The following is a 72,089-nucleotide window of genomic DNA, read 5'->3' on the forward strand; positions in this document are numbered from 1 at the left end:
TTTCTCCGGCCAAGACCCTAACTCCGACCAACTCTGGCCAGAATCCGGCCACGCATCCACCCTTGCCTCCAAATTCCAGCCATCTCCACAGCCACCATCAATTATCCCATCAAACCCACTTTGATTTTCTCCTATTTGCAGCCACTCTCTCAAACCCACATCAACCTTCATCAACAGCCCAATGACTTTACTGCTCCCATTCAATCCACCATCATCACTACCGAACCCCATTTTTATTCCTCTTTCATAATTTTCAATATATCCCAACCCCAAATCAGTGATCTCTACTCATCCCAAAATCCAATTCTCCAATTCTATACACGGATCAGTCCACTCAAGGTCAAATTCCAGCCACCGACCCATATTTCCCTTTGGAATTTTTGAAAAAAAAAAGGAGAAGGAGGTGATTTTGCGGACTTGCGATTCAGATCGCGGAGAAATCATAGCAAGAGAAGAAGGACAAAGTCAAGGAGGTAAAACTCTCCTCATTTCTTCTTTATAGTGTTATCTAGAGCCCATCTCTTGCTTCTGTTGCTCGATTCTTTTCATTAGTGGCTGATTTTCTAAAAAGAAAATTAGTCTGTGATAAACTGATTTCTTTTGGGTTCTTTAAAACTGCTATTCCCAAAAAAAATTAAAATTTGCAAAAGCATGTCCATTTTAACTCTTTCAAGTGTTCTATGATTTTAGGGGTTAGCTAGTCCTCCTTGAATTTTGTTGATTACTCTCCTCTTGGGTGTTTGTTTTAGACATCTCATTGCAGAAAAGTGGTGGGATGTAGATTCTTCCTTGGTTGTGATTTATGTTTGGTTTGTTAATCTGAAGTGTATATCCGGATAGCCTACAGTTTGATATGAGGTCCTCTCTATTTCGTCTTTTTCTTTCCCAAAGTAAAAAATCTCCTTCATCCCTTTTGTTCATCTGCTGAGAGTTTCATTTTGTGACATGGGTGTATCTGTCTAAAGGATAATGAGTATGAATTACTTAGCAACCTTGTACCAAATTGAAATCATGTATTTCACATTTGAAGAAATGCTCTACGAGGCTTGCAGACTCTGAAATTTTGGAAATACCCCTAGTATAGTGGTTGTAGGATTCATGCCCATTTGAAACTAAACAGGGAGCCTCTATATGATTGTTGCTATTGCCAGTTAGACTGTTGTCTTGTACAAGTTGTCAGATAGATGGGTGTTGGTCAATTGTTACCCCCTCTTTTCATCTGATCTGAGGAATCAAAATGGAGCTACCATCATCCAAACAGGGCGGTGCCCGATGTTGTTCCTTTGCAAGCTGATGTTGACATTATCATGTCTTAATAATTGCACGAATCCAGCTTGTCTTCTCCATTAAAACTGTGACATTTTTTTATATTTGTGTTGGGTGAAGGAGGCAAGAAGGATTTAGTGCAAAGGTTAAAACATAGTGGTGCGAATGTCGAGGGATCGTATTATGTGATTTTAAACAACAAGATGGTTCGTATCATTGTTTTCTGCTTTCTAAAATTCTGTTGTAGACCCCACCTTGGTTAACCTCATCGCTTTTGGAAAATTACATAGGTGAAACCCTGTTTAGAAACTTGTAAAGCTCTAAACTGCATAACCCCAGAATAATGTTAAGTCAACCATGGTTCGATAGTTGTACATGCATCGTTTGAAAGCTCAATTCTCTTCTCTTGCCTCTGTTCCATGAGCAGTAGCACTTTATTTTGCTACAATGGTGTCGCAATTTCAAACTTGTTTACTCACAAGATTCCAAAGTCCCATATGGGTTTTAAGCATTTGGAAGGATCATGGTGGACAGTAGGCTTCTTCCAGTTCTCTTACTCGATTAAATAATGTTTCCTTGTTGGATAAAATTTGATACCAGGTTGTCTATTTGAAGTTAGTTTGGGGACAAAACTGCCAATGCTTTTGATATTTGCAATCCCCCTGTCTTGATGATTCATGATGGGGCCCCACCGATTTTAGGAACATTCCGCCAGGTTAAGGCGATGACGGAATGTTTCTTGAGCCACCCCTTTGCCCTTCATGTCCCTCTTCCAATCTCATCAGTGTTTGGGGGTTTCCTTATCTTCTTTCAGGACTACTCCCTTCACGTTCCTCGGGATTCTCTTTGCATTTCGGGATCCCATCGATTTTGGGAGCATCTTATTCGGGTTTAGGCGATGACGGACGGTAACCTCTTGAGCCAAAACCCCCTTTCAATCGAAAGGGATAAAAATATACAAAAATCAAATAACAAAAATCCAAAAATAACAAAAAACTCTCAAAGCGTATTTCGAAAAGCTATTTCGAACTACGTTGGCTTGATCCCTTTTCACAGGGTACGATTATATAGACCAATGTGATGTGCTCACATGGTTTACTGCCCCTATTGTTGTGCTTAACTTGCAAATCATTTGATCACAAAAAAAAAATGGCTTATCATGCATTTCACTTTTGTTTTCTCTTTGATGACCATTCTTTGTGCTTCAATGATATATCATATACAAGGCACATAGCTTAGAAAGCTATTATTCATCTTAACACCCCACTTGTACTTTCACCTGTTTATTCCTACCTTTTTGTTGTTGCTAAAAGGGAGAGAATTTTAAGAATTGATTAGTTAGTCCAATTGTATATGCACCATATGTTTTACAGTTGTGGGACCCGATCCCGCGAGAGGGTGGGGCGCGAGCCGCCACGCTCTCTCTTGGTCTCTCGTACCCACGCGATTGGCGTGTGCTTTTTGGTATTGATTTTAATTCGTCTTTTATGTGAACTTGGGATCACTGAGATAATCCGAATTCCACATAAAAGCGACTGACAGAGTCGCCACCTAGATGTGGGATCTAGGACCCATAATTAACCAGAAATCTAGACTCGCTACCTGGTTACAAGAATGGAAGGTATGGGGAGTTATCCACCACATGCATCATTCCTGCCCGATAATCGGTCTTCAATTCCAAAAGCTAACTCTTTTAAATTTATTTTAAATTGCTCATTCAACTCTTAATTAATGTGCTATCTATGTGACATGCATCCTATGATCTAATTTCATTATGGATCCTAAATGTGTATCTTGATTCCTTAATTTGTTTGAATTCAATCTAGGTGCAAGTTCTCCTAAGATTCTAATTTCATGGAAAGTCCTAAGTGATTTAATTAAGCATTTACAAGAAAATTAATATACAAAACCCCACAATTTGTTGTGGAGCCGACTCGCGGTTGGTATGCCATCAGACATCCAAGCTGCCTACGTAACCAAGCCTCACTGGGATCAGAGTCGACGTAGTTCGGTGCACCTAAGCTAAGCTACTTATGCCTAACTCAACTAAGACACCGACCTAGACGGGATTGACTGTTTCAACAGTTTTAGGAGAAGTTATTTAATTCAAGTTGAGGATTTTATTATCTTAGGATTTCATCTAAGATGCTATATGATTCTTATCTAAATGCAAGTTGTTCCTTAGACTAATGCAGGTTAGCCTACATCCTAGTTTACTAGGCTTGTCCTATGGAAAGATTGGGTGACTAGTGTAACTAGACCTATGGCACGGTTGCTATCCATAGCAAGCGTCCGTGATGAGGCTAGACTCCTAACTCTAGGACTCCCTAAAACCTAAGACTCGCTAAAACTTAGGACAAGACACGACACCAGTGTTCCTAAATTGGGCTCTAATGGTTCTTAGATCGGAAACCATAATCCAATGGTTCCGAGGGACACGAGATGAATCGATTTCAGTTCTTGAAGTTAATGAATTTCAGATTTTAAGGATTTTCAGTTTCTGGACAATTAAGGAATACCAATGGTTCTAGGGTTCACCAATTTCGGCCCAGAATAGCATCCAAGGAAGGGAATCGTGCGTTCTTTCCTTGCGCAATTTAATACTTAGGTTATAGCATCTTATTGCCTGGCATATCTCAGGATTTCCGTGGACAGTAACCTCGGAGCCAACAACATGCTATAGCTTAAATATTCAAATTGTCAAAGATCGAGTGCAATAGGGATACGATTATGGATGCACTGGCCATTTTTCCAAGGAAATCTAAAGATCCTAAGATTTCTGTTTCAATGGATTGAGGAGTGAATATGTGACAAAAATGTAACATTCTTTAGAAATTTTGATAATGATTTTTTATTAATTTCGAATTTTCAATGGAATTTATCAATTTCCAACATGTGAGTGATTTTACAAGTGAAATTGTTGCAAACGAATTCGAAATGAATCAAAATTTCTACAGTAGCAAGATGGGAATGTATATAGGTTACTGGATGAATTTTACAGATTTTTACATTAAGCTCATAATTAATTTTGATTTAACAATAATAAGACCAGATTGTAAAAATAACACAGAAACTACTAGAAATAGAAATATAAATTCAATAAAAATTTTACAGTAGTAATATATAAGTAAAAATAACATGCTGTCAGATTTTCATGAATTTTGGAAACTATGTACTATCAATTTCGGATTTTTCAATTTTCAGACCAGATTATGAATTAACACTACATCCCATATGAAACAAAATCCAAACCAATTGAAAATTTTACAGCAGCAAGAAATATAAAATATAAGACTACTGTAAAAATGTTGAGAATTTTATCTGTGATTTGATGTCAGTAAAAATTCTCCCAAAATCTGATAAGTTTCAAAGAAAGCATAAAATAGTATACCAAACAAAATCCAAAAATTTTTAAAAATTCATGGAAGAATTTATCAGTATCATATTATTTTCCCACAAAATTTTATTAATTTTGGAATCTTTTTAGTATATAATTTATTTTTCTTCGTCAAAAATACATTTTTGAATAGTTTTCTATTTTTAAAACACGATTTTCGAGAAAATTACGACTCCGGAAAATGTCCTCTAACCTTGTTCTGATGTGATGAACACAAGAAAATTTCAAGATTCCAAAAAATAGATCATCCTGAGATGGCTATTTTTTCGAATTTCGTAATTTCTCAGCCATTATTTTAAATAAAATTTCACTCTTCACTCAAATTCTAAAAAACCTTTGATCCAATGTCCGATCTAATCCGATAGTTATTTTACTCTATTTAGAGAGATCCTTGTATTAAATTTCGAGATGAAACGGAATTGAAACACTCATGCAGATCATGATTTTAAACACACACATTTAATATTGAATTAAAATCATTTAAATGCTTAAAAATCATGCAAAAATCTAAAAAAATACCAAAAAATTTCAAAAAAATTCGAGAACAGTGTACCTACCTATGGTGGAGATCCCCGCAGAATCCGAGAGCCTGAGAACCCGAAAAATATCGCCGACGCGTAATCCAATGCCCGCTTTATTTATTTAAAAAAAAAAACTACTGTGAATATGGAAAGGGAGATAGGGAGAGGGAATGTGGGAGTAAGAGAGTGGTAGAGAGAGGCCGAGAGAATGGGAGAGAGGCCGAGAGATTGTGGGCAGGGGCGGAGGCACATAGAGCATGAGGGGGGCCATGGCCCCCCCAATGACTTGGAAAACCTCTTTTGTGGTTTTTGGTAGTACAAGCATTATAAGCTAGTTTAGTGGCCATGGCCCCCCAAATGACCAATGCAGGCAAGTATAAATTAGTTTGGCCCCCCCAAGTGTAAATTCCTGGCTCCGCCCCTGATTGTGGGGGAGTGAGAGTTTGAGAGATGAGAGAGGGTGACTGAGAAAAAAACCGAGAGATAGGGAGTAACAGAGATAAGGAGAGACAATGGGAGAAGGTGAAACCGAGAGGTTAAGAGATAGGGTGAGAGTCGACGAGAGGGTGAATGTGAGAGAGAAGAAAAGAGAGATGGAGGGAGTGACAGAAAGTGAGAAAATGAGAGTGAGAAAATGGAGTGACAGAGATCGAGAGAGTGGCAGAGAATATGAGATTGAGAATAGGTAACAGAGAGAGTGAGATAGAGACGAAATAACAGATAGATGGAGGGGGAGAGATAGTATAAGAGAGATAGAGAGAGAGCATAAGAGAGAGAGAGAGAGAAACAGAGTATCGGTGAAAACCGATACTCTGTTTTTTTCTTTTTTCTTTTTTTTTGTTTTTCGATGGAAACTGAAGAGGGTGAGAGGTAGAGAGCAATGGAGGGAACTCAGAAAGGTAGAAAGGAGATAACAGAGAGAGATTGAGCGTGAGATGGAGAGGGACAAATATGCTCTGTTTTTTAGCGTGAGAGAGGGTGAGCGAGAGAGACGATCCTCTGTTCTTTTCTTCTTTTCTTCCGAGCCTCAGAGAGTGGTTGTGAGGATGAAAACACAGAAGGTGGGGAGAGGAGAAGAAGGTGGTGGGAGCGATCGGCTATGGTGCCGCTGTTGGAAAAAAAAAATCAGAACAATCTCCTCCTCCTCTTTTCTTTTCTTTTTTGTTTTTACTTATGGCCCATGTCTCGTGGGAAAGTTGCCGAATGTTTTCATGAAATTATGCCTCTCTTCCTTAAAACAGATTCCTTCTCATCCTTTGTTTCTTTTTTTCTTTTATTGTGATATATTTGTATCAATCTAAAAATAGAATTGTTTGCTAAAATTTCTTGTTCTCATGTACACCGACTTAGCAATTGCCTTATGCCCATATGATTCCATCCGATTCTTGGAAACTGATCATAGCCATCTATTTAATACCCCACGGCAAATTGGGTTGCGCCCTCATAAATCAATCGCATGGACTGATCCAAACCGCCCAAATAGTTAGCCACAATATAAATTGGGCTATGGTGTAAATTAGGCACGCCTCGCAGTCTTTGTAGGATGATCCGATCCATTCAATTCGGCCTTATCCCAAGTGGGTCCCATGTTGTATGGCTAATTCCTACATCTTGCCTTGTTATTACTATCATTTTAAGAAAATGGTGGGGCCCACTCCATAGGATAATCTGAACCACCCGATTAATAAGTCATTAATGGGATATGCTCAATAAATCATTTCTTATAGATCATTCATAGGATGATCCGAACCATTCATCTCAATGGGCTACCGTATAAATGATTCGTTCTTTCAATTCATTGTCGCAAGCTGATCTTGGCCGTCCAATTGATAGGCTACAATGGGGATCAGTTACACCACCTCCTAAATCATTCCATATTGTTTAATTGGTGGCCCACAAATCTTTTCCGTTAGATTTCAATACGGACCCCGAAGAATAAGATTGAATTACCTTGGGTGGGCCCCACGCATATTTAGTGGGCTACTCCATTTTAAATCCCTCAACCAAACGCCAGGCCTATTCCTTGGCCGAATTTTCCATGAGATCCATTCATCGAAAATTTAGGCGGGTCCACTTGCTTCAACTTAGTGAACTCCACTCCATGCTGGGCACACTTATTCCTATAAAATTTGATTGTTAACATCCATGATAAACTCCATAGATAACTTGGATATTTCTTATATGGGCCAACTTTCTCGATCCAAATTTAATCAAAATGCACAATGCGGCCCCACCGAATGGGTCCAAACTCTCTTTGGTTTGAGATTCTTCCGAACAACCCTTCTCAATCACTTAGCAGGAACATGCAAAACACGACGAAAACGACCAAAATATTTAGAAATGCAACAGACGGACGCGGAAAGGAAAGACATTGGAAAACCGATAGACAAACACTAATTTCTTTATCGATTAAGGCAGAGCAAAATGGGGGTGTCTACAACAGTTATTAATTATATTTGTACATATAGTGAGGGGGAGCTATGCTCTATTGTGTATATCATATTCATGTTTAATATCCATTATCTTGATATCTCCTACCTCCCTAATCAATTTATTTGCCATCATAAATGGGGAGAATGTAAGCCCAAGGGTGCACATGGGTTCAATCATTCACCTTACCTTCTTGTTTTGATGCTAGCAAACACAAATTGATTAGCATTGTCAGACTAATGTATTGCTTTGAGATGTTGTGCTCTATACAGGAATTTGATATGCTATATCACCATTACACAACTCAACACAACACATGACTTGTGGATCAGTCAAAGGAACCAAGAGCTTGCACCTACATTGGAGTCATCCTCATTTGAAGATGCTCAAGTAAAGAAGCTCATCATGAAGATCCCACAAGTTCCTAAGCAAGTATCAAGAAGAAGCTTGGAGTTTAACAACTCATTGGTGACACCTCATGCACCTCACAACATGCAATAAAGATTGGAGGATGTCACAAGAGCCAAGACAAGGTCAAGATGTTCACTCAAGCCGAAGAAGTCCAAGAAAGTGCAAATGAGCCAAGACATTCCAAGAAGACTCAAGGTTCTTATTTTCAGAATGTATTTGGAGTCCTCTTAATTTTATATAAAATGCACTTTCAAAAGGTTTTCAAAATGGTTTTTATACTTAACATTTTACATCTTTGAAAACCATCAACACACCCAAAAATATGTTTGAAAACCTAGGACTAAAGCCCAAAGAACATAGCCCAAAAGCCCCTAGATTTTAAAGTTAAAATGGAATTTCACTCAGGGCCGGTCGACCGGGCTATGCCTAGCGACCGCACGATGGAACTTGGAAATCCAAGCCATCTCGAAATTTATTGGGCTGGTTGACCGGGCAAGCCGGGCGACCGCGGATACGTTTCTGTTCTAAAATAGTAACGGTCGACCGCGATAGTGTTTTGAAGGAAAATTAAATTCAAACAGTAAGCCCTCGCTGGGCAACCGCCATTGGGCCGGTCAACCACACCGGTATGAATTTTGAATTTCAAAAGAAGAGCCCGATAAGGGCGGGCGACTGCTGTGCCTCGGTCAACCTCCGCGACTGGGAAATAGATCCGTTGGGGCTTTCACAGGTTCACTTTTTTCAACCCTGTAAATTACAGTTTTACCCACAAACGGTCATATTTTCTTGTGGGCTATATATACACTATCAAAACCTTTCTGCATAACCTTTGTCAAGATAAAATCCCATCTTCTTGAACCTAAACTTTTATATGAAAGGTTAAACCTCTTTGAATTTACAATTTTACATTCTATCAAGAGGATCTCCATAGGCTTTACATTTGTATATATTCTTGGAGAGTTTGTGAGCTTACAACTTTGTAATCCGCCTATCAAGAGGCATTAAGAGTTTCTTCCTTTTTTATTTCTTCATTCTATGTTTGAGGGTCTCCGATTTGGCCCGGAAAGAATGGTAAATCAAGTGTACAAGGAAGGTATCCTCGGAAAGGCTTCGTGCAGAAAATGGTGTGATCCCTTTGAAGGAGTTGGTGTAAGGCTTTGAGATTCGCCCTTTGGAGAATCTTAGTGGTTAGTGAAGAATCCCGAGGAGGAAAGCTTGGAAGAGTGGAGTAGGTCAAGTTGTGACCGAACCACTATAAATCTTGTGCCTTGTGGTTGCTTTCTTCTTCTTCTTCTCATTTGCACATTATGGTGATTGGTAATCTCTAACCCAACATGTATCTATGTTTTAATTAAATAAGGGTTAGTGAATGCATGCTTAAAGTAACATCCAAACCCTAACTCTTAATATCTTTATTAATTAATCAAGGGTTAAACATGTTAAAGCTTAGTTGGTAAATTGATTTTAGTAATCCAATTAATTAAGCCCCGAATTTTTAATTAGCCAATTCACCACCCTCTTGGGTTGTCACCTTGTATTTCAGTAGAGCTCTCCTTCACGTGGATGATCCAAAAGGACCGACGGAGGACTCGATCCTCGTCGCCTCCTCAGGATCGGGGTCCACAACTGGTTGCTTTGAATTTGTGGTGCAGCCCTTATTCTTAGTGTAGGGATTGTATCCTCGGGACTTATTTCCTGGTAGCCACCTCCATAAGTGGGGAAATTAAAGTCTTTACTAGAAATCCTTTTGCTTGCCTTGCATACTTACTTTCTCTTCTTTCTTTATTATTTCTTATTATTTCTTATTATTTGATTCTTCCAAATCTGTTTCTTTATTCCAAATTTTGACAAACAGTCCACCCCTACCACAGATCCACAATTCAAGTTAAAAGGGGGCGCATTATCTTATAAGGGGCGAAAAAATCATTTCCCTTATTATAAACCATTTAAGAATTTTTAGTTGGAAATAACTGTAGTACTCCTTAGCGAGAAATTATATGCGTTTAAGACTTTTTAGTTGGAAATAACTGTAGTACTCGTTAGCAAGAAATTATATGCTGGCCGACCATGTGGTAAGAAGGGCAGAGAGAGAGAAAACCTGCCACCCTTGACTTTTTATCCAAGGAAAAGTAAAAAAAGGAGCTTTTATTGGATAAAAATCAAGGGAGGGGGGTTTTCTCTCTCCGACCTTTACATGTGTAAAGTTCAGACACCATGTAAAATCTCCTCATTAGCAAAACCCTTTTTTCAACGGCAGCAAACAATATATTACAAGCCAGGTTTTAAATTTCCACCGAAATAAGAAATTTCGGATTTCGGTCAACACGGAAACCGAAACGTTCTGAAACTGAAATCCCTGAAACGTAAAAAATTTCGGTCAAAATTTCAATAAAATATTATATTTTTATTTCAGTACAGAATTTCAGCCGAAATTACGAAAAATCCGACATTCCTTTAACTTCCACCGAATTTCGACTGTTGGGATTTCGGCTGAAATTTTGATTTCGGTGAAGACCGAAATTATAGCCGAAACTGAGATTTAAAATCTTAATTACAAGAAAAAGTTTTAGTGCATCCCGGGTACGAACTGGAGACGTTCTGTTTGTTTTACACTTGTTTACTTAACTTTTTGGGATTTTTGCCAATTAGTCCTTACTTTACAAAATTATTACCTTATAGTCCTTAAGAATTTAATACTTGCCAAAAAAGTCTTGGCTTTAGAAAATAATTGCTAAAGCATCTTCAAAAGTCAAAACAAACTTCTGTCACTTTTACCTCTTAAATTTTTTGAAATGACTAAATTACCCACAACCTAAACCTTCCCTTTCATTCTTTCAACATTAGAAATGTTGGAATGCGTGTGGGACCCACCACGAGAGTGATCCTCCATCTATATATTAAGGCCTACAAAATCATCACTCCACATTACCTTAACGACCAGTTTCATCTGATAAAGGTAGGGTCACGTAGAAATATCTGCACGTGTTTACTGAGATTTTATATGATGTGTGGCAGTATAAATCCGTATTTTTCAGAAGGTATGGTACAGCCCACACCATAGGATGATCCAAACCGGCCATTTGTTGGGCAACAACATAAATAGGTTGTGCCCCAAAAATCATTTTCATAGGATGATCCTAATCCTTCGATCTATAGAAGTTTCAATAATATAAGGTCCCTCTATAGATTGGAGGGTTAGGGTCATCTTATGGAAATGGATTTTGGGCCACTTGTGGCCCAACAAATGGAAGGTTTGGATCATCCTGTGGTGTAGGTCAAAGTGTACTTTTTGAAAAATACAAGTTTATACAGCCACACATCATATAAAATTTTGTGTTTCCTAGCCAGATCAATAGACAGATCTTGGCCACATGGGCCCGGGGATGTTAGTTATGGCCACACATCATATAAAATTTTGTGTTTCCTAGCCAGATCAACAGACATATCTTGGCCACATGGGCCCAGGGATGTTAGTTAGATTTATAGAAGGGATACATTAGTAGGGCCTAAGGTTCAGGGTTTAGGTACAATGAGGCACACCTACTGATATGGTGTAAACTCGCAGCAGCCTGTTAGCTGCCGACACGTGGCTAGGGGAGGGCCCACCGCGGACCAGGCTATCAGCTGCCGGCACGTGTCTCGAGGGGGGCCCACTACAGATCCCGCGTCAGCAAGGGCAGTTCGGTAATTACCTAAGAGTAGGTGAGCCCGAACCTATAGCTAGTGGACACCTGCCTTGGAGCATTAACTCCCCACCTACCCCAAACTTCCCCTATAAAAGGGCTTCCAAAGCTAATAAATCAGGGTAATAACTTCTCACCCACCACTCTTAAAACTCCCTCTTCACTCCGGCTCATACTGACTTGAGTGTCGAAGGGCCTGTCCGGAGTACACTCCGGTTCGATCATTCTGACCTCGTTTGCTTCTGTGCAGAACACAGTTCATCCGGACCCTATTCCCTTCACTTCAGATCCTCGGGTCCTCCAGCTCGGCTCTTACGTCACTGTCACATCTGTTAACCGATTTCGGGCCTAACAGATTGGCGCCATCCGTGGGACCCTGAACTAAAGGCTGTTCCAATCACTTTACAAAAATGGCAGGGCGCAAGAGTGCGCGGGTGCCAACCGCACGGACCACCCGGGCCGTGCTACCCGGCAGGACTCGGAGCGAGCGACTCGCCTCACTGGTGGTGGCAGCTTCTGCCACGGCCGAACAGAGCCAGCCTCGTTCGGTACACCTCAACTCCATGCCCACTCCAGAGCAAGTCCTAGCTCTCTTTCAGCAAATGACAAATCTCGTTGGTCAGTACCAGCAGCTACTCCAAGCGCCTCCCCAACCTCCTCCGGAAGCTCCACGACCTGTCCAAGAAAGGCTAGAAATCCACAGGGGAGAGTCGTCGCGCCACGGTGAGGACCGAACTCACCGTTCCCCAGGACAAGTCTGTCACCCCACAGCCAGGCATGCACAGACAGAGCCGCACCGTCGTCGGAGGTCGCGGTCTCGCTCTGTGCAAAGGCGCCGAGCTCATGAAGAGCGCGCACCACAGTCAAAATCCCGGTCCCGTCGTAGGAGTCCGGAGAGCCACTCCGGCTCCGCGGCGAGCCAATCTGTGGAAAGAAACAGGTCACCAGACCGTAGAGCTGACCCGATGCTGCGGAGAATAGAAGAGATGGACCACCGCATAGAAGAGCTGGCAAAAGATCACAGCCGACCTGCTCCGCGGGTGTTCTCAAGCAGAACGCCGTTCACCGACGACGTGATGGGTGCCCCAGCACCCAGGGGATTTAAAATGCCAACTATCCCGCAGTATGATGGGACCACTGACCCCGTGGACCACTTGGAGACGTTCCGGACAATGATGCTCCTTCACAGGTGCAGCAAGGGACTGGTACTCAAGGATCAGACCGAACTCCATCAGCAACTTCGATGGCTTCGGGGAAGACCTGGTCCGTCACTTCATGAGCAGCCGCAGGCCAAGGAAAATAACAGCATCCCTGATGACCTTGCGGCAGGAGGATAATGAACCTCTCAAAGCCTTCATCAGCCGCTTCAACAGGGAGGCACTCCAAGTGCCGAATCTAGACCCCTCGACCGCTACGAACGCGCTTCTCACAGGTGCTAGATCAAATGATTTCCGCCGAGCAGTGGCCCGCCGGAACCCTCACTCCCTAGCAGACCTAATAGCCGGGGCAGAGGAGTACATATCAGTGGAAGAAACACTGGCTGCTCTGGACTCAAGCCGGAGGAAGACCTCTGATGACAAGAACCAAGACAGGTACCCTGCTAAGCAGCGCAGGGATGATAAGGTTGTCAGAAGAGACAAGTCCCCCCAGAAAAGGGAGGAAAACTTCACCCCTCTCAACACCTCCCGAAGACATATACTGGCTGCCATCAGCGGAGAAGAGTTCATAAAGTGGCCAACCCCAATGATCTCCAAGGGAAACAGGAGAGACAAGTCGAAGTACTGCCGGTTCCACAGGGACCACGGCCATGATACAGACGACTGCTGGCAATTGAAGGAGGAGATCGAGCAGTTGATCAGCAGGGGCTACTTGAAAAAATATGTCCGAAGCGACACCCGCCGAAGTGACCCCAAGGAGAAAGGTCCCGAGGGCCGAAGCCCTCAGCGGTCTCAACCACCCCCAGCCCGAAGACAATCTCCTCCGCCGCCTAGTCCACCACCAGAGGCACACCGCTCCCAACCAAGGGGAGTCATTAGCACAATCATGGGCGGTCCAGCAGCTGGAGGCACCTCATCCGCTGCTCGGAAAGCTTATGCACGCCGAGTCAATACCGTGCACGCATGCAGCAAGAAGGCGAAGACGGAGAATGAGATCTCCTTCTCGGATGCGGACCTCGACGGCCTGACATTACCACATGACGACGCCCTAGTCCTAACGATGCTCGTCGCAAACTGGGAGCTGAAGAAAGTCCTGGTAGACAATGGGAGCTCAGCCGACATCTTATACTATCACGCCTTCGAAAGGATGATGATAGGCGATGACCGCTTAAGGCTGGCGAACTCAGATCTTTTCGACTTCTCTGGAGAGGTCGTCAAGGTGGAGGGACAAATCGAACTTCCTGTCCTCATCGGGGATCCACCCTGCCAGGCTTTCGCCATGGTCAACTTCCTAGTAGTGAGGGCCACTTCGGTCTATAACGCTATTTTAGGACGGCCTGGGCAAAACCTGATCCGCGCCGTTGCGTTTGTTTATCACCAGAAGATGAAATTTATTACGCCACAATCTAGGGAGTGCTATGCAATGGCACTCAAGGGCAAAAATGCAACGGAGTCGTTCCCAATCGAGCTACTGGACCTGAGGGATGAAGCTCAAGGAACTCAGCCCGCCGAAGACCTTATGCCCATTCCCCTGTGCGAAAACGATGATGAGAAGGTGGTTCAGATTGGCTCCTCTCTAGACGACGACACCCGGCGCAGCCTCACCCAGTTTCTTCAGAACAACGCAGATGTCTTCGCATGGGCTCCCGCAGACATGCCCGGTATTAGCCCGGAGGTCAGCACGCACCGGCTAGGTGTTGACCCAACCTGCAGGCCGGTAAAGCAGAAAGGAGACACTTCGCCCTCGAAAGGCGGCAGGTGATCAGAGAAGAAGTGGAGAGGCTCCTGAGGGCTGACTTCATTTGGGAAATCCAGTACCCGGACTGGTTGGCAAACGTAGTCCTGGTAAAAAAGGCAAATGGGAATTGGAGAACATGCGTCGACTTCACTGATCTGAATAAAGCTTGTCCCAAGGACAGCTACCCGCTTCCAAAGATCGATCAACTCATCGACGCCACTGCAGGTCACGAGTTACTGAGCTTCATGGACGCCTTCTCCGGATATAATCAGATCAGAATGTATGAGTCAGATATCCCGAAGACCTCCTTTGTAACAGACCAAGGGACCTACTGCTACCGCGTCATGCCCTTCGGCCTGAAAAATGCCGGAGCCACGTATCAGAGGCTCATAAACAAGCTCTTCCGGAATCAGATCGGCCGCAACATGGAAGTCTATGTCGATGACATGCTGGTCAAAAGCCGAAGCATGCAAGATCATGTCTCCGACTTGAAGGAAACTTTTCAAGTCCTGAGAAATCATAAGATGAAGCTCAATCCCACCAAATGCACCTTCGGCGTCAGCTCAGGAAAGTTCCTAGGGTTTATGGTTAGCCAGAGAGGGATAGAGGCCAATCCAGAAAAAATCAAGGCCGTGGTGGAGCTCACTCCGCCGAAAACCATCAGAGATGTGCAGCGACTGACAGGGATGATAGCCGCGCTAGGGCGCTTCGTCTCAAAATCTGCAGAGAGGTGTCTCCCCTTCTTCAGCGCAGTCAAAGGACTCAAGACCGCGCCCTGGACAGAGGAATGCCAGGTCGCCTTCGAGGAGTTAAAACAATATCTGTCCTCTCCACCGCTATTGACAAAACCGGAGCCCGGTGAGGAGCTACTTTTGTACCTATCTATAAGCCCCCTGGCTCTGGCAGCAGTCCTAGTTCGTGAAGAGCACAGCCAACAAAAGCCGGTCTACTACGTTAGTAAAGTCCTGCACGACGCTGAAATCAGGTACCAGCGGGTCGAGAAATTGGCTTACGCGCTGGTGACGGCAGCCAGGAAGTTGAGACCGTATTTTCAAGCTCACACGATAAAGGTCCTAACTGACCAGCCGCTTAGGCAAGTTCTGCATAAGCCGGACACCTCTGGACGACTCGTTAAATGGGCCGTGGAACTGAGTGAATTTGACATCCGGTACATGCCCAGGCCCGCAATCAAGGTTCAAGTATTGGCAGATTTCGTAGCTGAATGCTCCATCCCCCAGCAGATCACCGAACCAGAAGTCGCCCAAGCCCCAGCACCGAAAAGTGCAACCGCAGCTGGGGGGCCAGCAGAAGATGGAGCCGGAACAGGAATCATCCCCGTACCACCAGCTGAACAGGGTCCTTCAACCGCCGAACCACTCTGGGAGGTGCACGTGGACGGATCTTCGAACAAGGTTGGCTGCGGAGCCGGTCTGGTCTTAACCGGGCCGGACAGTTTCGCCCTAGACTACGCCTTAAGGTTCGAATTTCGCGCATCTAACAATGAGGCCGAGTATGAAGCACTCCTCGCCGGAATGAATCTTGCAGTCCAGATTGGCGCCCAGAGATTGAAAGCCTACTGTGACTCCCAGTTGGTCGCCAACCAGATCCAAGGGATATACGAAGCTCTCGACGAGCGTATGATTAAATACCTCTCCCTGGTCCGACAGCTATCTTCCAAGTTCAAAAGTTTTGAGGTCGTCAGAATCCCCAGAACAGACAACACAAAGGGAGATATACTGTCTAAGCTGGCCGCATCCGGGTACACGACTCTCGGAAATATACGCATGGAGTTCCTACAGGCATCCAGTATCGAAAGAAAGGCTGCTGAGATAATGCAGGTGGAACACGAGTCCTGCTGGATGGACGAGATCGTCGAATACCTACGTAGTGGGAGACTACCCGAGGCCAAGAGAGAAGCGCGCAAGGTGATCCAAAGAGCAGCCCGTTTTTCACTCGATGGCGAGAACTTGTTCAAAAGATCCTACACCCTCCCCTAATTAAAATGTCTCCGGCCCAGCGACGCCACGTACGCCCTGCAAGAGACACATGAAGGTATTTGCGGAGAGCATCTAGGGGGCAAGGCCCTGGCGATCAAAGTTCTGCTGAGGGGTCTGTACTGGCCGACATTAAGACAAGACGCACTGACCCTAGTCAAGAGGTGTGAGAAATGCCAAAAGTTCTCCCCCACCATTCATCAGCCCGCTGTATCTATGGCTCCAATCATCAGCCCGCTACCCTTCGCGATTTGGGGGATGGATATCTTGGGCCCCTTCCCACCGGCCTCCGGAAGGCGCACCTTCGTAGTAGTGGCCATTGATTATTTTACCAAATGGGTAGAGGCTGAACCTCTAGCCCAGATCACCGAGCAGAATGTGCAGAACTTCTTTTGGAAATCAGTGGTCTGCAGATTCGGGATCCCTCGCGCCTTGATGACAGACAATGGCAAACAATTCGACTGCCGAAACTTTCAGAAATTCTGCTCCAACCTGAAAATTGAGCAGAGGTTCACCTCAGTAGCGCACCCACAGACCAACGGGCAGACAGAAGTCACAAACCGAATCCTATTGCAGGGTATAAAGAAAAGACTAGACGAAAACACTGGCCGATGGGCAGACGAGCTCTATCATGTCCTATGGGCGTATCGCACCACCCCACGCACACCAACGGGTGAGTCACCGTTCAACCTGTCGTTTGGAACAGAGGCGGTAATACCTGTCAATGTAGGCACCCCGTCTGCCCGGATCACCAGCTTCAACGAACAGCTCAACGGTGACGGGCTCCGTGCGAATCTCGACTTATTAGAGGAAGCCAGAGAAGAATCCCGAATAAGAGTCGCCGCCTACAAGCAGAAAGTATCTCGCTATCATGACTCCAAGATTCGCCCCAGAGAGTTTCGAGTTGGAGATCTGGTCTTAAGGAAAGCTGCCATCTCTCAACCCAAGAAGGTCGGAAAACTATCCCCAACCTGGGAGGGCCCATACTAAGTAAAAGAGGTGGTTCGTCCGGGAAGTTATAGGCTGGAAACACTCGAGGAACAGCCGCTACCCCACGCCTGGAACTCAAAGAACCTTCGCAAATACTATCAGTAGCGAGCTAACCGGGGCAAAAATGACTTTGTAAATATATACTGAATATGAATGAAAGAAGCTCTTTTACAAATCTCTTCGTATTCGTCCATTCGGAAACCCAGTTCACTAAAACTAGGGTACTCGACGCTTGGTTCGCCACGGCTCGTCTCCGCAAAGACCGGGAGCCCACTCCTGGTCCGGAACCAGCCCGGATGCAGAAACCAAAGCTCCTTGGAAACCCAGTTCACTAAAACTAGGGTACTCGACGCTGGTTCGCCACGGCTCGTCTCCGCAAAGATCGGGAGCCCACTCCTGGTCCGGAACCAGCCCGGATGCAGAAACCAAAGCTCCTTGGAAACCCAATTCACTAAAACTAGGGTACTCAACGCTTGGTTCGCCATGGCTCGTCTCCGCAAAGACCAGGAGCCCACTCCTGGTCCGGAACCAGCCCGGATGCAGAAACCAAACTCCTTGGAAACCCAGTTCACTAAAACTAGGGTACTCGACGCTTGGTTCGCCACGGCTCGTCTCCGCAAAGACCGGGAGCCCACTCCTGGTCCGGAACCAGTCCGGATGCAGAAACCAAAGCTCCTTGGAAGCCCAGTTCACTAAAAATAGGGTACTCGACGCTTGGTTCGCCACGGCTCATCTCCGCAAAGACCGGGAGCCCACTCCTGGTCCGGAACCAGCCCGGATGCAGAAACCAAAGCTCCTTGGAAACCCAGTTCACTAAAACTAGGGTACTCGACGCTTGGTTCGCCACGGCTCGTCTCCGCAAAGACCGGGAGCCCACTCCTGGTCCGGAACCAGCCCGGATGCAGAAACCAAAGCTCCTTGGAAACCCAGTTCACTAAAACTAGGGTACTCGACGCTTGGTTCACCACGGCTCATCTCCGCAAAGACCGGGAGCCCAGTCCTGGTCCGGAACCAGCCCGGATGCAGAAACCAAAGCTCCTTGGAAACCCAGTTCACTAAAACTAGGGTACTCGACGCTTGGTTCGCCACGAATCGTCTCCGCAAAGACCGGGACCCCACTCTTGGTCCGGAACCAGCCCGGATGCAGAAACCAAAGCTCCTTGGAGACTCAGTTCACTAAAACTAGGGTACTCGACGCTTGGTTCGCCACGGCTCGTCTCCGCAAAGACTGGGGGCCCACTCCTGGTCCGGAAACCCGCCCGGAGGCAAAGACCCAGTATCCTGAGAAACCAAGCACATTAGGGTCAACCTAAGCCCATGACGACCGCCTAGAGCAATCGCTACACAGTATACGGCCAAGCAGTATAAACTAGGGACGGACAAGCGGAGAAGAAGTAGACAGTAAAAATTTGCTTTCCATTCATATATGAGGGCCTCAGAGGACCATTACAAAAACAACGCCTCAACGGGCTGTTACAAAAAGTTGGGCCTCTAAAGGGCCATTACAAAAAGAAGTCAAAAGTCACCAAAAGGGGAGAAGAGCTCAAGACGCCTCATCGCCGCCATCCGGCGCTGCATCTGCCCCGGGGCCAAGGGTGCGTCCGCTGTGGCCGGCTCATCATCGGTAATTATCGGTGGGTCAGGTAGAATCACCTTGGACAAATCAACACCCGGATCGGATTCCTTGACCTGCTCAAGGCAGTCATAGAACCCAATTTTGTACCCCTCGCTAGATAGGGCGATAAGTTCATCCTCCTTTCTCTGAACGGCCACTTCTTGCCTCTCTCGGGCTCTGTCCCTCTGGGCGTTGAGGGCTTCCACTGCTTCCTCCTTCTACGCAGTCAGCTGAGTGGCGAAGTCTTCTTTGATCCACTTGTTTTCTTCTTTCAGCCGCTCGTTTTCCTCAGCCGATTTTTCAGTGGTCTCCTGGACCTCTTTCACCTCTCGGATCAACTTGTCGTTCCCCTCCTCTGATTTCATTATCGCCTCAGCGAACTTCTGACTCTTCTGATTGAGATCGTTAAAGTACAATAAAATTTGCAAGCAGATCGACCAGCATTAAGCACAGAAGAGTGAAGGATTAAAAAAAAAAAAAACTTGAAAGCCACTTCACCTGGTAAGTTGACAAGAAAATAGCCTCTTCAGCTGCGGCAGGAGGTTCGTGGAGAACCTGCTGCTTGTCACTGCTAAGGAGGACTTTGCTAAGAAGCTCCTTAGCCACCCGGGTCTCACCCAGACCGGTGTCGTTCCTCTGGACAGCCCAGTTGGGCCGAAAAACATTGTCTCCAGTCCTCGCCGCGGGAGGACGGACTCCGGCTGATGTCCCTCCTGACTTGGAAGATTCCAGGCCACGGCTATAGGCGCCCACCAACTTGACCACTGTCTTGGCCTTGGCAGGCGGTGCCGTGGCCTGGGAGGGCGCCGGACTCGCCATTTCTACGGCCTTTCTTTTTTGGCCCTGACGGACCGCCCCAAAGGCCCCCTTCCTCATTTTATCAACTAAAGACTGTTGTTGCATCTCTGAAGGATCGAGGAGGGAATGCCAGTGATCATTTTCACCTCTGGGTGCTGGCTAATGTAAATCCAACCCCCGCCCTTGTGCCTCTTCAGTTGCGCACACACACGGAACAACGACAATGTCAAGTTCCTCTGGAGCCGGCCCTGAACGAGGTATACGAACCCTATCAGTAGCCTCCATGAGTTAGGCGCTACTTGAGCCGGAGCCAGCCCGTAGTATTGAAGCACCGAGGCGAAGAATGGGTGCATAGGAAATCTGAGTCAGGCTCTCAACGACTCATCATATATGCAAACATCAGAACTCTCGTTACAAGCCCTATCTCCCTCCGTCGCCTCCCTCAGCCCAAACCTGGATGGAATACAGTATTTATCCCTAATCACCACCAACATGGACTCATCCAGGTGATTCTCCTCGTTGAGAGCCTGTATGTTGTATTTGGGATTGGCATCCATCCGGGCCCTCGCCACGACCTCAACGGCCTGGCCAGGGACTAACGTTGTGGACGCCTCGCCGAGGTCACTACCAACACTCCCCTCCAGTGGGACGTAACTATCTGTCCGAAGCGGAGTGGCGTTCAAGTCCAAAATCACTTCGTCCTCCACCTCCTCATCACTCCATATGACATCCACACTGACATCGGGACTTGCCATTTTCGGGGCTGGTGACCAGGTAGGCCTGTCCTCGGTTCTAATCGACGCTCTAGACCCTGAACTACTAGAAGACGACTCCCCCGAACCGGACTCAGAACTAGAGCTACTAGACATGAAAGCAGGAAAAGAAACGAATGAAGCGCTGAAGAAAATTACTGGTCTACTCAAGGTACCGAACTGGAAGCTTCCGAATCCGTGGCCGTTTACAACTGCAAAACTACACGAGCCGAACTGCCCTTCGCCGAACTGGCAGAGAAAAGATGAGGAGGAGAAGGGGAAGTAAAAGTAAAAAATGAGAAGGTAAAAACCTCCTTTTATAAGTTTTACCTGAGGCGGTGTGCATTTAATGAAGGGCACACACTTCAAGGGCGTCTTACTGGTGCCACGTGTCTTGTCATAAATGATGGACACACGCATCAAGGCGAAGGTGCAAGTGAAGACGCGCGTATCTCCAAGGAATTAAGGGCATCCGTCAAGCCGGATTGGATATGACGCGTCTCGCAAAACGACAAAAAACAGTCCGGCCCAAGCCGGACTAGATATGACGCGTCTCGCAAAACGACAAAAAGCAGTCCGGCTTGGGCCGGACTGGATAGCTAAACGACAAAAAACAGTCCGGCCCAAGCCGGACTGGGTATGACGCGTCTCACAAAACGACAAAAAGCAGTCCGGCCCAAGCCGGACTGGATAGCTAAACGACAAAAAACAGTCCGGCCCAAGCCGGACTGGATATGACGCGTCTCGCAAAACGACAAAAAGCAGTCCGGCCCAAGCCGGACTGGATAGCTAAACGACAAAAAAGCATTCCGGCCCAAGCCGGACTGGATATGACGCGTCTCGCAAAACGACAAAAAGCAGTCCGGCCCAAGCCGAACTGGATAGCTAAACGACAAAAAGCAGTCCGGCCCAAGCCGGACTGGATATGACGCGTCTCCTTAAAGGCGTCGAAAAAACAGTCCGGCCCAAGCCGGACTGGATATAACGCTGTGGGACCCGATCTCGCGAGAGAGGTGGGGTGCGAGCCGCCACGCTCTCTCTTGGTCTCTCGTACCCACGCGATTGGCGTGTGCTTTTTAGTATTGATTTTAATTCATCTTTTATGTGAACTTGGGATCACTAAGGCAATCCGAATTCCACACAAAAGAGAGTGATAGAGTCGCCACCTAGATGTGGGATCTAGGACCCATAATTAACCAGAAATCTAGACTCGCTACCTGGTTACAAGAATGGAAGGTATGGGGAGTTATCCACCACATACACCATTCCTGCCCGATAATCGGTCTTCAATTCCAAAAGCTAACTCTTTTAAATTTATTTTAAATGGCTCATTCAACTCTTAATTAATGTGCGAACTATGTGACATGCATCCTAAAATCTAATTTCAATGTGAATCCTAAATGTGTATCTTGATTTCTTAATTTATCTAGATTCAATCTAAGTGAAAGTTCTCCTAAAATTCTAATTTCATGGAAAGTCCTAAGTGATTTAATTAAGAATTTACAAGAAAATTAATATACAAAACCCCACAATTTGTTGTGAAGCTGACTCGCGGTTGGTATGCCATCAGACATCCAAGCTGCCTACGTACCCAAGCCTCACTGGGATCAGAGTCGACGTAGTTCGGTGCACCTAAGCTAAGCTACTTATGCCTAACTCAACTAAGACACCGACCTAGACGGGTTTGACTGTTTCAACAGTTTTAAGAGGAGTTATTTAATTCAAGTTGAGGATTTTATTATCCTAGGATTTCATCTAAGATGCTATATGATTCTTATCTAAATGCAAGTTGTTCCTTAGACTAATGCAGATTAGCCTACATCCTAGTTTACTAGGTTTGTCCTAGGGAAAGATTGGGTGACTAGTGTAACTAGACCTAGGGCACGGTCGCTATCCATAGCAAATGTACGTGATGAGGCTGGACTCCTAAAACCTAAGACTCCCTAAAACCTAAGACACGACCTGACACCAGTGTTTCTAAATTGGGCTCTAATGGTTCTTACGACGGAAACCATAATCCAATGGTTCCGAAAGATACGAGACACATCGACTCAAGTTCTTGAGGGTAATTAATTTCAAATTTCAAGGATTTTCGGTTTCTGGACATTTAAGGAATACCAATGGTTCTAGGGTTCACCAATTTCGGCCTCGAATGGCATTTAAGGAAGGGAATCGTGCGCTCTTTCCTTGTGCAATTTAATACTTAGGTTATAGCATCTTATTGCGTGGCATATCTCAGGATTTCCGTGGATAGTAACCTCGGAGCCAACAACATGCTATAGCTTAAATATTCAAATTGTCAAAGATCGAGGGCAATAGGGATACGATTATGGATGCACTGGCCATTTTTTCAAGAAAATCTAAAGATCCTAAAATTTCTATTTCAATGGATTGAGGAGTGAACGTATGACAGAATTTTAAGGTCCTTTAGAAGCTTTATGGTGATTTTTAATTAATTTCAGTTTTTTAAAGTATTTTATCAATTTTAAACCACATGAGTGATTTTACAAGTGAAATTGTTACAAACGAATTCAAAATGAATTGAAACTTCAGCAGAAATAAGACATGATGGGATGTAGCTTTTTAAAAGAGTTTTGCAGATTTTTACATTAAGCTCATATTTAATTTTGATTTAACAATAATAAGACCAGATTGCAAAAATAACACAGAAACTACTAGAAATAGAAATCTAAATTCATTGATATTTCTACAGTAGAAAAATATAAGCAAACATAGCATGCTGTGAGATTTACATGAATTTTAAAGACTATTCACTACCAGTTTCGGATTTTTCAATTTTAAGACCAGATTATGAACTTACACTACAACCAATAGGAAACAAGATCCAAATCAATTAAAAATTTTACAGCAGCAGGAAATATGAAATCTAAGACTACTGTAAAAATTTCGTTAATTTTAATGGTGATCTGATACCAGTAAAAATTCTCACAAAATCTGATAGTTTTCTAAGAAAGCATTAAATGATATATCAAACAGAATCCAAAAATCTTTAAAAATTCATGGTAGAATGTATCAGTATCATATTATTTTTTCACGAAATTTCATTAATTTTGGAATCTGTTTAGTATATAGTTTATTTTTCTTCGTCAAAAAGATGTTTTTGAAGAGTTTTCTATTTTTAAAACACGATTTTTGAGAAAATTACGACTCCGAAAAATGTCCTTTAACCTTGTTTTGATGTGATAAACACAAGAAAATTTTGAAATTCCACAATACAAATCATCTTGAGATAGCTATTTTTTCAAATTTTGTAATTTCTCAGCCATTATTTTAAATAAAATTCCATTCTTCACTCAAATTTTCGAAATCCTTTGATCCAATGTCCGATCCGATCCGATGGTTATTTTATTCTATTTGAATAGATCAGCGCATTAAATTTCGAGACAAATCGGAATTGAAACACTCATGTAGATCATGATTCTGAGCACACACATATAATATTGAATTAAATTCAATTAAATGCTAAAAATCATGCAAAAACATAAAAAAATACCAAATAATCCTGGAAAAATCTGAGAATAGTGCACCTACCTGTGATTGAGATTTTGGGTATCCTCTGAATAGGACAAGATATGAAGGCGGGGATATGGAGGATTTCTCTAGTAGTTTTCTTTGAGTCTTATTCCTCTTCTTTTTTTTCTTCTTTTTTGAAAGAAGAGAGCATGAGTATTTATAGGTGAGGGATGAGCCAGGTTGCCATCTTTAGGGCCTAGAGGTGTAGGTGGAGATTGAGTGATGGAAAAAGGAAGGGGAAAGAATGGTCAAGATCGGATTTTTCTAGAATATTCTCCCTCTTCTTTGGCATCTTCCATTTAAGCCATGGCTATGTTAAAAATGGCAGGCACTTATGCGGCCAAGATCAAGTACTAAAGATTTAGGAACAATTCAAGATCCAAGATAATGCCATTTGTCCTTGGAATCTTTGTACATTTTGGAAGCAAATTTCAAGGGAAGGGAAATGTCCAATTTGGTTGCCTTTGTAGAGAATGGCAACGATTTTGATGGTTGCGATTAACTGCAATCTCCATGCGATCGAAAGAACGGGCGAGATCGGGTCTCCAAATATCCTGAAATCTTTGCAATGATATGGAATAAGATTGGGTGGTTGAGATCAATTTCGATCGAAAGAATGGACGAGATGATGCCTCCAAATCTCCTTGAATCTTGTAAAAGATTTTTCAAATATTTTGAATGTAAAAATCGAAAAATGCGGTTTTCAGGAGATTTTGAAGTCCGATTTCGATAATTCTTTCACCATTAAAATCGTAGATTTTTCCTCTTTCATTTAAGCCCAATGTTGCCATAGAAATATTATTTTCAGAATTTTTGACCAATGCGAGCCGTCGGTTTTTAACAACGAATCGTTTTTCCAACCGTTGATCAAATTGACGATTCGATTGATCCAACCAACTTAATCAATTTTTGATGAATGATCCTAACCTTTGAAATATGAATTTTGACAACAATTAAGTACTGAAAGCACTGTTGTTGATAATTTGGTTAAATTATTTCGACGGCTCTCGTTCACCCACATTGATCCGTGATTTTTCACTGGGTTTTTGCTCAATTAAGTAACACAATGTTTAATCTGAATTTGAGATTAACCTTAATCGATCCTATTTTGACTAAATGATCACAAATTCTTAGTAAGGAAAGACACCCGGGTTAAGATCTGCCCTTGATCTAACGATTTACGAAAATCGGGTCTCGGAATGGAATCAGGTCCCGGGCTGTGAAGTGACCCTAGCTTATTTTGTCCCGATTGATGATCCGTAAAGTCAGATCGAGATATTAATGACCTAAAACATATAAATCCATGATAGAGGGGCTCTCACATGGATTTAACACACTAAATTCACCAATCAGGGTATTTTTCAATTTTTCGGATCTAATCATCTCACCAGGTACATCTCTCTATCATTTCGGTTTTCAGAAAATTTGAGGATGCATACTTTACCAATGAAATTCCACGGATCAATATATTAGGTTATTGTTGGTTAAAGTGTAGCAAAATGAGGGTGTCTACAAACGCGTCTCCTTAAAGACGTCGAAAACACAGTCCGGCCCAGGCCGTACTGGGAAAATCCGGACTGGCAAAACTCCGGACTGCTCCAAAATCCGAACTGCCCCCAAAAGCCCGACTGCTCCAGAATCCGGACTGCTTCAAAATCCGGACTTCTCCGAAAATCCGGACTGGCAAAACTCCGGACTGCTTCAAAATCCGGACTGCTCCGAAAATCTGGACTGGCAAAACTCCGGACTGCTCCAAAAGCCAGACTGCTCCAGAATCCGAACTGCTTCAAAATCCGGACTGCTCCGAAAACCCGGACTGGCAAAACTCCGGACTGCTTCAAAATCCGGACTAGCAAAACTCAGGACTGCCCCCAAAAGCCGGACTGCTCCAGAATCCGGACTGCTTCAAAATCCGGACTGACAAAACTCCGGACTGCTCCAACATCCAGACTGCCCCCAAAAACCGGACTGCTCCAGAATCCGGACTGCTCCGAATATCCGGACTGGCAAAACTCCGGACTGCTCTTGTCTCCGGACTGCTCATAAATTCTGGATTGCCTCGCAGACCCCTCGACCACCATCAGTCAGAGATGTACTCTACCACACTTCCCCAAGTCGCCGCAACAACTTGGAGAACTGGGGGCAACTGATGGGGTGTAAAAGCGCAGCAGCCTGTTAGCTGCCGACACGTGGCTAGGGGAGGGCCCACCGCGGACCAGGCTATCAGCTGCCGGCACGTGTCTCGAGGGGGGCCCACTGCAGATCCCGCGTCAGCAAGGGCAGTTCGGTAATTACCTAAGAGTAGGTGAGCCCGAACCTATAGCTGGTGGACACCTGCCTTGGAGCATTAACTCCCCACCTACCCCAAACTTCCCCTATAAAAGGGCTTCCAAAGCTCATAAATCAGGGTAATAACTTCTCACCCACCACTCTTAAAACTCCCTCTTCACTCCGGCTCATACTGACTTGAGTGTCGAAGAGCCTGTCCGGAGTACACTCCGGGTCGGTCATTCTGACCTCGTTTGCTTCTGTGCAGAACACAGTTCATCCGGACCCTATTCCCTTCACTTCAGCTCCTCGGGTCCTCCAGCTCGGCTCTTACGTCACTGTCACATCTGTTAACCGATTTCGGGCCTAACACCTACTATGCGCAATAGGTCAAACTTTGATATGATCAATACTGTCTAATTTATAGAATTTGAGTTGGATCCCTTATCGCTAAAAAGTCAAGTAATTATCCAATTGTAGCATCGAGTAACTTCTTTTTTTTGTTGCTGAACATAGTGAGTCGAAACCTATATGACCAACGATTCACTGTCAACGGCTATTATTGCAAATCATCTAAGCTAGGATTGCATGATTGGCGTCCATGAGTAGGTGCCACATACTTTTTAAAAATACACCATAGCCTACTTTGTTTGAATATCCAAGCCATTCATTTGTTTGGCCTCAACGTAAACAGGTTGTGCCTTACAAATCGATCTCTATTGGATGGTCCTGACCTCTAATCTGTAGACGGATGACACAATATTTAATTCACTCCATATCAAGTCTTTGGATCATCCTAGGGAGATGAATTTTGGAGCAAGGCCTTACTTACGTTGAGGCCCAACAAATGAACAGCTAGATCTTCGAACAAAGTAAGCCCAAGTGATTTTTTTCAAAAAATATTATTATTTGATGTCCGAGCATTGCTGTAGATATTTTATTTAAAAAAATTGTGGGCCTACCTTCTTCAAAGATCTAAACAAGAGAAATTATACATATGCCCCCTTTTCTTTCATGGGCCACCCTCTTTTAGTGTAAACATAGTACTTATAAATAAACTTAGAGCAGGGTGACCCGAGGAAGAGAAGAGGGTGAGTAGATGATCCCAGCCCTCCGATCTATAGAGGAACTGCATATTATGGAAACCTCTATATTTCGGAGGGCTAGGATTATCCTATGGAAATGATTTTTGAGGAACCGACTATTTACATTGTGTTCCACCTTAAGGACGGTTTGGATCATCCCATGATGTGGTCTGTGTTGGGGGTAAAATCGGCCTTAACCGTCGATGAGCGACACGTAGCATCTCCGAACGAAGAGTAACCGACCTATAGGAAAGATAATAAACTCTTATCCTCTTTTTATTAATAGTAACATCATTTGATGAGAAACCGCCCCTCAAAGAGACAATATACCTCAAGGCGGTGGTTTTCCAAACAGAGGAGTCTTATTCATAGCAATTTACTCGTTTAAGGAAATAGGCTATCTATTAAAAATAGATATGAACTTATCTCCAGCGGAAGTCGACCAATTAGGAAAGACTCCTAGAACAGTAAGATTCTAATCATCATGGACTCTATTCTCTATAAAAAAAAAGGGACCCTCACCTTCATAATGGAAGTACGTTAGACTTGATCCTCAATAAAGGGGTACGTAGGCAGCCTTGGAAGACACAGGTTCAGTCAAATCATCTCCTACCTCTCCTTAGTTGGTAATACTTCATCACCTTCCCTTTAATTCACGCGTGATTCCGATTATCATATTTCCATTCCATAATTCCATTTCATTCCATAATAATAAAGTAACTGGAACCGCAAGCTAGATCTGAAATACCATAATTCCATTCCAGATCTCGAGTGCCATTCAACTAGCTTATGGTTTTTCGACTCATTCCATGGCAGGAAACCCATATCTTTTAAAATTTTCAGTTCGCTTGAGGAAACCGACAGCAGAAAATTATCGAATTCTAGTAACTATAATGTTACTGGTTTTTTACAAATCAAGATCAACCGCAATTAGCTTTGATCTCTGTCAGGTTTAAAATTAAATTTGGAAGATCGGATAGTTCAACACATGGGTGTATTAATTCTTAGATAGAAATTGAGTTTTGTGACAACGAATCTTAAGTTGTTACCAATAGAGAATTAGTATCGGAACTGAGAACCAACTGTAGTTTCCATGCTATAGATCTCAGTTTCAATTTCAGAGAGAAGCAGAAATTTGGTATCTTAATTGAATTGGATATGAAAGTTTTCTTGTCCTAAGTTCTGTTGAAGAATAAAGATTTCATGTCCCCAGCTCTGTTGAAGAACGCAGATTTCTAAAATTATGAAATTAAAAAGAACTACCAAATTAAATTGTATTATGTTGGATGTAGCTGAATTCCATTCGGAATAAGACAAGCAGAAGCTAGAGTAAAATATTATAGATCTAACCTTAAAGCCAACTATTACAACATATAAGAAATAAAGAAAACGTAAGGATTATAATGACATATTACAAAAATACATCTCATAATAACAAAAAGACAAAATAGAGATGAAAGAGAGGAGATGAGAGTTTTCCTAGTGTTTTTGAATTACATATCTTAAAGCCAACTATTACCACATAAGAAAGAAAACCTATGGGCTTTAATGATATATTTAAAAAAATACCCATCATCATAACAAAACACAAAACAGCCCAAGGCTAGCATGTCATCAGAATTATAGGTCACCAAACTTATCGATAAGCTCCGGCAGGGACTGTACTGTGACATCAATTCGGTCCTCAATCCATAAAAGTCTCTTTTCTAGTTTCAACATCCCAAGATGCATAATCCGGACATCGACCCCTACAAGCCGAGCACAAGCACGGAGTAATATATAGTAATCGGCATGCGCCACATATTTCAGCTTCCCATCTTCCCTCTTCCTCGCATACTGCAGATAACCTTCTTTCTTAGAAGAAGGTTTTCTCGGAGGAATGTAAATGAAGCCATTCTCATCCATGTTGGCTTTCAACCTCCCTAATGCTCTATCTGGAGTAGTAGAAGAGTGACCGGTTGGAGGATTTCCGTCTTTAGAACTTGACGAGCACTTGCTTCCTTGACTCCATCTTGACGGATTGTCAGAATTGTTAATATTTCCTACATGTACATTATCTTGAAAGATTTCGTCATGTACACTAATATGTCCATCTCTTGAACATCTTTTGTTCAAGTCATTGCATCTCATTTTTGAATCCTCTGCCAGTTTGATATCCTGAAAATGAGCAAAACGTAAGTATATGATAGACTAAGATCTTATGAATTCATCTCATCTATTGTTTATAAATAAAAAAATACTACCATTCACACGAGCGCGCGCGCGCGCACACACACACACACACACATATATATATATATATATAGAGAGAGAGAGAGAGAGAGAGAGAGAGAGAGAGAGAGAGAGAGAGAGAGAGAGAGAGAGAGATTGGCATTTTTTTAGAAAAAAACAATTGGACAAAAATATGGTACAAACATAATCCAACATGTCCCAATGATATGGAGGGTGATGTGGGGAGAGACCTTTATGATCCGATACACAGACCTACACATAAGAGTTACATAATAATGGTCAAAAGCTTTATTCTCCAACTTGGAGGTCGGAGGTTCAATCCCAGCTTACTTAAAAAGTTCCATAAGAATAGTAATAATAACAATAATAATAGGGAAATGATATAAGCAAAAGCATGCTTTAATAATTGCACAACATCAGCATTTCTTTTCCATTTTAATGGGTTTCAATAGCTTTTTGGGAACTGTAATAACCCTTGACAGCTCTTTAAATAATAAAAGACAAGATGGGTTAGTGCAATTATCAAAACATGATTGTGCTGACATCATTCCCTCAATAAAGATAGTAATAATAATAATAATGAGGTTGACGATGATGATCAATCTTTATCCATATATCCATATCAATAATAATAACCCTTGACAGCTCTTTAAATAATAAAAGACGAGATGGGTCAGTGAAATTATCAAAACACTATTAATTGGAATTTGATCTGAGGGCCATGCATCCACAGTTCATCCGGCTCATCACTGCACTATCAACTGGAATTTGACCTGAGGACCCTGCATCCACTGTTCATCCAGTTCATCACTACGCTATTGACTAAAATTGTAGAATCTGTATTTGTTTCACTAGGCTAATACTTGCCAATGAGATTGTATGACATTTCTGTAAACCCAAGGGCAGAACAGAATATGCTGAGCTACTATATTTTTATTCTCGTAGAAAATCAGTTGTACTCCAGTCAGTTCCCCAATTGTCTATTGAAGAGCATTTCAGCGTATATTATATAGAAATGTGTAGTGTGCCCTTTCTAGTAACCGGACGATTCAAAGCTTGTATACAGTGACCACTCAGTGCAGTGTTATGTTACAGTTTTTCAGAATTTTTTCTTGTTTGTTTGGGAGTGTTTGTTATTTATTATTTATATCATTTATAATTTATTTGAAGTGGTGCTCATGGTGGAAGAGAGTTACGCTTTTTATATTTGTGAGAGCAATTATAAAGCTTCTCTCTGTTTTTTTTTTTTGGCATCACAAATTCACAATATTCACTGCCTCACCACTGCCACATAAACCAAGATCCGAAATATTTTACCGATTCCTAAAATGGCTTAGGGAAAACATTGAATCGTCAAATAGTTCGGGGCAAACAGAAAATAAAGCCGACGACCTGGGTTCCTAATTTTGAATCTAAACAGAGACATTTCTTAATTTAAGACTTGCAGTCAGAAATCCAGCATCGAATCCTGGATGGACTCTTTTCCCCTCACATGCCTGTCGATGTGGTTTCATTGAATGTCCTTTATACATTTCTTAATTTAAGACTGCCAAGCTTGAAACTGCTTGCCTGCTTTTGAATTGCCTTCCATCATCAATCACGAGAACACCCTTATTTAAACCAAATTCAACGTGAAAATGCGGGAAGTCCTTGGGGATCGAAGCACGCAGCCCCTTCATACTTGTATCCATAGGCTTCTTCATGTTGTACTGGCACCACTCACCATCAATTGCCTTTTTAAATAGAAAGGCGCTTCAATTGCAATCTCACAGCGCAAAGAAATATTGCGCCACAGAGTCTCAAGAAATACCACATCCTTGCCGTGTTTTGGAAACATCATGCGGAGTTATATTTTGTTTGAAGTTGTGTATTTCCTCCCACATTATTATTGTCAACAGTCCTTGTGGCAGATTCATGCTCCGCATTTGCAAAATGCAGCAATGACCAGGCTGCCACTGTGGTAGCTTCAAATATGTAAAATTAGCGATTGAAACAACAAGGTGCCTTGGCATCGTTGGATCTTCAAAACAAAGCTAGCAACATTATTGTTGAGTCAGGAGATGATTTCTTCCAATATTATTTTTCTCAGTTACTTTATGCTCGGGCAGCGCTCCCCCCCCTTGTCGTATTTTATTTAGTCTGGATGAAGCTGCAGAGATCAGTTGGGGATGATTTCCTCCACAGACATGCTGACCGACCCTTGTTCTCCTAAATCATGAACTTTAGGCTTCCCAAGTGATACACTCCGCAAGGAGTCTCGGTTGTCACCACATACTTTCTCAGCGTTTCATTAATTTCTTTAAGGCTGGTTTCCACCGGCCTTCGTCTGAGATACACCTTTTGGGCAACAAGTTCCATCAACTTTAAAATATGGATTCAATTCTTCAGGATTTGGTTTCTTATACCTATTCAACATGTGGTTCCTCTGGAGGATAAACAAATCTATGAAGTCAAGTCGTTGCAATTGCTGATACTGTTGAAGCAAAAATTGGAGAACAGTGAATTATGCATAATAAACGAGTGATATTGTAACACTCTCCTCCTTTAAAGTCTGAGGACACCCACATGCAAAAATTCTCCACATCGAGAAAAAAGTGATCCTGAAAATATTTGGAAACCTCTTTGTATTTATCGCATTCCAGGTATATTCATACACCTCTCCCATTCAGCTTTATAGAACAACTCTATCCATGGTAAAAGATCAGAACTCTAGCACCTTCAATTTCCATTATTTCTGCCACTTACTCTTTGGTCTCTCCCCCCTCTCCTCCACTCCATTCCTGTACTTGTCTCACTATTCAAATACTACGATTTTCATTATTTCTGCTACTTACAATTTGCTCTCTCCCCTCTCCTCCATTTCATTACTGTACTTGACTCACTATTCAAATACCTGCAATCCACAACCCCTCATCTCAGTTACTTTGTCCATCTCATCAATTATCCTTATTCATGGAACTGTCTCTTCTTCTCTAGCAACCCACCTCTGAGGATCCTCAAAAGTGGTGTCCTTCTAAGAAATGGCCACGCCGGATTCTCGCGGGTGGACTTGAATGGCATGACATAAACCTTCACCTTGCCCTTGCCAGGAGAGGCCATGAATTGTACATATACACCACCACATCCTCAAACTCCTCTTTCCAATGAATTTCCACTCTTCGCAGCCAACAGTTGTTGGTTACCTCGAGCACGGAAACTGATGCAGGACTACCTAGAATAGAGAAAATCCTACACTCCTAATGGGATTAAGACTTTAGGGCGGTTTAGGGCTTAGGCGAAAAACTAAAAGAACACTTAACAACTAGCCTAGGGCTGAGTTAACACCTAATTATTCTATGGGCAGCAGCAATAATGGGACTTAAATAGCATATATAATTGTAAAGATCATACTTAAGCATTAACTAAACCCTCTACAAATCAATCAACACGATAAGGATTCATTATATGAAATTATGAATTGATAATAGAAAGATTAGTCTGAAACTAGGCCTACGCACGCAATCAATTAAAAGAACTAAAAGATAATGCAAGACTTATAAATTAGATGTAACAAAAGCACGAGAAATTAATAATAATCAATGAAGAACAAAAAGAAAAAGTCCAGCAGCAGGAATTTGATCAAACAATCCAGATTTCGCCCGTAGGAGTATTTTGGTAATTTCTACAAATCTGGAAATTGAAGGAAATTGATGTTCAAATCTTACGTATTTAGGTAGGCAAAAGAAAGGTAACTCTAGGCTTTAGGTTCTGATTTGATGGTAGGTTTAGGCTATGGATCTTTAAAAAAGATTTATGGGCAGGAAAATGGTAAGAACTTGCAATAGGGTTCAAAAAGGTTTGAAAGTTGAGATTCTTGTGAGTTGTAGAAGAGGTTTAATCACTAAAACAATCCCTCAAAATCTCAAAACAAGATTTCTTCAAGGGAGATCGATGGATTTTGGGTTTTTCTAGTTTTAGGGTTCAAGAACAAAGAAATTAGAAAATTTGATTTACTAACCTTGTTTGCGCTAATTTGATTGACGAAATATAAGTGAATAGATGAGAGAAGATGGTTCCAAACCACAAGAAGAAGAGAGAAGAAGAAAGCCCAAATTTGCTTTCATATGATGTATCTATAAGAAAAGAAACCCTAGAAGATAACTTAAAGTTAAAAACTAATCTCAACCCTTCATCTAATCCAAAGTAAACTAAATCAAGGTAAAAACTTACCTAAAATAGTAATCTCGTAATAGACCTATACCACTTCCTAAAAACACCCACAAATTGCTCAAATTACATCCAAATCATGTGAACTCAGGCTCATTAGATAGATAATTGAAAAACCTTTCTAATAATACTAAAAACACGCCAAACGAATAAGAGCCGAAGCCTAAAAAGTAGGCTACAAATAAAATGATGAAAATAGAAAATAAATAAAAAACAACACCCATGTATGTGGCCCATGCTAGACTCTCCACCATCAGTCTCGTCCGCGCCTGCCCTTGTAAACCTTGAACTCACGCCCGTTGTTGATGTCCCCATCATTTCTCCCCAGCTTGAAAAAATTAACCCCCGGTGAATTAAACCGCTCGTACTGCTCTAACAAATCTTGATCCAGCTTCTGAAGCTCGTCAACTGCAATCCAAGAATCGTCGCTATGAGGTCATCCTCGCCATCTGACTCAGAACTTCCTAATTCCTCCAGTGGGATTAGAGAGAATCTTCTCATGGAAGATGTCTTCTACTACTTTTCTTTTCTCAAATCAAGTTAATGAGGTGGTGGAGATTGGGCATATTTGGGGTTATCGAATGCAGGAACGGGTTCATGATATGGTGAAAGGTCTTCAACATTGAAAGTGTTACTAATTCCCATGTCAAGTGGTAAATCTCAAACATAGGCATTAGCACTAATCTTTTTAATTATTTTAAAGGTCCTGCACCACGAGCATGTAGTTTGCTAACTATATGTTTACCAAATCGTTCAGGCCTAATTCTTAGCATTACGTCTTGGAATTCTTGTAGCCTTCGATGTACATTTGCATAAGATTTATATGATTAATTGCTAATTATTATCTTTCTTCTTATTTCTACATCTAAATCTCGAATATGTTGCAGGCTTCCTAGGGGTATAACCTGTGATAGGCAAACTCAGCTTGGGGAAGGACTCTATCCCAACTAGAAATATGATCACCAATAAGACACATAACGAGGTTTCCTAGACTCCTATTAATGTCCTCTGTTTGACTATCTGTTTAGGGATGATATCCAGTAGAGAATTTTAACTTGGTTCTCATCATGTTCCAACAAAGATCTCCAGAAATGATTGGTGAACTTAACATCACGATTAGACAATTATTTTTGGGAGACCATGGTGTTTCACAACCTCAGAAAAATATATCCGAGCTATAGCAGAAGCATCAGATATTTTAGAACAAGGCATAAAATGACCCATCTTCGAGAACCTATCTACCACTACAAATATAGAATCATGTCCTCTTTGGATCCTCGAAAGAGCTAAAACAAAATCCATACTCGCATCCTCCCATGGCGCATATGGTACTGGCAATGGAGTTACAATCCCATGTTCTGTTTATGCATCCTAATTGTCGGACAAGTTCGACAATGGCTGATATTCCTAGCAACATCTCTCTTCAATCCAGGCCAATAGAACTTATCTTCAATCAATGATATGGTCTTATCACGACCAAAGTGTCATGATGTTCCTCCACCATGTAATACCTATATCATAAAATCTCATAAGGAGGTATGAGGCAAACACAATTTAGTTCCCTTGAACAAATAACCATCTCGTATTAAATAACCAGAACATAAATCGGAATGTCCATCGTTCAAGCTTAGCATACACAACTCCAAAGTCTGGGCATTTCACATATTCATCATTTATCCTGTCAAAACCAATGACTTCTACACTCATGGAATTTAATAATTTCTTAACATGCTCCACGCTTGAAATTCACATGAGGCATTGATCTTCTAGAAGGGCTTAGAAGTCATGAGAAGTGTGACACGACTGAGGGCATCTACAGCTGTATTCTCAACACCTGGATGATGTTTGAGGACAAAAGTGTCCTCTTGCATATACTCTACCCATCTCGCCTGTATTGGTTTCAATTTCATCTATAAGTTAAGATAGTGCTTGATGGTCGGAGTATATCAAAAACTCTGGTAGTAGCAAATAGTGTATCAAATGTTGCAAAGCCTAGACTACTACATAAAATTCTCTCATAAGTGGTATACTTTTGCCTAGCCACATTAAGTTTTTCACTAAAATAGGCATATGGGTGTCCCTCTTGACTTTAAACACCACCAATTCCGACACCACATGCATCACATGCAACCTCAAATACCTTAGAAAAGTCAAGTAGACACTTCTTGAAATGCTTTCGTGACACTCTTGGTCCACTTGAACTCCCCCATCTTTATGTAATCCGTCACGGGAGCCATAATGGAACTGAACCCTTTAATGAACCTCCGATAGAATGTTGCCAATCCATGGAAGCTTCAAACCTCATGAATATTAGTGGAATGTTGCCAATCCACTCAACAATTGGTCTAACGTTTTCAAGATCAACTTCCACACCCTCAACTGAGAAAACAAACCCAAGAAATATAACTTGATTGCTGAAGAACATGCATTTCCTCAAGTTTCCGTACAGTTTCTCTCTTGAGTGTCACAAATACTTGTCGAAGATGTGACAAGTGGGCAATTTTGGTTTTATTATAAATTAAGATATCATCAAAGTAAACAACCAAAAACTTGCCAATGAATGGTCTAAGCAGTTGTGTCATTACCCTAATGAATGTGCTTGGTGCATTTGTTAAGCCAAAAGGCATAACTAACCATTCATATAAACCATCATTTGTCTTAAAGCTTGATCCTCACTCTCAGCGTTGTGTCTTCTTGGGTTACTCCCATACCCGAAAGGGATATCGTTGTTGCAGTCCTCGCCTTCGTTGCTGGTTTGTGTCTGTCAATGTTACGTTCATTGAGTACAAGCCATTCTTCAGCCCGGTGTCTGAGTCTCGTACTTTGGTTATTGAACCGATGGTTTCGGTTCCTCTTACATTCCTTCAAGACTCCATTCTGGTTCCACTTCCAACAGCGCCTGTGCCTCCATCTGCACCTGCCTCGGGTTCAACTTCTCTTCCACCTTTGACACCAATTGTACCTCCCGTTACTACGAAGCACTATCAGTGGCGTCGGCGCATCAATGATCCCACACCACCTCTCAAGCCGTCCTCTTCCCAACTAGACATTCCGGTCTGTACCACTCGGGTATCCTCTCTACCTCCTACTCCTATTGCTCCACGCACCTGTTCACATTCTACAGCACATCCTATTGCTAATTTGTTTCCTATGATCATCTAACTCCTACGTTCAAAAGTTGAGTTCTTTGTTTTATTTTTCATTACCGCAGTCTATGTCTGAGGCCCTTGCTCACCCAGGATGGCGTGCCGCCATGGATCTAGAGATCGATGCACTTCATACGAATCAGACCTGGGATTTGGTTCCTCTACCTTATGGTGCTCGACCCGTTGGGTGTCCATGGGTGTTCCCAATTAAATACTTGCCAGATGGTACTATTGAGCGCTTGAAATGTGTGGCACGCATGGTTGCTAAATGATATACTCAAACTTTTGGGGTTGATTATACCAAGACCTTCTCTCCCGTTGCCAAGATACCTTATGTCTGTGTGCTCTTTTCTCTCGCAGTTAATCATGATTGGGCCCTTCATCAGTTAGATGTGAAAATGTGTTTCTTCATGCCGACCTCGCTGAGGAGGTGTATATGGAGCAACCTCCGGAGTATGTTGCTCAAGGGGAGATCTCTTCCTCTGTGCGTCGCCTAAGGAAAACTCTCTATGGTTTGAAACAATCTCCTCGCGCATGGTTTGGTAGGTTCAGCGAGGCCGAAATAGTGCATCGTAGATCATTTGGTATTGAGTCATCAGTCCTTAGCTAGTTGTATTTTATCAATTCTGTACGTTGATGACATTATCATCACGGGTAGTAATTCAGGGGGTATACATAAGTTAAAGACCTTATAGAAAGAATTCTCCACCAAGGATTTGGGTCGCCTCAGATGCTTTCTTGGGATAAAGGTAGAATATTTTTCGTGATGCCTATCTCTATCACGAAGGAAGTATGTTTTGGATTTATTAGAAGAGACAGGGAGCCTCGAGGTGAAGCGTGCATCTGTACTTATGGATCCTAATTTGAAACTTGTTCTAGAAGAAGGGGACTTATTACAAGACCCTGGCAGATACGGGTGACTGGTGGGCAAGCTCATATATCTTACAGTTACTCACCCAGACATATCATATGTTGTACGGGTAGTTAGTCAGTACATGAGCTCCCCACATACCTCACACTGGGTTTCAGTAGTCCAGATTCTCAAGTACTTGAAGGGTGCCCCGGGAAGGAGTCTGTTATTCAAGAGGCATGGTCATATGCGAATTGAAAGTTTTTCTGATGCTGATTGGGCTGGATCACCACCAAATAGGAGATCGACTACTAGGTATTATACCTTCGTAGGAGGTAACCTGGTGTCTTGGTAAAGCAAGAAGCAAGGTGTCATTGCCAAATCAAATGCTGAAGCCGAACATAGAGCAAGGAACACATGAGTAGAGAGCTCATTTGGATGCGATCAATTTTGTCTGAGATTGGTATTGTTCCGTCTTCGCCTTCACAAATGTATTGTGATAACATCCTTGCAATACACATTGCCAATCCAGTCTTCCATGAGCGCACAAAACACACTGAGGTTGATTGTCATTTTATTCGTTAGAGAATCCAAAGGGGAAAATATGTATCGTATTCACTAGTTCCGGAGATAAGCTGGCTGATATGTTCATATTCATTGAGCAAAGCTAAATGGAGTGATATTTGTAACAAACTAGGAATGAATGATATATATACATTCCAACTTGAGGGGGAGTGTTAGAATAGATAGTTCTACTACGGGTATAATTGTCTATGTATGTTATTTGCTATAGTATAAATAGTTAAATACATAAGTGGGGGAGCTCTCTTCAACTCACTATTTTCTCTCTGATTCTCTTTCGTAACAAGGGAGTTTAGGGAACTTGTGACGACAATGTGGCTTGCAACAGGACATCCCAGGGCAACACCATTATTGCTAATAGGGAATTGGATGGTCGGTGGACACTCATTGGGCATTATGTAGCTTGCATCAGGCATATCTGGCGCGTCGTGCGGACCAAGGTTGCGAAGACCTGGGCTAGGCTGATGGCGACACGTGGAGGACGTATGGTGGGATTTATTTTGGGTTCCATGCCACGTGTCCAGTCGTGGCAAAGGCCAGGTTCTATCCCTAACAATTTTATTCTTTTTTAGTTTTCTTATTCCGCTACTCGCTCGATCTCCTTAGTTGTAATGCTTTTGTCATTTTCAATGAACCACCATTAAAAAAAATGAAAACACAACTGAAAAAGTGGAAACAAGTTTCCAATACCAAAGGGCCTCTCTTTCAAATCTAAACCCATATTGGCCTATGTCAGCAGCTTGATGTTTACATGCCGCTTACCACGGATCTCACAGAGGCGGCCCGTAAGAGGGATCAGATCCGTGTTGTGCAATACCCTGAGAGTTTGGGTCCAGAGTAAATGCATCTTCGTCAGCAGATTATCGGTTCTGGCGATATTCCTTCCCTTACTGAGGTTTACTTCTGCGTCCAGCAGTGCTCCCCTGGTGATCCAGAGATAACTGTTCCTAATGATAGTTCTGATCTCGCGACCTATGATGGCAGTACTCGTCCGCCATGTGGTGGGGCCTCCTCTGGTCGTGACGTGGCCATGCCGGCCGTGGTGGTGGTCGTTCTGGTGGTGGCCATGGCCTTTCCTTCTGCACTCACTGTGAGCGCGAGGGACATTATATTGACCATTATTATTCCCTGCATCCCGAGCTTCGTCAGGCACGCTCGGCTCACATGGGTGCTACTACTGCTTCTACTTCAGATTCCGCTCCCTCTGCTTTTGTACCTGCACCAGCGGATTCCACCTATACATTATCCCGTGCCGATTATGAGGAGTTCCAGCGTCTGAGGCTCCGTTCTCGTCCTCCCTCTGCAGGTTTCACCCAGCCAGGTAGTTCACCCACTACTCTTCTATCTAGCTCAGGGTCATGGATCATTGACTCTGGCGCATCCAACCACCTGACCGGTAACTCTTCTCAGCTTCATTCTTTTCGCTCTCTCTTCTTCCTCTCAGTCTATCACCCTTGCTGATGGGTCCACTACAGCTATCACTGGTGTTGGTCATATCTCCTCTCATCATGCTCTTACCTTATCCTCTGTTTTATGTGTACCAAAATCACCATTTAGTTTACTTTCAGGATCTCTCGACTGGGAAGACGATTGGAACGGGTCGTGAGGTAGATGGACTCTTTCGTCATGACTGCTGGCCACCTACTGTCTTACATAGCTCTGTGGATACATTTCAGTGGCATTGTTGCCTGGGGCATCCTTCACTTCAGCGGCGACAGCAGACTTCTCTGGTTCCCAGACCTTTTTCTAATTTTCAGTGCGAGTCCTGTGAACTTGGGAAACACTGTCGTGTGTCGTTTTCGTCCCAGGTCATTAGTCGAGTGTCTAGTCCATTTGAATTAGTCCATTCTGATGCATGGGGACCCTCTAGGGTCGCGTCTAGTACTGGCTTTCGGTATTTTGTTGTGTTTATTGATGACTTCTCACGCATGACCTGGTTATATTTACTGAAGAGTAGATCTGACGTCTTCCTTGCTTTTCGCACATTTCATTCTGAAATTAAGAATGAATATAATTATAATATTAAATGTTTTCGTACTGACAATGCTATAGAATACTTTTCTCATACTAATGGCTTTCAATCCTATCGCTCCCAACATGGGATTCTACATCAGTCTTCATGTGCGTACACCTCTCAACAGAATGGTGTTGCTGAGAGGAAACTTCGTTATTTGCTTGAAGTAGGTCGCACTCTTCTTTTTCAGATCAGTGTTCCTAAGGCCTAACGGAGTGATGCCCTTCTCACGGCGTGTTTCTTAGCAAATCGCCTTCCTTCCTCCGTCTTAGAGGGTAATTCTTCTTTCGAGATTTTATCTCCTCGTAAGGAAAAGTTTCCTCTGACACCTCGTGTTCATCACCTTGGGCCTGGCCGTGACAAACTCGATCCCCGGTCTGAGCGTTGTCTTTCTGGGGTATTCTCGTACGCAGAAAGGCTATCGTTGCTATAGCCCTCGTCTGCGTCGCTAATTTGTCTTAGCCGATGTTACGTTCTTCGAGTCTGAGGCATTCTTCCAACATGGCGTGGCATCTTTCACCCCTTCTCTCGAGTCCGAGGTCTCGCTTCCCTAACCAGATCTACCTACTTCTCTTCCGTCATCTCGTATTTCCGTTGGAGACGCCAACTCCTTCTAAAATTACACAGAAGTATCAGCGGCGCCAAGTTACAGATAGGTCTCTCCCACCTCCTCTGGCACAATCATCTTCTGAGCCGATGATCCCTCTCCCCCGCTCTCAGGTATCTTCTCTTCCGCCTTCCTCGGTTGTTTCTGATTCTCCTATTGCATATCGTACAAGATCCCGTTCCACTGCACATCCTATTTCGAATTTTGTTCCGTATGATAAGCTCACCAATACCTCCTATAGCTTTGTTTCCTCGCATGGTTTCAAATTTCGGCCGAAACATTTCGTTTCTGCCGAAATATTTCGATTTTGGTGGAAAACGAAACGAAATTCACAGTGACTCGGAAAAGTACCATACTTCGTCGAAACGTTTCGGAAATTTCGGTAAAATTTCGGTGAAATGTTTTGGTGAAGTATAAAATTTCACCTGAAATTCGAAAATTTTTGAAATTTCGATATCCTTTTTACAAGATTTCGTCTGAAATTTCGTACCGAAACCGAAATGTTTCGGTTACACTGATGACCGAAACCGAGATTTAAAACCTTGCCTCGTTGTCTTCTATGTCTTTACCACAGTCAGTGGCTGAGGCTCTTCACCATCCTGGCTGGCGTGATGCTATGAACCTCGAAATGGGCGCACTTCACAGTAATGATACAGGGATTTGGTTTCCCTATTTGGAAATTTCGGTCAAACATTTCGAAAATTTCGATGAAATTTTTACAAGATTTCGTCCGAAATTTTGTACCGAAAGGTTTCGGTTCACGGATGACCGAAACCGAGATTTAAAACCTTGCCTCAATGTCTTCTATGTCTTTACCACAGTCAGTGGCGGAGGCTCTTCACCATCCTGGCTGGCGTGATGCTATGAACCTCGAAATGGGCGCTCTTCATAGTAATGATACAGGGGATCTGGTTTCCCTAACCCCTGGTGCCCGTCCTGTTGGTTGTCGGTGGGTTTTCTCCATCAAATACCTTCCTAATGGTACTGTCTTGCACTTAAAAGCACGGTTAGTCGCAAAAGGATACACTCAGACTTTTGGTGTTGACTACACTGAGACCTTCAGTCCAGTTGCGAAAACTCTCTCTGTACGTATGCTCCTGTCTCTTGCTGTTAATCATAGTAGGCCCCTTCATCAGCTGGATGTGAAGAATGCATTCCTCCATGGCGACCTGACTGAGGAGGTGTATATGGAGCAACCACCAGGGTTTGTTGCTCAGGGGGAGACTTCCTCCAACGTGTGTCGCCTACGCAAGTCACTCTATGGCCTCAAACAATATCCGCGTGCGTGGTTTGGGAGATTCAGTGAGGCAGTCATGCACTTTGGCATGAAACAATGCGCAGTGGATCACTCAGTCTTCAGTTATCACTCTTCAGCTGGGTGTATTTTGTTGATAGTTTATATGGATGACATAATCATCACAGGGAGCAATTCACAAGGTATACAGCGTTTGAAAACCTTCTTGCAAAAGGAATTCTCAACTAAGGATTTGGGTCAGCTCAGGTATTTCTTGGGGATAAAGGTTGCTCGTTCTTCTAGAAGCTTGTTCCTATCACAGAGAAAGTATGTCTTGGACTTGCTAAAGGAAACAGGCAATCTTAGAGTTAAACCAGCTTCTGCACCAATGGATCCTAATGTGAAGCTCGTTCCGAAAGAAGGAGAGTTGTTGGAGGACCCTGGCAGATCTCGCAGGCTTGTCGGTAAACTTATATATCTCACAGTTACGCTACTAGATATTTCATATGTTGTTGGAGTTGTGAGTCAGTATATGAGCTCTTCACGTACTTCTCACTGGGCTGCGGTGATACAGATTCTCAAGTATTTGAAAGGGGCTCCAGGGAAGGGATTGATATTCAAAAGACATAGCCCCATGAAAGTTGAAGGCTTCTCTGATACAGATTGGGCTGGATCCCCAGCAGATAGACGGTCCACCACTGGGTATTGTACATTTGTAGGTGGCAATCTTGTTTCATGGAAGAGTAAGAAGCAGGATGTTATAGCTAAATCTAGTGCAGAGGCTGAATACAGGGCAACGGCACAGACAAGCACGGAACTTATTTGGCTACGTTCACTTCTTTCTGAAATTACCTTCATTTCATCTTCTCCTTCGCAGCTTTATTGTGACAACAAAGCTGCAATATACAAAGCCAACAATCCAGTCTTCCATGAGCGCACAAAACATATTGAAGTGGATTTTTATTTTATCCGTCAAAGAATCCAGAAAAGACAGATTTGCACTGTGTTTACTTGGTCAGGAGACCAATTAGCTAATATGTTTACAAAGTCCTTTAATAAGTCAAAATTATGTGATATATGTAACAAGCTAGGAATGTATGATATCTACATTCCAGCTTGAGGGGGAGTGTTGGAATATGTAACTTGCCTAAGGGCATTTAGGACTTTGTACATTCCTCTATGTTTTAGTATAAAGATATGAGTCAGGGGGAGATTGCCCTAACTCATTCATTCTCTCTCCAAACTTTCGGTTAACAATTCTCAACATCTTTCATGCCATACTTTTCATTGAATCAAATTTCATCTAGGCAGAATTCCAGCTGCCTAAAACTAGAATTATAGGATGAGACAATTAGTACTCCAAAAGGTACAATCTCTCTTTTCTCCGAAGTGCCTTCTCAATCCTCAATGAATAGCCTTCACTTCCCAAGATACATTTTTGAAGGGAGACTCATGCAATCATCTAAGGAGAGACTATGATCACAACCCAATCATCTACGGAGAGGCTAATATCACAACCTAGAACATATCAAGATCAAAGTGTTTTATCTTAACTAAAGTTATAAATTCATATTTGATTTTCCCAAAGGGAATTATGGTGGCCACATGCCCACATATTTTGGAACATCTTATCCAACATATCTATTGATGGCTTCAATTCCTATAATTAGATCAATTGGCATCGATATACCATAAAATAATGCCAATTATATCTCCAACCGCACCTCTAATACAAAAGCAGCTAGATGAACCAACCTTTAGTTACTGGTACAGCCAGTATGTAACTTTTTTTTTTAAATTGACATTTTATTGAATAGTGGTTGGGACAAGTTGTCCCCGCCATACTACAAAAGTGGATCCAAGTCCAAATACAATCCTTGAAAGGATTACAAAGATGTAAGAACTATAGTTTCCTCCTTCAAGACTTCTGCTTTCGCTAAAACATCCGCCAACTTCACATTTGCCGATATTCATTGGTGCTCAATTCTAGGGTTCAACACCCTTATAAGGTCAAGAACTTCCGCTATCACATCCTGAAGACGCTAAGGCCCTTTTGAAGTACCCGAAGCCCACCCTACTGCATTGGTCGAGTACCCTTCCACTATTCAAGATCCCATGTTGTTCTCATATGCCCACTGTAGTCCAAAAAGAACAGCCTTGACTTCTGGTTGATTCACATCACAAATTCCTGCTGGACCCGAAAAAGACATAATGATCGATTGTTTATCGTCTCTGATTAGCGAACAACAACAGGGCATATTCATCATCAAGCGACTTCTTCTTGTCTAAAGATTTGGCAACAATATCAGGGCATATTCATCATCAAACTTCGGCAGTGCGCTTCAAATCTAAAGATTCCACTTTCTTATGGGGAGAAAATTTATTTTCTTACTAGAGAATTTCATTGTAATCGAATGTATTTTGATTTTCAATCCAAATACGTTTGAGGGGGCATGTTAGAATACGTGAGATCTCACAGTCAGATTATGTTGAATTCACACCGCTGGATCACCATGGTGCTAGATTAGGCAAGTGGGTTGAGTGGCATAACCTAGCTAGAATAGGTAGGTTACGCCTACATATTCATCATCAAACTTTGGCAGTGCACTTCGAATCTAAAGTTTCTACTTTCTTATGGGGAGAAAATTTTATTTTCTTATTGGGGAATTTCATTGTAATCGAACGTATTTTGATTTTCAATCCACATACGTTTGATGGGGCATGTTAGAATACGTGAGATTTCACAGTCAGATTATGTTGAATTCACACCGTTATATAACCATGGTCCTAGATTAGGCAAGTGGGTTGAGTGGCGTAACCTAGCTAGAATAGGTAGGTAGCTTAAATTAGCAATTAGGCTAATATTAGTAGGTACGATTTCTAGAATTATCTCTTGCCTTGGTTATGTTTATCTCTTTATATGCTTATTCCTTTGAGTGTTCTATATAATCACTCATTAGGGCTAATTGTATTGAATCTAAGAAAAATAGAAATTCTCTAAATTTGTCAGAACCGATCTTCCCATTCTAAGGTTAGAAGAACTCGATCCAGCCCCTACACATTACTAGTCGATCTTAATTGTTTGACCAAGTAAAACGTGCTCCTTTTAATGGCGGCATATTGATCAGCTCCATTTCTTGTATAAAGTTTGAGAAATTCCAAATGCTTGTAGTTATTTTAGTTGGAGTACTCTTTTCCGATGGGAACCGAATTATGTTGAAATCTCCTCCTATAATCCATGCACCCCCCGACATGTATTTCGAATTGAAGACAATTCACTCCACAATTCACTCCACTATATACCAATGTTAATGCCCACCTCTCGTCCCATTCTGCTGAAGTAAAGTCAATTGAAATCGAAAACATGTCAATCCTGGTTCCTTCACTAACAAATTTGCCCTCCTTCCAGATTACAATAATTCCCCATGTCATCCCCGCCGATTGCATAGCAACCCATTCCCGATTATTTCTACCCAATAGTTTACTAATGAGTTGGTCTGTGACTCCCATTATTTTTTATTCAGTAATTGCAATCAGGTCAAGCTTCCGCTGAAAGACAATCTATGATTAATTGTATCTTCTTGTCTTCCCTCAATCCCCTTATGTTCCAAAATCCCAACCACATCGGCAGCGAGGATTCAAACTCCCAACGAGACAAAAACCTTGTTAAGAGAAAACCACCGCCATCAAAAAAGGGCTCCGAGAACCAACCCTTCCAGAGGACCAGCCAGAAACTTTTTCAATCGGAAGTGTAGAGTGGGGATCCCTTTTCCTGTGATCCTTGTTAACCTGCTTTAGATTTTTGTTTACAATATTATTCTCCTTAACTCTGAGCTTCGGAGAGAAGGGACTCACATTTTCGCTTCCATTCTTGATTTTGATTTTTTTAACCTTCGAGACACCTTTTCTGAACTTGGGTCCAGCCACACTTCTTTTAATAATTCTCAGGGCCCGTTTAACTTTGGCTTCCAATCCGGGTGAGATTGCAATATCAATGCTTTTTCTTCCATGCCATCTTTCTCTCCCCAACTGTCATATGTTCTGTATTATTATCTGAGCTGGCTTTTTGAATTTGAAATTTGAAATTAGAAAGCGCTTCGCAATGACCCGTTGGATCTCCCGTGTCCATGACGTTTTGTCGTTTTCTACTGCCGCCCATTCCAACACAAAATCCCTCCCTGACAACTGTAGGGATATGATTTGCCGTTGGTGCCACCCATCCCAACACAAATTCCCTCCCTGACAACTGTAGGGATATGATTGGTCGTTGGTGCCACCCATCCCAACACAAATTCCCTCCCTGACAACTGTAGGGATATGATTGGCCGTTAGTCCCGCCTGAGCATTTTCTGGGCAGGGGTTTGTCATTGCCGTCGGGAAAGATATTTTCCCCCCTTGAGACCCTTCCATTGGCGATGGTTGCGGATTTTGAACCGCCAAGCCTATGATAAAATAAGAATTCTAAACTCGGAGTCTTAAAAATGGTGGTGATAATTTCCATTTTGGGGTGTAGATTTTCGTCGATGCATAACTCATCCACTGGGCATTGTTTTCCCCCATTCTTATCTCCAGCACCGGCCCGAGACATTTGCCCAGAGCTTTAATGGTGGAGGTTGCCCAAACATGCACATGAATTCCATAAAAATTGACCCAAAATTCCTCCGCCTCTGGTTGATAATCAGGATCCCACCTTTTAAAGGATAAAAGATGCATGTCACAAGCTTTTATCACCCATGTTTAGGACCTTTAGAGCTAAATCCTCACAATCAAACATGAATAGGACTTCATTTTTGGCAAGAACGTAGGGTCTAGGCAGGGACGAAATGCCCCGGTTCTTCCTTGCCCAGCTCTAAAGCTCCCCGACATTCCTTTCCAACTCCCTCGTCCATCCTATCAAACAAGCGTTTATAAGATTTTGCCTTTCGTCTTCTTCTTTCCCCGAAATTGATAAAAGAGGAATTCTGCTTTCCATGCTAGTTAAAATTTCACCTGCGTCAGGCCAGCCTCCTACATTTCTCCGATCTTCATTGATTGTTGATTGCTTCGCATCCGGTTTCACCGCCGATGTAGGTTTCAACTTTTGACAATAGCTTGCACACCAGCAGCATTTTCCCCTCCAGCTGAAATTATAGTACCCGCAGTTGATACAGGTCCAATCAAGGTTATAAATTTCGTTTCGTTTCTTCCGAAATGGACGAAACATTTTGTTTTTGTTCCAAAAACGAAACGAAATCCTCAAAATTTTGTTTCGTCCAAAATTTCGGTCAATTTTGGCCATTTCGTTCGAAATTGACCGAAATTTCGGATTTCGTCCGATATGGGCGAAATTTTGAATTTCTTCCAAAATTGCCTATAACGGCTACTTTGACTTTTTTTGTAGAAATTACATCAATGCCCCTGTAACGGCTCTTTTGGATTTCTGACCATTTTAGCCTCCAAATGTGACCGTTGTTGGGAAGGGTATTTTAGTCAAAAGAAAAAACTCTATAAATAGCCTTTCCCCTACCGTCTTCTCCTCCACCTTCACATAAGTGATTCTCCTTCTCTTTTCTACTTTCACTTACAGTACCTATTCTAATAAATTTCCTACAAGTCTACACTCTTCTTCAACTCAATTCAAGTCCATTTTGGAGCAAAGGGAAGGCCTACCTTCAACTTACAACAACAAGAACTATTTCCTAAGGCTTGCAAATTACAAGTTACACTACAAATTTCAAGTGAAGGCATACAAGTTACTCTACAAATTTCAAGTGAGGGAAGGCTAATATTATCTTATTCTCTTCAAATCAAGTTCAACCCCAAGATTCTCGTCATTTCTTTCCATTTTCTTTCCTTTATTTCTTACTTCATTTGTCCCCTTCTACTTCATTTTTTTGTAATTTGTTTCAATTTCCTTTCTTCTACTTCATTTCAGAATGACTGGGTCGGGCTCGGGACCTTTTGCAGTAGCTTCCTCTATTGGTTCGGCACCCACTAGATCGGATGACCCGGCATGGGCTTACGGTACATTAGTTCCGGGTTGAAAAAATAAAGTAACTTGCATATTCTGTGGCAAAGTCATATCGGGTGGAGTTATAATCCGATTGAAAGAAACATTTAACGGCTGTTCCTGGTGAAGTAGCATCATGCAAAAAAGTGACTTGTAGACATCCCATTTTGACAAGGCCCTAAAATCCCCAAAGTCGAATAAAACTCGTGAAGTTGAATTAAATTTTGAGAAAGTAGGTCCAAGCGAGGAGAGAGCCCGAATTTATAGGTACAAATTCCCTGAGAAGTTGTTAATATTCCTAAGAGTGCCCCTGCAAAATCTCGCAGGATTCCGATAAGAAATGGCGAATGGGGCGAGCCAAGTTTGTGGTATTATTGTAATTTGGCCAATGTAAAAGGAGGAGTGAATAACACTTGAAGGGGTTGTCCCAGCGGAAACAGAGCGGTCATAAATCAAACCATGGGGGTGTCCATGGAGGATGGGGGGGGCGGGGGGGGATTTTCATTCCCCTTTATATATGCGTCGAATTAGGGCTTTAGAAAGGTGGCTCATTTTCTTCATTACGAGGGGTAGAAGAAGAGAAGGAGCCGCCGACCATCTTCATCTCCGCCAGCAATCTCCCTTGCCGTCGGCAACCCACCATCCACACCACCATCATCTCGGCACCGGCAACCCCCATCACCACCTCCCTTCTTCTACCTCCGACCATCCACCGGCCGGAATCCGGCAGCACCATTTCTGCCATTCCCACCGTTACCACCACACCACTAATTTCTCAACCATCACTACCAAACCCGTACCCCATCACCGCACCCATCTCCACTCCTACAAACCCCAACCACCATGGATTCTGGCAAACCCCCCCATCGGATTCCGACCCTATTTCACTATACCCCTTTATCTTCTCCATGAAATCCGGTCAAAACCCACCTCACCGATCTCCACCATCTCTGCAATTTGCCCATCGCCGGATCTCCGGCCGTGCCCTCCATTCTCCTCCACCACATCTAACCCCCATCTCAGCCATTCACCACCATCCTCTTCTTCTCCCTTCACCCTCGTCCATTTCAAAACCAAACCAGCTCCGATCCCGTTTAGAAACCCAAGAGCCCATCCCCTGTTTTTGCCCAAACCCATTTCATTTCCACCCATTCCCATTTTCTTCTCTCCTCTGCCTCAGCCACCTCCCTTCCCACAAGCCTCATCACCAAAACCCTCTTCCTTCTTCTCCACAACCACTTCTAAACCCACCTCCATTAACACCATTTTGGAATTCCTTCCTTTCAACTCTAAACCCATTTCGTTTTTTTTTTATTTCCCACCATCACAGCCACCATACCCCCTATTAAAAACCCATCCCAGCCATCCTCATCTCGACCAACCCCACTTGCCATCCATCACTTGCAGAACAGTCATTGTACCCCAAAACCCATTTTCGAAAACCATCTCCGACTCCCACTCCCTGCAGCTCCAAGCAGACCCTACAAATCTGAAGTCTTCTCACACACACACAGAGGGAGAGGAGAGAATCCCCATTTCTGCGAGCAAAGGGTTTCTCATTTATATATATATATATATATATATATATATATATATATATATATATATATATATATATATAATCGGAAGGGGAGTTCGAGCTCCACTTTCCAGGCGCTCTCTGATCAACCCCGTTTCATCCACGCAGGCCCCATCTCCCCCCATTTCGTTGACTCCCCATCGCAATCATCGTCTTCTTCCCCGCCTCAGATCCGTGGTTTGGCATTCATCAGGGTTTGAGGAGTTCATTTCAGGTATATCCTCTCATTTCCACATAAGTGATAGCATTAAAATTCATGAATATTGCAATAAACTTCCTCTTTTTCATGGAATTTCCCGAATAAAACTCTGGATTTATTGATTTTGTGGAATTTTATAAGCATCGTTCTGGACTTGTTTGTTTCTGTGAGAATTTCATAAGCAATGCCCCTTTGATCAGTAATGTTGACACCACTGTTTCAGTGTGTATCTAATTAACTTGTTTTGGTTCGGATGTTCATATCCCCTATGCTCTGTCCTAATTTTCTTTCTCAACAAGATCTGTGACTTGGGCATGCCTTGATTTATGCATTCAGATACCTCTACACTTCTATTCAAGCATCCATTCTTTTACTTTATGAATTTAAAATCTAGGTATTTCGATGCTTTCTCATCTAGTCTGTGAGCCAAAATGATCGACAGGTCCCGATCACTTATGACATTTGGTGATATTTAGATTCTTATCTTAATGCCTCACTTGATTTGTAGGGTATCACTATTCATTTGGGCTCCTTAATTTTTCAAGGTGTATGCCCAAGTAGCACGGGGAAGTAGTTTTAGTGGTCTTCTTTGGGTTCTAGAATTAAATATATATGTGAGTGTGACTCAGTTTTGGGGTCCATCCTTTGCCTTAGTTTGGACTTTTACCTTGGGGTTCCTAGTGGGTGCCTTCAAAATATGGTGCGAAAGATATGACCGTAGGAATTTGACTATCTTTCCACGCAGCGCAAAGGCGAAACTTGTTCTCCTTTAGTTTTACTTCATTCGAGTATCGGCTTCGAGCTTAATAAGTTAATATCCCCTAGGCTATGACGGAATGTATTTGAGCCAACCCCTTCCCTTCCTGCCTTAGAGTCTTCGCAGGTTAAGGGATTTCTACCTCTTTAGAGTCAGTCATAGAGAGTTTAGAAGTCTGTCCTACCATCCTAGGGTTTGGGAGTCTATCTTATTCTTGTAGAGTTTAGGATTCTGTCATATCCCTTCATAAAGTTTAGGATTCCGTTCTTCCATCTTTCATAGTCAGTCTTCAGCATAGGAGTCAGTCCTTTAGTCTTTCAGGAGTCTGTCCTATTATCATAGGGGTTAGGATTCTGTCCACCCTCTCATCAAGTCATGTGGTTTTTATCCGTTCTTGCCAGGTATAGGAATGGCGACCGAAACAGAATTTACAACTATGGGTCCAATCCTTCCGTCCTTTCCACCCCTGCTTCTATCTCCTACTATCTTTCGACCAGCTTCCCTTCCCATCCGTCCTACTGTCTTTCACCAAACTGTCCGGCATTTTCCAACACCATGCAGCTCCCCCAATCCTCAGTACTGAAAGATTTTTTTGCAGCGATGTAAACAAAGTGGCAAGTCTCTTACATAATCAAATAAACTCTCAGCCAAATCCTTTAAAATGCCCATCTTAAATGAACTCATCCTGAGTTATTCTATAACAAACTGCAAATGTTTATAATAGAACCCCAAGGGCATTCAATTATTCTTCAAAAAAGAAAAGAAAAGAAAAGGATAGCTCTAAATTTTACGGAGTATGCCTGCCCCTATAAGCTTAAAAGGAGCAAAATTAAGAGAACGCCTGCAATAATAAGAATTGTCAGTGTATTATAATAGTTTCTTACTATTTGCATTGCAATTTTCCCTTCCCCTAAATCACTAACCTAAAAAATTTTGAGAGGTAAGCTGATTAGCAGATGACTCAAGCATTATGATGACATCATTTGTACATGCAAGCGCATTGGGGGGCCATTTTCCATTTCAGGGTTAGATAACAATGCCATTTTCCATTTCAAAATGCAACGTATTAGAGCCTTTTATGATAGAATCATACTATCATACTTTTAAATGGATGAACCAGAATTCACCACTGAATGAAAACATATGACCTTAAAGATCAGCACGGGTTCCAAACTAGAAACATTGTGTGCCGGTTGGGTCAATGAACAGCCAACAGACCCAAAAATAGAAACGATTTTTACTCCATTGCTTTCAAGAATCATACTATCATACTTTTAAATGGATGAATTAGAAATCACCACTGAATGTAAACAAATGACCTTAAAGATCTGCACGAGTTCCAAACTAGAAACATTGTGTGCCAGTTGGGTCAATGAACAGCCAACAGACTCAAAAATACAAACGATTTTTTCTCCATTGCTTTTAAAGCACATGTCATAACAAGAATCTCTCTACCTCCAAGGCCTGTGTGTAGGCTCGTTTCCCTCACCGCTTCCAATCATGCCTTGACAAGGATATACATATCTCCTGAGCCTTTTATAAAGTTGAGGGAAGCATTCATTGAAAAGAGAGGCCCAAACCAAGAATCCTTAAGAAGCAAGCTTGTCTGCCAAAACTTGTCATCACTTATTTCTTCAAAGTTCTCCTCACCAACATTCTTTATCCAATATGACCTACATGGGGGTCCAAGGCTAAGAGGGGGAACTTTCATTCTTCTTTACATGATGTTTTCCTGGTTTTAAAATGATACATGATGTTTTCCTAGTGCACGTTTGAGTCATAATGGTTCTCAAATTACTTTGAGCTCATCATATAAGGGTCCACTCGACCAACGGTACACTTTACCAAGCTTGCCAAGTTGAAACTCAAGTTCTAGAGAGTGAGCTCCTAAGTTATAAATTCTGTTTCGCTCACAAATTCTTTTGGCGACCGGAACGGAACGTTTCAATATTTCGTTCGTTTCGTTTGGCATTTCATTCAAAACTTTTTGTTCCACTACGACAAGGGGGAAAATTTTAATAGTTAAAAATATGAAAAAAATCCAAAAATCAAAAATTATTAGAAAAATATAAGAAACAATTAAATTAAATAAATAAAATATGTAAAAGATCCAACATTTACTGAAAGGAAAATTAATATCAACTGAAATGCTTGTGCTGACCAGTGTGTTGACGAGTGCTCTGACAAGGTGAAAAAAATTTGGAGACCAAATTATGGGATTATTATACCGAACATTTGGGATTTAATAATATTTGGACATGATAGAATATATGAATTTTCAAATTTTGAAAAATACCCCATCGTTTGTAAGTTAAAATTTTGACCTGACCCATTTTTTCGAATTTTATATTAGAATTGGAATGATGACTTTATCCTTTTAGATTTGGGTCTTGAAACTATTTTTAATAGATCCAAATGGGGAGTATTCCCTTACTAACATGGAAATCTTAGGTATATGTCTTTACTATTTTTATTGTCCACCTGTTTAATCTAGAATATCGGATTCCGACGAAATTCGGGCCAGAATGACTGGAACGGAATATATGGTCGTTCCGTTCTGGATTCTGAACCCGAACCGGGATTCCGGTCTATTCCGACCAGAAGGGAACGAAATTTTTAACTTAGGTGAGCTCTGGTCAACAAAAGGCATGGGTTACCATCAAGTATCTCCAACTTACAGAGAAATACAAAGAGTAGAATGACCTACCAAAAATAAAACGAATAACCAGGATGTCCCTTGATAGAAGGAATAACAAGTATAACAAAGGGAGGAAAATAATATAGACAAGGCTACATACACCAAAAATACACATGCTAATGACTAAAGCTACCACATACCTGATTCAATAGTAGCAGAGAAATCTACGAGAAATAAGTTATGAACCAAGAATACATATCAATCATGAACCAAAGCTTCGGTAGACGAATACGCAATTTGCCATTATGTAATCATAAAAAGAACTATTTACAGATTGTTTACGTAATGAAAAATATAAACATCTATAAGTTGTGAGCAAAGGCTCTAATAATTGTTGCTCATAATTCTTGCAATTTCCTACCTATTTGGTACCATAATCACAAGGCTTGGAAATATCTGAATAACTACCGAGAAGCCAAAACAAAATCTTAGAAGAGGGTGTATAAATGTAATTCACCTAAGCTCACTAGCGATGTTAAGAGCTAATGAGTATTGAGGCTTCAGTAATTTAATCATAGAAGAAGATTTGGTCTTACATCTTTTCTTATTGTGTGCCTTATTTTGATCTAATGTGTAAAGGTATAGTTGTCATTTTATAGATGCAATTAGTAGGGTAGAATATGAGCACATTGTAATATCTCTTGAATCAGAAATAATACAACTCAACTCAACTCAACTCAACTAAGCCTTTGTCCCAAACTAGTTGGGGTCAGCTAATGAATCCTTTAGAAAATTTTCATGAAGAAGCGAATTAGAAATAATAGTAGGTAATGCATAGGTCTTTTAGAAATTCATCATAATTTTAAAGTTATCAACTTGTTATATGAAATAAATTTGATGGAAAATCCATGTGGTTCTCAAGTAAAAGTTGTTACACTAGTTTCCGTGATTCAATAAAAAAATTATTATACTACTTCATGGCAAAGCCAAGTATTTGCAATGTAAACTTCTATGATGAACTATATTGAACTAAAAATTTATAAATTTAGAAGTTGAAAACATGATTTTCCAGTATGCCATATTTATCAAATTTACTTCAAGAAAAATACATGAATTATTCATGTAAAATTTATAAATTTAAATTGTTATGATGAAATTATATTGAATTATGAAATTCACTTTGCAATTACTTCAGAACGATGAAAATAATCTGATCATCTGAGCCATTTCTTTGACACAATCAATGCAATGTTTTTTTTCATCAAATCTACAACTAATTGTTTGACAACTGATTTTGTACTAAACTATCCAAAAACTTTAAGCAGCTTCAAAATTGACAAAAATAGATGATTCTCAACAAGTCATCAATAATTATTCTACACTACGCTCAATACGCTTAAACATAATCAAATAAACAACAAACTGTTAACTTACCAACTTCTCCAAAAGCTTAAGCTGTTGGAGAAAGGCGTTATTTATCTTTTATACTTTAACACTCCCCCGCACGTGTGGCCCACCCACTTTGGGCTGACCATTGCATGCGGATTTTTGCTATGCAGGAGGTCTTAACTCGAAACCTTTGGCTCTGATACCATGTTAACTTACCAACTTCCCCAAAAGCTTAAGCTGTTGGAGAAAGGCGTTATTTGTCATTTATGCTTTAACACAAACCAACAAAAGTTAATGAAAGTTCTTGTTGATAACCTCTTCACTTTCCTTTCCCGAAGAAAGAAGTGGGCCTTCCTAGGAAACACAAAATACTATCTCAATAATTAAAAATATGACTCTGAACACGTAAATGTTAAAAGATTTATGCCACACTAATGCAAGCCCCCAGTTTTGGAGACACACAAGATGGCATAAAGACCATTCATAGAGTATATAATCTAATCCACCTAATATACAATGGGAGGAAATCTCAACCAAGAAAAGGAGAAAGAAGTCAAACTTGACCCTTATTGTTCTGTTATGATAATGTAAGCAAAATGCAGTACTAATGACAACAACATGAGCGGTTATTCCAGAATTTTATTGATTTTTCAAATGGATTTTATATGAGTTTAGAGGGTCCCTATTTTACATTTTCAGAGACTGCTTTTTAGTTCGAAATTCCAATTTAAAGAAGCACTTTTATGTATGTTTAGCGTCACAAAGTCCTATTGCTGGATTGATGTTTATGCAGGTAACTTTTTTGCCCTTCTCAACTGTTTTCTCATTGAAAGAACACAGTTCGCTCTGTGTCTAGTCTTTTATTGAGGTATGTACTTGGTTTGGTTTATGTTTGAATTAAGTCTAAAACTTGTGATTGTTATTTTACGTTAGATACACTAGTATATCCAAATAAAGAGTCCAACACATTAAAACTTATGACTCATGCAGCTTACCTCTTCATTCTCAAATAAATTCCATAATTGTTCGATTATACTGTCCTCCTCATATGACGTCGTTAATCCAGCAAAAACAACATCTTTGCAGTATTTGAGGTACGAGTGCAAGTCCTTTGAATACTCTGTCAACAAAGGAAGAAATAATTGACAAACATGATAGATCTCAACAATTAAATATACATTCTGATAATACACAACTAAAAACAAAATCTAGGAGTCCACATGTACAAGGTAAAGGCATATTTAATTTTTATGTGGTTATAGAATCAATGACATTTACTACAACCAAAGTAAGATCTCGACATATAGTTGAAAATTTTGAAGCTAAATTTCGGAGAGTTACCAGGCCTGTCACTGAACTTCTCATATGCTTTTTCAAGCTTACAGAATAGTTCTGCAATATCTAATTCTGAACTTGGAGTGTGTGATGAGCTTGTACTTGGCAGTGTGCTGATATTGGATAAACCCATTTCCCACTTCCCAAAGCCATTTATATCATACAAGATCCTTATTGCAAAAATTAGTATTGACATCACACAAACACGAGTTGGCAGCCTCGATGGATTTGCCGACAGCCATAGATCTGGTGATGCCTCATTCCATTGAAAAATTTTAAGGGCATGTGGAAGAATCTTTTCGATTGGAAGGGAGAGCTCTTTGAGATAACGACGAGCTATTGCATAGAAGTTAACTGGAGGCAGAAGCAGGCCGATCTGTTCAGCAATGGAACCTGCAAGTGATTCTAACTGCCATGCTCCAATAGCTCGACAAGGCCTAAACAAAGTTCTCAAACTTAATGGCCATGCCCTTGAAGGAGTTCCAAAATGTTTTTCAATGTCAACATGAGCAGCCAAGTAAGGGAGCTTGCCCTCAATTTCCCATTTCAAAAAGTCTGTTGGTAGTATGTCATGCCTAGCAATATGACAAGCTAAATAGCAAATAGCCAAAGATGAAGCCCGTGGTATTCTCCTTGTCAGATCATTAAACCAAATCATAACTGCTCTCTCTCCTTCCAAATTACGAGGCTCTCCTCTGTATCTATCACTATTAAGCTTGCGCGTTTTTTTCCTTTCTGCAGAAAAAAAAAAAATGATTTAGTAAAAATATAGATGTAAATCTGTACAAAAGGTAATACTATTATACCCATTGGCATGAGACTTGTACTCCAATCCTCATAGTAGCAAATAACACAGGAAGAACAAAGTCCTTGAAGAAATAAAAAAGCTAGGGAATTAAAATCAAAGGGGAGCGTGAGACTCATACTCCAATACTCATAGTAACCTAAGAAGTACAGCAAAGTCCTTGAAGAAATAAAAAGCAATGGAATCAATATCAAAGGCGAGCATGAGACATATACTCCAATCATCATAGTAGGAAGTAACCTAAGAAGGTACAATAAAGACATTACAGAAATAAAAGCAATAGAATAAAAATAAAAGGGGAGCTTGATAAGAATTTTTAAATAAAAGAGAAAAGTTATCAACACTCGTATTTTTATGATCACACTCCTCACTTTATCAAAAAGTATGCTATGGCCCGCACCATAGGATGATCCAAACCGTCCATTACATGGGCACACCTCAAAAATCATTTCCATAGGATGACCCTAACCCTCTGCTCTACGGCGGGTTAGGATCAACCCTGATAACATTTCCCTAAATAAAATTAAAGTAAATAAAAGGTAGTAGTAAGAGAGTAGAATCGAGTAGTTTGCCTTTTTCATCTTCTTCTTTCCCGGCCACCTCTGACTTAACAATCACATCGTTGGCCCAGTTCTCATCAAAAACCCTAGACGATGCAAGAAACCTCAACCAAATGGTCCCCGTCACTCCGCAAATCATGGCACTAACACCAAATTTCTCCACAAGAACCTCACATTGCTTCTGAATCATAAGCTGAATGCCCTGCACGTACGGCATTCGAACCCCATTGGCGAGTGTCTCCACATCTTCTGGATGAGAATTTTTCCTCTTGTTCCCGAAATCCAATGGCATGGAAAGCTCGTCTTGGGAGGAATACGGTTTCTCCTCTTTATTAGTTTTTTTCTTATCTAGGATTAGGGTTTTGGCGCGGGGAGAGTGATAGTGTGGGTTGTACTGATCTCCTTGAGAGACCATGTCCATGAGTTCTGTGTTTCGGTATCCGCATGATCGACAGTAAAAGAAACCGTCCTCGCCGTCTTCGAACCCAACAAGGCCGCAATTGTCGCAGTCTATGCTGTCCAACTCGCTCATCTGATTTTGGATGGACAAGAATGAGAATATTAATATTAATCGTCAGAAGAGCAAAGAAACTGTGAGTAGATTATTAATCGTCTTGATGGGAGCTGAGGGAAAAATATGGACAAGAATCAGAGAGATGCTTACTCTTTCACACAAGTGAGGGGCTTCTGGACTCTTTGCAGTGTTCTTTTTCTCACTCGATCTCCCGCCTTCTTCACCCTTGCACTGCAGTTAAGGAAAATGACTCTCTGCAGTGTTCTTTTTCACCTACTGTTCGGATGTTTCTAAAACATCACCTATGTACGACTCAAAATAGGCTTTAAAGTGGCCTTGACATCATACATATGGAAAGCTTCCTCGATTGCCACCCCACCTGGGTATCATGCCTTTGCATCATGGCTTCCTCGATTCCCACCCTTACTTGAGTATTACCCGTACTTGTTAAACCGATGGGTGGTCTAGATATACTTGTTAAACACACATGATCATACCGATGTTTGCTGTCATCTGCATATTTCCAAAACAATGGAAAAGATTTTATCCAGGGCGCCGATATTTTCGCTCCCCTACGCCGTCAATTCGTACCTTTGACGTAAAGAAGAAGCAAAACGACAAAGTTGCGTCCGGATCAGGTAAGCCTGTATTTGTATTTTTATTTATATTTTTTACTGTTTTTACCCGCAGGAGTTGTAAGCTGTAACCTACATATTTTTTAATTGTCTTTTTGGATTTTTGAAGAAAAAGGGCACGAAAAAGTAGACCCGGCAAACGGGTGCGTGGTCCGGGTCTTACGGGCCGGATCATAATGCTCTGTTTGGTTGCCGGGTTTTTTTTGTTCCCGGGAGTTATGTGGGAAAAAAAAATACCCTGGGAGATAGGTGGGAAAAAAAAAGTCCTGGAAGTATCCTGGTAAAATAAAAATCCCATGTTTGGTTATGTGGGAGAAAAAAATACCCTGGGAGATATGGTGGGAGAAAAAAAAACCTTTGTTTGGTTGCTTGAACTGTTGGGTAGAAAAAAAATTCTTCTCAAGCTTATTTTTGGTTCCTGAGTTTATTTTTGTTCCTGGGGTTATCTTGGGATGGGATGAAAAGGCAATCATTACAAAAGTGGGATTAAAAAATTCACCCCACAAGTAATCATTACAAGAGTGGGATTAAAATAAACCTAGTGCTAAAAGGCAACCAAACATGGGATGGGACCAAAATTTAACTTGCTCTCCCACAAAACTCCCAGGCACAAAAAAAACCCGGCAACCAAACAGAGCATAAATGACCTGAAATTTTATGGGTCACAAGTTGGTGAACCCGGAACCCACCCATTAGGGCCGGGTAGAGCCGCGGGTCACCCGGTTATTTTCTTTGTTATGTTTTGCTGTTTTTATTTCAAACCGTGCATGTGATGAGTCATAACGTAAATAGGTTCTGCCCAAAAAATCATTTTCATAGGATGATCCTAGCCCTCTGATCTTTTAACGAATTGCATGTTATTATTTATGGAAACCTTTATAAATCGGAGGGCTAGGATCATCCTATGGAAATGATTTTTGGGTCACACCCTATTCAAGTTGTGTTCCATCACATGGATGGTTTAGATCATCCTATGATGTGGTACGTACATGATGGGGTGTGAAAACACCAGCCTCTCACAGGCCGCCACCTGTCCCAGAGTAGGTGAGCTGCAGCCTCTCACAGGCCGCCACCTGTCTCAGAGTAGGTGAGCTGCAGCCTCTCACAGGCCGCCACCTGTCCTGGACACCTGTCCAGGACACCTCACCAGATTTTCCCTATAAATAGAGGATCAAAGCTCAGACCAATGGGTAATGAAAAGTCCCTTCTCTCCCTAAAAAACTCTTAGACATCTCCCCTTCACTCCTGCTCATACTGACTTGAGTGTCGAAGGGCCTGTCCGGAGTAAAATCCTGTCTGGTCTTCTGACCTCGCTTGCCTTGTGCAGGACTCAGCCCTCATAGCAGGACTCTTTCCCGACCACCTCACTCCTTGTTCACTCCGGTCCCTCAGGACTCAGCTCCCCTAGTCATCCAGCTCAGCTCTTACATCACTGCTGTACCTGTTACCGATTTTAGGTCTAACAGATTGGCGCCATCCGTGGGACCCCAGAACTAAAAGCTGTCCTTACACATCCCACTCACAAAAATGGCAGGACGCAAGAGTACGCGGATGCCTACTGCGCGGGCGCGGACTACCCAACCCGCGCTACCCCGCAGGACCCGGAGCGAGCGAATTGCATCACTAGTAGTAGCAGCTTCTGCTACAGCAGAGCAGAGCCCGGCTCGCTCAGAACATCTGAATCCCTTGCCCACCCCGGAGCAAGTACAAGCTCTATTTCAGCAGATGACAGCCCTCGTTGGGCAGTACCAGCAACTACTTCAAGTGCCCCCTCAACCTCCCCCAGAGGCTCCGCGATCTGTCCAAGGAAGGCCAGACGTCCACAGGGGAGAGTCATCACACCATGGTGAGGGCCGAACTCTTCATTCCACCAGACAAGTCCCTCACCCCACGACGAGGCATGCCCAAACAGAGCCTCATCACCGTGAAAGGTCGCGGTCCCACTCCGCACAGAGGCACCGAGCTCATGAAGATCGTGCGCCACCAGCTAAACGTCGACCTCGTCGTATGAGTCGGGAGAGCCAATCCGGCTCCGCGGCGAGCCAGCCTGTGGAAAGGATCAGGTCCTTGGACCACAGGACGGATCCACTGCTACAGAGAATGGAGGAGATTGATCATCGGATAGAGGAACTGGCGAAGGACCAGAGCCGGCCCGTCTCCAGGGCGTTCTCAAGCAAGACGCCATTCACTGATGATGTTCTGGGTGCCCCAGCACCCAGAGGGTTTAAAATGCCCGCCGTCCCTCAGTATGACGGCACTACAGACCCCGTGGCCCACTTGGAGACGTTCAGAACAATTATGCTCCTCCACGGAGCTTCCGATGGCTTTCTTTGCAGAGCGTTTCCAACGACGCTAACTGGCGCGACAAGAGACTGGTATTCCAGGATCAAACCGAACTCCATCAGCAATTTTGATGATTTTGGAGAGGATCTTGTCCGCCATTTCATGAGCAGCCGCAGGCCAAGGAAAACAACAGCTTCCCTGATGGCCTTGCGACAGGACGACAACGAGCCTCTGAAGGTGTTCGTCCGCCGATTCATCCCACTGTGCCCAGAGGACAGTGAGAAAGTCGCTCTGATCGGTTCCTCCCTCAGCAGCAGCATTCAGCACCAGCTCACCAATTTTCTCCAGGACAATGCAGATGTCTTTGCATGGGTTCCTGCCGATATGCCCGGCATTGATCCAGAGATCAGCACACACAGGCTTGGTGTTGATTCAACCTGTAAACCGGTGAAGCAGAAGAGACGACATTTCGCCTTCGAAAGGCGGCAGGCAATAAAAGAAGAAGTGGAGAGGCTTCTGAAGGCTGACTTCATTCGCGAGATTCGATACCCGGACTGGTTGGCAAACGTAGTCCTAGTCAAGAAGACTAATGGGAAATGGAGGACCTGCGTCGACTTCACCGATCTGAATAAGGCCTGTCCTAAGGACAGCTATCCACTCCCGAAGATCGACCAACTCATTGACGTCACAGCGGGTCATGAACTGTTGAGCTTCATGGACGCCTTCTCCGGATATAATCAGATCAGGATGTACGAGTCGGATATACCAAAGACCTCCTTCGTCACAGATCAAGGGACTTGCTGCTACCGAGTTATGCCCTTCGGCCTCAAAAATGCCGGAGCTACTTACCAAAGGCTTGTGAACAGACTTTTTCATAACCAGATCGGCCGTAACATGGAAGTCTATGTAGACGATATGCTGGTCAAAAGTCGGAGTGCGCAGGATCATGCGTCTGATCTCAGAGAAACATTCCAGGTCCTGAAGAAGCACAACATGAAACTTAACCCCACCAAGTGCACATTTGGTGTCAGCTCGAGGAAGTTCTTAGGATTCATGGTGAGTCAGCGAGGGATAGAAGCAAACCCAGAAAAGATCAGAGCCGTGATGGAGCTTACTGCTCCAAAAACCATCAGGGAAGTCCAGCGGCTCACGGGAATGATAGCGGCGTTGGGTCGCTTTATCTCCAAATCAGCGGAAAGGTGCCTGCCCTTTTTCAGCGCGGTCAAGGGACTCAAGACTGCGCCCTGGACGGAAGAATGCCAGATCGCATTCGAAGAGCTAAAAAGGTATTTGTCCTCTCCGCCATTATTGACAAAGTCAGAGCCGGGCGAGGAGCTATTTTTGTATCTCTCCATCAGCTCCACGGCTCTGGCAGCTGTCCTCGTCCGTGAAGAGCACCGCCAGCAAAAACCTATTTACTATGTCAGCAAGGTTCTTCACGACGCAGAAACAAGGTACCAGCGGGTCGAGAAATTGGCTTACGCGCTGGTAATGGCCGCCAGGAAGTTAAGGCCGTACTTCCAAGCTCACACTGTAAAGGTCTTGACTGATCAGCCACTTCGACAAGTTCTCCATCGACTAGATATCTCCGGGCGACTTGTGAAATGGGCTGTAGAGCTAAGCGAATTCGATATTCAGTACGCACCCAGGCCAGCTATCAAGGCCCAAGTACTGGCAGATTTTGTAGCCGAGTGCACTATCCCCCAGCAGGTCGCCGACCCTGAAGCAGTGCAGCTCCCAGTTGTAGAGAAAGTAGTCCCTGAAGAGCGTATGACAGAGGAAATTCGGACGGAAATCAGGCCACCGTCAGCCGGACAGGACTCCATAACTAGCGCACCGACTTGGGAAGTATATGTCGACGGATCTTCAAATAAAAACGGCTGTGGAGCTGGCCTCATCCTCACTGGGCCTGATGAGTTCACTGCGGATTACGCCCTGAGATTCGGGTTCCGTGCATCAAACAATGAGGCAGAATATGAAGCCCTCCTTGCCGGAATGAGCCTAGCAATTCAGACCGGCGCCCAAAAATTAAAAGCATACTGCGACTCGCAGCTGGTAGCAAACCAGATCCAAGGGGTCTACGAAGCCCGAGACGAGCGTATGATTAAATACCTCGCCAAGGTTCGCCAACTTTCCAGCCGGTTTGCGAGTTTCGAGGTCATCAGAGTACCAAGAACAGAAAATGCCAAAGCTGACGTGCTGTCAAAACTGGCTGCCTCTGGATATACCACTCTCGGAAGCATACACATGGAGTTTCTACAAAGGTCCAGCATCGACAGTAAAGCCATGGAAGTCATGCAGGTGGAAGATGAGCCGTGCTGGATGGATGAGATCATGGATTATCTGCGCGATGCTAGACTCCCGGAGGATAAGAAGGAAGCTCGTAAGGTGATACAGAGAGCTGCCCGATTCTCCCTCAGTGGTGACAATCTATACAAAAGGTCATATACTCTCCCATATCTGAAGTGTCTGAGGCCGAGCGACGCCGCGTATGCACTACAAGAGACTCATGAAGGAATTTGCGGAGAACATCTGGTGGGCAAAGCTCTGGCGATAAAAGTGCTGCTCAGAGGACTCTATTGGCCTACTATCAGGCAGGATGCCCTGGATCTGGTTAAAAGGTGTGAGAGGTGTCAGAAGTTCTCTCCTACCATCCACCAGCCCGCCGTAGCAATGGCTCCAATTATTAGTCCGCTCCCCTTCGCAGTATGGGGGATGGACATCTTGGGCCCTTTTCCCACCGGCTTCTGGAAAGCGCATGTTCGTGGTAGTGGCGATCGACTATTTCACTAAGTGGGTGGAGGCAGAACCTCTAGCCCAGATCACTGAGCAGAATGTGCAGAACTTCTTCTGGAAGGCAGTAGTCTGTAGATTTGGGATTCCCCGTGTCTTGATCACAGACAACGGCAAACAGTTCGACTGCCGGAACTTTCGAAAGTTCTGCTCGGACCTAAAGATTGAACAAAGATTCACTTCGGTTGCTCACCCCCAGACCAATGGGCAAACGGAAGTAACTAATAGAATCCTGCTTCAGGGGATAAAGAAGAGGCTGGATGAAAAAGCTGGCCGATGGGCAGATGAGCTCTATCACGTTCTGTGGGCTTACCGCACTACTCCTCGCACGACGACTGGTGAATCGCCGTTCAACCTCTCCTTTGGTACTGAGGCTGTGATACCAGTCGATATAGGCACTCCGTCTCCCAGAATCACCAGCTTCAACGAGCAGCTTAACGGCGACGGGCTCCGTGCCAATCTCGACTTACTAGAAGAAATCCGGGAAGAATCTCGAATCCGGGTCGCCGCTTATAAGCAGAGGGTATCAAATTATCACAACTCCAGGATTCGCCCCAAAGAATTCAGGACAGGAGATTTGGTCCTAAGAAAGGCAGCCGTCTCCCAACCGACGAAAGTCGGGAAACTCTCCCCGACTTGGGAAGGGCCATATCGAGTAAAAGAAGTTATCCGGCTAGGAAGCTACAAGCTAGAGACACTGGAGGAGCACTTACTACCTCACGCATGGAACTCCAAAAATCTCAGGAGATATTATCAGTAGACAAAATGTCCTGCGTAAAAAGGTGACTTTGTAAGTTTGTAAATTTATTATTATTATGAATAAATAATGTTTTTTTTTTTTGCAGACTTAGTTTCACCCTTATTCATTGGAAACCCAGTTCACAAAACTTGGGTACTCATTGGAAACCCAGTTCACAAAACTCGGGTACTCATTGGAAACCCAGTTCACAAAACTCGGGTACTCATTGGAAACCCAGTTCACAAAACTCGGGTACTCATTGGAAAACCCAGTTCACAAAACTCGGGTACTCATTGGAAAACCCAGTTCACAAAACTCGGGTACTCATTGGAAACCCAGTTCACAAAACTCGGGTACTCATTGGAAACCCAGTTCACAAAACTCGGGTACTCATTGGAAACCCAGTTCACAAAACTCGGGTACTCATTGGAAACCCAGTTCACAAAACTCGGGTACTCATTGGAAACCCAGTTCTTAAACTTGGGTACTCATTGGAAACCCAGTTCACAAAACTTGGGTACTCACTGGAAACCCAGTTCACAAAACTTGGGTGCTATCTGGAAACCCAGTTCCTAAACTTGGGTACTTGCTGGAAGTCCAGCTCGTCACAATTCGGCTATCAACAGCCTCCGTCCGAGGTTATCAAAATTAAAAAGACAATTTGAGCAAATCACTCCGTAGAGAAATATCAGAGACAAAGAAGGACAAATGTGATTTCATTGATCAGAATGTGTGGGGCCTCGAGGGCCATTACAAAATTCATCTTAAAGAGGCTGGTAAGAGCTGTAGGGTCTCAAGGACCATTACAAAATGAGGTCAAAATGAAAACAGAAAAATACTAAGCGCCAGGAAGAGAGGTGATGTCAGCAGGAGTGTCAGTAGGAGCATCTGGCTCCTCATCAGTAATCTTCGGCCTGGCAGGAAGAGTCATATTCTCCATCACTAAGTTTGGATTGCAGGCCTGGAGCTCCTGGAGGCAGTCGTAGTATCCAAGACTATAAGCCTCGCTCGACAGGCTGAAAAGTTCAGCCTCCTTCGCCTCTGTGGCCTCCTTCACTGCCGTCGCCTGCCTCTCTTTGGCTCTTCCTCTTTGGGCCTCCATGGCTTCGGCAGCCTTGACCAGTTTCTTCTTCTCTGAGGCCAGATCCTCCATCAACAACTTCTTCTTCTCCTGTACTCGCCCGATGCTCGTTTGAAGCTCCTGGACCTCAGTGGCCAACTTTCCGTTCACCTCTTCAGATGCGGTGATGGCTTCGGAGAACTTCTTACTCTTCTCCTTGAGATCATTGTAGTAGAGCAAGATCTGCAGAAAGAAACAGGCATCAGTATGGTCAAAGGAAGAAATGGGCAGAAAGTTAGCAAACTGATCACCTCTTCCTTACCTGGTAAGCTGAAGATAACACAGCCTCCTCTCCTGTAGCTAGCGGCTCGCGAAGGACCTGTTGCTTGTCCTTCCGCAGCAGACACTTGCTCATGATCTCTGCTGCTACTCGGCTCTCGCCTAGGGCAGTGTCATCCTTCAGAACGGCCCAATTGGGTCGAAAGACGTTCTCACTAAGTCCCGTAGGAGGACGAGCTCCAGAACCGGTTCCAGTAGAAGCACCACCGGACTTAGAAGAGCCACCGCCCTGGGCAAAGGGGCCTATTAGCTTCACCGTAGTCTTGGCCCTCTGAGATGGGGGTGGAGGAGTGCCCTGTGATGGGGCCGGACTCGCCAATACAGTCGCCTTTCTCTTCTGGCGCTCCTGTTGTGCCTGTGCCCGTGGCTAGGCTCCCTGTCTTATCTTCTCAACGGTCGATTGTTTCTTCATTTCTGTAAGACAAGCGAGCAGTCAGAAGCAAGCATATAAAAGTAAACATATTCTAAAGACAAGTCTAGCCACATACGTTCTGGAGTCGCGGCACTCACGCCCAGTCCAACTAGCACCTTCTCTCCTGAGAACTCTGCACAGCGGATAAGGCATGATTGCTCAATCTCCTTCCGCATCAAGGCGAAAGTCTCTCTGTCCTCACTCTCGAGGAGCGGCTTTCGACTTAATTTGGAAGTGTCCGGAGTGTCCCACACTAGAGGGACAGGCCAGGGCTCACTGGCCTCCTTATCCTCGACGTAGAAGAACCTATTCTTCCATGAATGTATTGACGAGGGGATGCCGGTAATGATTTTTAGTTCAGGGCGCTGGCTGATGTAGATCCAGCCCCCTTCCTTATGCCTCTTCAGATGTGCACAAGCACGGAATAGCGACAAGCTCACGCTCCTCTCTAACCGGCCGTGGACGAGATACAAGAACCCAGTCAGTAGTCTCCATGAGTTCAGAGCTACTTGAGCTGGGGCCAGTCCGTAGTATCGAAGCACCGCTGCGAAGAATGGGTGCAAAGGAAATCGGAGTCCCGCCCTCATCGACTCCTCATAGATACAGAGATCTCGGCTCTCGTTACAGGCTCTGTCTCCCTCTATAGCTGCCTTCAGTTCAAATCTTGGAGGCACACAGTACTTATCCCTAATGTCCCCTAGCATGGACCTGGTGAGGTAGTTCTCCTCGACTAGAGCTCGCAGGTTGTATTTTGGGTTGGCATCCATCCGCGCTCTAGCGACCACCTCCACCACCCGGCCAGGAAGGAATGTTGTAGACGCCTCAGCAACGTCACTTTCAACACTCCCTTCTGCTCGGAGGAGACTACCAGTGGGGAGTGGAGTGGCGTTCAAGTCTAAAAACACCTCGTCCCTGTCCCCTCCGTCGTCGCTATCTACAAGATCTATCCTAGCGGACGTCCTAGCCATTACAGGCTCCTGCGGCGGCCTAAATTCTGAACTACTGCTAGTGGAGGACTCCGTACCGGACTCAGAACTTGAATTACTATCAGACATGCAGTAAAGAGAAGGGCTGAGAGGAATACCGGTGAGTGGAGCTCGTCAAGTCCTTGCGTAACTCCCACTGCGAACTGCGAACTGCGAACTGAGAACTGAGAAGTTGAAGCTCCCAGAGCAAGAATAAAAGAAAAGATGAAAAGTAAAAAGTAAAAAAAATGAAAGGGGGTAAACCTCCTTTTATAGCTTTTCAGAGGCGGTGGGGCATTAAATGCGACGCACGCATCTCGAGGACACTCGAATGGTGCCACGTGTCCCATATTTATGACGGACACATTCTCCCACTCGAAAATACGATCAAGCACGCGCGTGTTCCTACGCGCATGAAAATTCACATCTCCATGCTCCGCACTCCGTACTGGATCTTTAAAGCCGAACTGGATATAACACGTTTCAACAAAACGACAAAAATCAGTCCGGTCCGAACCGGACTGGCCGCAAGACGACAAAAATCAGTCCGGCAAAAGCCGAACTGGATATAACGCGTTTCAACAAAACGACAAAAATCAGTCCGGTCTGAACCGGACTGGCCGCAAGACGACAAAAATCAGTCCGGCAAAAGCCGAACTGGATATAACGCGTTTCAACAAAACGACAAAAATCAGTCCGGTCCGAACCAGACTGGCCGCAAGACGACAAAAATCAGTCTGGTCCCAACCGGACTGGATATGACGCGTTTCAACAAAACGACAAAAATCAGTCCGGTCCGAACCGGACTGGCCGCAAGACGACAAAAATCAGTCCGGCCCCAGCCGGACTGGATATAACGCGTTTCAACAAAACGACAAACGCAGTCCGGTCCGAACCGGACTCAACTTCCAGCCGGACTCCGGACTGGATCTCCGAACTCAACTTCCAGCCGGACTCCGGACTGGATCTCCGAACTCAACTTCCAGCCGGACTCCGGACAGGATCTCCGAACTCAACTTCCAGCCGGACTCCGGACTGGATCTCCGAACTCAACTTCCAGCCGGACTCCGGACTGGATCTCCGAACTCAACCTCCAGCCGGACTCCGGACTGGATCTCCGAACTCAACTTCCAGCCGGACTCCGGACTGGATCTCCGAACTCAACTTCCAGCCGGACGCCGGACTGGATTTCTGAACTTAATTTTCTGACTCACTCCCAGACAATGCCTACCCATTAAGAGAAACGATTGATCACACTTTCCCAAGTCCCTCAATAACTTGGAAAACTGGGGGGCAACTGATGGGGTGTGAAAACACCAGCCTCTCACAGGCCGCCACCTGTCCCAGAGTAGGTGAGCTGCAGCCTCTCACAGGCCGCCACCTGTCTCAGAGTAGGTGAGCTGCAGCCTCTCACAGGCCGCCACCTGTCTCAGAGTAGGTGAGCTGCAGCCTCTCACAGGCCGCCACCTGTCCTGGACACCTGTCCAAGACACCTCACCAGATTTTCCCTATAAATAGAGGATCAAAGCTCAGACCAATGGGTAATGAAAAGTCCCTTCTCTCCCTAAAAAACTCTTAGACATCTCCCCTTCACTCCTGCTCATACTGACTTGAGTGTCGAAGGGCCTGTCCGGAGTAAAACCCGGTCTGGTCTTCTGACCTCGCTTGCCTTGTGCAGGACTCAGCCCTCATAGCAGGACTCTTTCCCGACCACCTCACTCCTCGTTCACTCCGGTCCCTCAGGACTCAGCTCCCCTAGTCATCCAGCTCAGCTCTTACATCACTGCTGTACCTGTTACCGATTTTAGGTCTAACAGTACAGTACTTTCTGAAAAATACGGAACTATTAGGGCTTACACCATATAAAATCTAAATCATTTGAGTTTTTACGGGCACCCCGCCGGCCCACCCTGCCCGCCTAGTTTTGACTTGACCCATACGGGCCGGGTAAAATTTCAAACAGGTCACTAACTAGTGACCCGGACCGGACCCCGTAAATTACCGCGGGGGACCTGCTCGTCCAGGTCACTGTTTGCCAGGTCTACTTCTATGGAAAAGAATAAAAAACCATATAAATCATAGAATGAAAAACCATCAGAAATGTTTTCATGGTTGCACAACGTATCTACTATCTAGGACGACACCAACAAATGAACCGTTTAGATCATCTATTCCTGTGGGCATCACCATACTTTTATAAATTGTATGGCCGTCCACCGTATAGAAGCTCTAACATTGATTGGTGTTAGACCTAAAATCGGTAACAGGTACAGCAGTGATGTAAGAGCTGAGCTGGATGACTAGGGGAGCTGAGTCCTGAGGGACCGGAGTGAACGAGGAGTGAGGTGGTCGGGAAAGAGTCCTGCTATGAGGGCTGAGTCCTGCACAAGGCAAGCGAGGTCAGAAGACCAGACCGGGTTTTACTCCGGACAGGCCCTTCGACACTCAAGTCAGTATGAGCAGGAGTGAAGGGGAGATGTCTAAGAGTTTAATAACTGGGTTTCCAATGAGTACCCGAGTTTTGTGAACTGGGTTTCCAATGAGTACCCGAGTTTTGTGAACTGGGTTTCCAATGAGTACCCCAGTTTTGTGAACTGGGTTTCCAATGAGTACCCAAGTTTTGTGAACTGGGTTTCCAATGAGTACCCGAGTTTTGTGAACTGGGTTTCCAATGAGTACCCGAGTTTTGTGAACTGGGTTTCCAATGAGTACCCGAGTTTTGTGAACTGGGTTTCCAATGAGTACCCAAGTTTTGTGAACTGGGTTTCCAATGAATAAGGGTGAAACTAAGTCTGCAAAAAAAAAAAACATTATTTATTCATAATAATAATAAATTTACAAACTTACAAAGTCACCTTTTTACGCAGGACATTTTGTCTACTGATAATATCTCCTGAGATTTTTGGAGTTCCATGCGTGAGGTAGTAAGTGCTCCTCCAGTGTCTCTAGCTTGTAGCTTCCTGGCCGGATAACTTCTTTTACTCGATATGGCCCTTCCCAAGTCGGGGAGAGTTTCCCGACTTTCGTCGGTTGGGAGATGGCTGCCTTTCTTAGGACCAAATCTCCTGTCCTGAATTCTCTGGGGCGAATCCTGGAGTTGTGATAATTTGATACCCTCTGCTTATAAGCGGCGACCCGGATTCGAGATTCTTCCCGGATTTCTTCTAGTAAGTCGAGATTGGCACGGAGCCCGTCGCCGTTAAGCTGCTCGTTGAAGCTGGTGATTCTGGGAGACAGAGCGCCTATATCGACTGGTATCACAGCCTCAGTACCAAAGGAGAGGTTGAACGGCGATTCACCAGTCGTCGTGCGAGGAGTAGTGCGGTAAGCCCACAGAACGTGATAGAGCTCATCTGCCCATCGGCCAGCTTTTTCATCCAGCCTCTTCTTTATCCCCTGAAGCAGGATTCTATTAGTTACTTCCGTTTGCCCATTGGTCTGGGGGTGAGCAACCGAAGTGAATCTCTGTTCAATCTTTAGGTCCGAGCAGAACTTTCGAAAGTTCCGGCAGTCGAACTGTTTGCCGTTGTCTGTGATCAAGACACGGGGAATCCCAAATCTACAGACTACTGCCTTCCAGAAGAAGTTCTGCACATTCTGCTCAGTGATCTGGGCTAGAGGTTCTGCCTCCACCCACTTAGTGAAATAGTCGATCGCCACTACCACGAACATGCGCTTTCCAGAAGCCGGTGGGAAAGGGCCCAGGATGTCCATCCCCCATACTGCGAAGGGGAGCGGACTAATAATTGGAGCCATTGCTACGGCGGGCTGGTGGATGGTAGGAGAGAACTTCTGACAATTCTCACACCTTTTAACCAGATCCAGGGCATCCTGCCTGATAGTAGGCCAATAGAGTCCTCTGAGCAGCACTTTTATCGCCAGAGCTTTGCCCCCCAGATGTTCTCCGCAAATTCCTTCATGAGTCTCTTGTAGTGCATACGCGGCGTCGCTCGGCCTCAGACACTTCAGATATGAGAGAGTATATGACCTTTTGTATAGATTGTCACCACTGAGGGAGAATCGGGCAGCTCTCTGTATCACCTTACGAGCTTCCTTCTTATCCTCCGGGAGTCTAGCATCGCGCAGATAATCCATGATCTCATCCATCCAGCACGGCTCATCTTCCACCTGCATGACTTCCATGGCTTTACTGTCGATGCTGGACCTTTGTAGAAACTCCATGTGTATGCTTCCGAGAGTGGTATATCCAGAGGCAGCCAGTTTTGACAGCACGTCAGCTTTGGCATTTTCTGTTCTTGGTACTCTGATGACCTCGAAACTCGCAAACCGGCTGGAAAGTTGGCGAACCTTGGCGAGGTATTTAATCATACGCTCGTCTCGGGCTTCGTAGACCCCTTGGATCTGGTTTGCTACCAGCTGCGAGTCGCAGTATGCTTTTAATTTTTGGGCGCCGGTCTGAATTGCTAGGCTCATTCCGGCAAGGAGGGCTTCATATTCTGCCTCATTGTTTGATGCACGGAACCCGAATCTCAGGGCGTAATCCGCAGTGAACTCATCAGGCCCAGTGAGGATGAGGCCAGCTCCACAGCCGTTTTTATTTGAAGATCCGTCGACATATACTTCCCAA

General features: G+C 43.4%; 2 protein-coding genes across 2 annotated transcripts; one reads left to right on the forward strand and one right to left on the reverse strand.

Annotated features, from left to right (window-relative positions):
- The first annotated feature begins 15,289 nt into the window (after window positions 1–15,289).
- On the forward strand, window positions 15,290–17,587 carry LOC143881978 (uncharacterized). The gene is made up of 2 exons (XM_077385347.1): window positions 15,290–16,528; window positions 17,105–17,587. The coding sequence occupies exons 1-2, from the start codon at window positions 15,290–15,292 to the stop codon at window positions 17,585–17,587; spliced, it is 1,722 nt and encodes a 573-aa protein (XP_077241462.1).
- An 11,378-nt stretch (window positions 17,588–28,965) lies between these two features.
- On the reverse strand, window positions 28,966–58,759 carry LOC143882227 (TATA box-binding protein-associated factor RNA polymerase I subunit B-like). Its single transcript, XM_077385721.1, has 5 exons — window positions 58,426–58,759; window positions 57,774–58,293; window positions 56,403–57,131; window positions 56,057–56,181; window positions 28,966–29,796 (listed from the first exon to the last, which is right to left on the reverse strand). The coding sequence occupies exons 2-5, from the start codon at window positions 58,291–58,293 to the stop codon at window positions 29,260–29,262; spliced, it is 1,911 nt and encodes a 636-aa protein (XP_077241836.1). The 5' UTR covers window positions 58,426–58,759; the 3' UTR covers window positions 28,966–29,259.
- Between the last annotated feature and the right edge of the window lie 13,330 nt (window positions 58,760–72,089).

The sequence above is a fragment of the Tasmannia lanceolata genome, unplaced genomic scaffold, assembly GCF_043159265.1.
Source record: "Tasmannia lanceolata isolate RefF3 unplaced genomic scaffold, GAP_Taslan_0.1 ptg000002l, whole genome shotgun sequence".
Lineage (NCBI taxonomy): Eukaryota > Viridiplantae > Streptophyta > Magnoliopsida > Canellales > Winteraceae > Tasmannia > Tasmannia lanceolata.

Excerpts from the sequence above, each read along its gene's own strand:
- LOC143881978 (XM_077385347.1), top strand. The coding sequence starts at position 15,290 with ATGATAGCCGCGCTAGGGCGCTTCGTCTCAAAATCTGCAGAGAGGTGT. Across the intron at positions 16,529-17,104 it reads CCAAGAGAGAAGCGCGCAAG|AGGTTCACCTCAGTAGCGCA; the intron begins GTGATCCAAAGA and ends AAAATTGAGCAG.
- LOC143882227 (XM_077385721.1), bottom strand. The coding sequence starts at position 58,293 with ATGAGCGAGTTGGACAGCATAGACTGCGACAATTGCGGCCTTGTTGGG. Across the intron at positions 56,182-56,402 it reads GAAGTTCAGTGACAGGCCTG|AGTATTCAAAGGACTTGCAC; the intron begins GTAACTCTCCGA and ends CTTTGTTGACAG. Across the intron at positions 29,797-56,056 it reads ATTTATTTGAGAATGAAGAG|GATATCAAACTGGCAGAGGA; the intron begins GTAAGCTGCATG and ends GCTCATTTTCAG.